Source organism: Brienomyrus brachyistius, unplaced genomic scaffold, assembly GCF_023856365.1.
Source record: "Brienomyrus brachyistius isolate T26 unplaced genomic scaffold, BBRACH_0.4 scaffold55, whole genome shotgun sequence".
NCBI classification, from domain to species: Eukaryota; Metazoa; Chordata; class Actinopteri; order Osteoglossiformes; family Mormyridae; genus Brienomyrus; species Brienomyrus brachyistius.
The window spans coordinates 967595-1039683 of NW_026042330.1; the positions used below are offsets into that span (position 1 = coordinate 967595).

The window sequence follows — 72089 nt, forward strand, 5'->3', positions numbered from 1 at the left end:
TTTGTGAGAAATGTTTGAGAGAAATGGTAATATTGTGTATCTGGAATGAATTGTAGATCTTTAAGTCCATCTCATGAAAAATGGGAGCAAAAACAAAAGTGTTGCGTTTATATTTTTGTTCAGTGTATATATATATATATATATATATATATATATATATATTGTATTGACGAATACAATTTTGGATTCACGTTTTCCCTTGCCCGGATGCGGGTCACCGGGCCCCCCCCCCTGGAGCCAGGCCTGGGGGTGGGGCTCGATGGCGAGCGCCTGGTGGCCAGTCCTACACCCATGGGGCCTGGTCGGGCGCAGCCCGAACAAGGCACATGGGTCCTCCCTCCAATGGGCTCACCACCCATGGGAGGGGCCATAGGGGTCGGGTGCGATGTGATCTGGGCAGCGGCCAAAGGCAGGGACCTTGGCGGTCCAATCCTCGGCTGCAGAAGCTTGCTCTAGGGACATGGAATGTCACCTCTCTGACGGGGAAGGATCCTGAGCTGGTGCGCGAGGTTGTGAAGTTCTGGCTAGATATAGTTGGACTCACCTCGATGCACGGCTTGGTCTCCTTGAGAGGGGTTGGACCCTTTTCCACTCTGGAGTTGCCCATGGGGAGAGGCGCCAAGCGGGCGTGGGTATACTTATTGCCCCCAGGCTGGGTGCCTGTACATTGGGGCTTACTGCAGTGGACGAGAGGGTAGCCTCCCTTCGCCTTCGGGTGGGGGGACGGGTCCTGACTGTTGTTTGCCCTTTTTGGAGTCCTTGGAAGGGGTGTTGGAGAGCGCTCCTCTTGGGGACTCTCTTGTTCTGCTGGGGGACTTCAATGCTCACGTGGGCAATGACAGTGAGACCTGGAGGGGCGTGATTGGGAGGAACGGCCCCCCCGATCTGAACCCGAGCGGTGTTTTGTTATTGGACTTCTGTGCTCGTCACGGATTGTCCATAATGAACACCATGTTCAAGCATAAGGGCACTTGGCATCAGGACACCCTAGGCCGCAGTTCGATGATCGACTTTGTAGTTGTGTCGTCGGACTTGCGGCCGCATGTCTTGGACACTCGGGTGAAGAGAGGGGCGGAGCTGTCAACCGATCACTACCTGGTGGTGGGTTGGCTCCGCTGGTGGGGGAGGAAGCCGGCCAGGCCTGGCAGGCCCAAGCGTATAGTGAGGGTCTGCTGGGAATGTCTGGCGGAATCCCCTGTCAGGGAGAGTTTCAACTCCTACCTCCGGCAGAACATCTCCCATATCCCGGGGGAGATGGGGGACATTGAGTCCGAATGGGCCATGTTCTGTGCCTCCATTGTGGTGGCAGGTGACCAGAGCTGTGGCCGTAAGGTGGTCGGTGCATGTCACGGCGGCAATCCCCGAACCCGCTGGTGGACACCGGTGGTAAGGGATGCCGTCAAGCTGAAGAAGGAGTCCTATCAAGCCTTTTTGGCCTGTGGGACTCCAGACGCAGCTGACAGCTACCGGCAGGCAAAGCGGGATGTGGCTTTGGCGGTTGCTGAGGAAAAAACTTGGGTGTGGGAGGAGTTTGGTGAGGCCATGGAGAACGACTTCCGGACGGCTTCGAAGAGATTCTGGTCCACCATCCGGCGGCTCAGCCCGGGAAAGTGGTGCAACATCAACACTATTTATGGTGGGGATGGTGTGCTGCTGACCTCAACTCGGGACGTTTTGGGTCGGTGGAAGGAATACCTCGAAGACCTCCTCAATCCCACCGACACGCCTTCCGATATGGAAGCAGAGTGTGGGGACTTGGGGGTGGACTCGCCTATCTCTGGGGTGGAGGTCGCTGAGGTGGTCAAAAAGCTCCTCGGTGGCCCGGCCCCGGGGGTGGATGAGATTCGCCTGGAGTTCCTCAAAGCTCTGGATGCTGCGGGGCTGTCCTGGTTGACACGCATCTGCGGCATCGCGTGGACATCGGGGGCAGTGCCTCTGGACTGGCAGACAGGGGTGGTGGTCCCCCTTTTTAAGAAGGGGGACCGGAGGGTGTGCTCCAACTACAGGGTGATCACAGTCCTCAGCCTCCCTGGCAAGGTCTATTCAGGGGTCCTGGAGAGGAGGGTCTGCCGGATTGTCAAACCTCGGATTCAGGAGGAGCAGTGTGGTTTTCGCCCTGGCCGTGGAACAGTGGACCAGCTCTATACTCTCAGCAGAGTTTTGGAGGGTTCATGGGAGTTTGCCCGACCAGTCTACATGTGTTTTGTGGACTTGGAGAAGGCATTCAACCGTGTCCCTCGGAGAGTCCTGTGGGGAGTGCTCCGGGAGTATGATACCGGGCTTCCTTTTAAGGGCGGTTTGGTCCCTGTATGACCGGTGCCAGAGTTTGGTCCGCATGGGCGGCAATAAGTCAGACTCGTTTCTAGTGAGGGTTGGACTCCATCAGGGCTGCCCTTTGTGACCGATTCTGTTCATAGCTTTTATGGATAGAATTTCTAGGCGCAGCCAGGGTGTTGAGGGTGTCCGGTTCGGTGACCTCAGGATTAGGTCTCTGCTTTTTGCAGATGATGTGGTTCTGTTGGCCTCATCAGACCGTGACCTTCAGCCCTCACTGGAATATAGAAGTAAATTAATGACAAAAGTCGTTGATGAAAAAAAAACACGTTGAATTACACTTATCAAATAAAAAAGCACTGCATTATTGATGCTTTCAATTTTTGGGGACTGTAATTTAATATGTGTATACATTTAAACATTGAACATTTCAACTGAAAACATTTCAATTGTAATTTCATTGCTTAAATATTCAGTACAAAAATATTCTTCCAAAATTCAGTTCCAAAACATACGTATTTTAAAGTGCATGTTTATAATTCAACCACATGAATTCAGTTAATTTAATTTCGCCTCAAAATAAATTTGAAAAGAAGAAATTCAGTTGAAAATATTCCATGTGTTTTATTCGCATCTTTATTATTCAAGTAGTAATATTCAGTCGTCTTATTTGCGCTTTTCAATATTCAGTCCCGTTATTTTCGCTGTTTCAAATACGCTGCCAGAATTTCAGTGGTTTAAAATACGGTCAGAAATTCAACCCTCTACATCCGGGACCAGCAGGATGACTAATAGACTGCCGATAGAGTTCGTCTAACTGCTGTCCAAAATGGAGCAAGCGGGAAATACAAGTACTGATTGACTTGGCAGCATTTATTTTAGCATATCAACTGATATTGCTAACAATGGCAAACAATTAACTGGGCTAGAATTAGGTTTCATGATTAATCGGATTATTTGTCAGATTTAAGGTAGTTCAGGCTAATTGTAAGTGAACGAAGGTAAAGGCCATTTTAAACTGAGGTACCTTAAATCTGACAAGTTGCCTGGCTAAGTGAAAAATCTTGCTTTTGATAGCTGTCCAAGGTATTACTACTTCTGTGGCAAATGGAACACATCCAACTCGGAGTTTCTAGCAGATGTGACGTAATCTCAGCAATCAAAACTTGGATCCGAAGGCAAATGGAACGTACCATACAGTAAGTATCAGGGTGTGGGGTACATTCTCTGACGCATGAGTCAGGCCTCTCAAACGGCTACATGATAAGGTGAATGCTAATGAGTATCATGGCCTCCTTCAGCAACATGAGGTTCCTGCCCTACGAGTATCATCCAGTAATTTTTATACAAGACAGTGCCCCTTGCGACACTGCAAAACAGGTGAAGCCATTCTTCAAAACTGAGAACGTCAAGGTGATGAAATGGGCTGCCCAGAGTCCTAATCTGAACCCTATCAATCTCTGGAAGCTAATTATTAAATTAATTATTAAAATTATGGCAAATAAACCCACTACAGTTACCAAATTGTGGAAGAAACTGGAAGACAAATGGAACAAAATCAAGTAAAAGCAATGTGAGAAATTGGTTATGTCCTGTGGGTGCTGATGTGCCAGTCATTGAAAGCAAGTGGCTCTATGCTTTCTATTAATTTCTGAAAGTTGTAACCATCAAAAATTAATCTGACAGAATTCATCTGTAGGTTTCTTCTACAAAAAAAGTAACCATTCTCTAATTTTTCTTGAATCACAGCTACAGATACCAAGTCCTGAACCTCAGCTCTCCTGGACCAATCCTGAACCTAGACTATGGTTGTCCCATGATTCAGCTTATAGAACCACCTTCAGCAGCGATAAGTTGAAGTAATAGTTTTCTGTATTACTTTATCAGTCTCTCACATCGTTGTGAAGGAACTTCTGCCCACTCTTCTTTACAATGTTGCTTTAATTCATTGAGGTATAATTGAGTGTGCAGTGGTGCCTTCCCTCCTCATTTGCTGATGTTGTCGTCTGCTGTTAGAGGTCTGGCAGGCTGGCAGGAGTGGCTTGACAATGCACTGCACAGGTCTGGGGCACATCAGAAGGACAGAGTGGTACCTCTCTCAGTGCAGCGCTCTCAGCTCATCTGCTGTTGGATCTGTTGTGGGTCTCTGGACAAAAGATTGCACAGTATCCCCCTTCCTATGCCTATGGTCATGAACCCCACTGTCACAAACCACTTTCTCCCCAAAGCCACCTCCTCTCCCAGTTCACCACTCTATAGATGCTGGTATACCAAGCTGAAGTGGGCTGTAAGGCTTATGTCCAGGAGAACCCACCCCAGTAGTACCAATGGGATCACTTCTAATGTATCACTTCTAACATCCAAATAACAGCTCACAGACTAAGGGATCATGGAGATGCTTTTCAGTGTAGCCTTTAAAATCACCACACAGCAAAGTACTGTAGGGAGAAAAGGAGTAGGTCAGTGTGTTTAAGAACTAATTATATTCACCTGTGTTGGAGAGGGTGGAGATTTCTATAAAAGGGGTGGTGAGTACTCCGGGGGGCTGTTTTTCTTATGTGGCACAATTGTGATGTGCAGTGGCGGCATGGGGGGTGGGTGCTGTTTGCAGCTTTTAATGCTGCCGGCAGTGAAGACAGTTGAGGAGGAGAGTTGTCTCATCGTTATACTGTTAAGTGGAAGTTTTAAGTATTGCATAAATGTTTGCATGTCTTTTGTCTGTTTATGTTTGTGTGTTTTTCTTTTCATTTTATGTGCTATGCTGATGCTCCTCCAGAATTAACTCCCAAGCTGAGGGTGGCCTATTCACTTTCTCACCTGGAGTGTTTAAAGGATTTCCTGTGCTGCGCTATGGGGTGCTTTAATGTGCAGTGTTGAGGGTGGATGTTGCTTTTTGTCACTAGTGTGGTGCCTGTAGGGTGGTAGCTGTGCTCAGTTGGATAGGTTTGTTCTTGGAGGGAACAGGTAGCTTATTGGAGTCCAATTTTAATGAGCTTTGCAGGTAATAAAAGTATCTCTCTGTGATTACTGTTTGTGAGGAATATTCTGCTACCTCTGGTATCGGACCATAACAGGAAAACAAAGGTGCTGGCAGCATAGATTATTCCAATCTAAGAAAAAAAAAACCCTTACAGTACGATCACACGTCAACCCGCACAAAAAGCAAAGGCTGGGAGGTTACACAATAAGCACACAAACGGTGGCTATAAAGACACGTCACGATTACACATACAACACAGGTAAGGGTATACGCGACAACCGGGAGCACAAGTATTTACCCTAAAGCACAGAAATGTGTTTACAGCTGTTTACAGTTGCTCGTGAGCATGCCAGGATAAACAAACGGCGGAGTTGTCACTGGCGCTAAAATACATTTAATATTTTATTAAAAATAAATATAAACACACATACATATTGTTTATACTGCATTTAACAAATGTGGTACAATTAGTTGTGATAGAAAATTCTTGATTATGCTAATCAGTAATCAATAATGGAATATAGATGATTATGCAAAATGCATTACCTAATCAGTAATTAATAATTGAGTTTATGTGTTGTTGATTTACCTATAATGATTGAAACAATATAACCTCACTTGAATCAGTCTGATGTATCAAGCACAATGTACTAATGCAAGCTTGCTTACTGTAAGTAAAGGGATTTCTATTTTCTATGAAGGAACTAACGTTTGCCATAATGTAGCTTGCTCAGCAAGGGCCCGGGTCAGTATGACCTGGAAGTGAGATAAAAGTAATTGGGTAATTGGATAAATTTAACTCGACTCAGTATGAAACTGCAAAGGAATTTCTGTGCTGATAAGCAAGCCTCAGTAAGCAGAAGTGCCTGGTGTCTACAGACACCTGATCCTTTTCTTTGAACTGTCTGATGACTGCATTTTTGGCTATAAGAGATGTATGCACTTGTTGTTCGGAGAGCAGAACACGAGACGCATGATTGCTGAGTGTCTGTTCCCTTTGAGCTCATCGAATAATAAAGTTCTGTCAAACACTTAAACATCGGACTTCGAGAAATTTCTTCCACATAGTCTACGATCGCATTATGCTACAGTTTGTAGGTTGTCTAGTACAGGGTTTCCCGATGTGAGGGTAGGGCGATAATTTCCGCAGTAAGTTAAAGATTTTAAAAAGTCCATCGTAACGGCTGTAGCCGTGGATCTTTCCCGATTGGCAAAATCTACTAAGGAGGTAACATAGTCTATTACGCATGGCGTATATTTGCATTTATAGATTGATGTAGCTTTTCATGATCGTAATTTAATAATCGAGACGTACATTTGGGATGTTTGCTTACAGAGCAGAAGAGCTGGACGGGAGTAGCGATACCGTTATAGCTCACTTATGCGTCGTGATTTCCGCTTTCTGTTTCTCCTGAACCCAAGATAAGATGATGGGCTGCTTTGACTGTTACTAAGACTGTGGTTAATAGTTACTGTGTTTTATGATTACTTAACTATAGTTAATTCTAGCCTTGGTTATTGCAAAACAAATATATTCACTGGTCCAGAAAAGCGACTTTGATGAAACATTTAACTGCACCAAGGAGGTCGAAGCATCGAAGGATTTTTATAGCCCCGACTTTTATTGCGACTTAGATATACGAGTCACTGCGTTAATCTTGCTGTGTAAAATGTGTGGTAGGGCAACAATATGTTGTCGGCAAACGTGCACCATTGAAAGAAATCCACATCGTTTATGTAACTTAAGTTTTAATATATGCGTGCCGCGCACACGACAGGTACTCCCGGTAAATATTTACATATACAAAGCTCAACCTATATCATTTACGAGATTCGGTTATTAACGTTTTATAAAAAACGATCTATTTTCTGTTGTCATAACAGGCCAGACATTTTGCATTATACAAAAAAGTAACACTTTCTGTCGCAGTCAGATGATGTTGGCGCCATCGGAGCCAATTGGGGAATTTTACGTCGTCAATCTGCGTCTCTGACCCGCTACATCGGAAGCTTTTTCAGAGGCGGCGGAAGATCACGAAGATGGCGGCGGTGTCCACGCTTTCGATGCAGGACGGTAGCCCAGCAAGAGAACTTGGTATTCAGACTGGTAGTGCCCTAGCAGTCGGAGATAGAATAAAAGTAGAGGAGGGAACAGGTAAATTCTATAGCTAAGATCTTAGTTAATCACATTTTTTTTTGCCCAGATGAATCGTACAGACAAGCAATCGCAGTCAGCTAGCCTGTTAGCCGTTACTTTATATATATATATATATATATATATATATATATATATATATATATATATATATACATACACACACACACACACACACATACATATACACACGCACACAACTTTATAACTGTTTCTTTGGATTTTATCTAATTATTCATACATGATGTTATACGACAGACACTTGGAATTCTTTTAAATATACTTTATTCATACATTTATGGAGGTGGATATAATATTTAAGTGATTTATGGGTAGCTACCCTTCTCAGGGTAAATCGTGAAAGCGTTCTGCGAACGGTTTACAGTGGCGTGTCTTTCTGGTTTCATCCACTTTGGTAAATGTTTCTTCTTTGTTATATCATTACTGTTTTATAGTTTTTTTCCTTTATTAGAATCACTTTTCAGAATAGCTTTAGAAACTGATTTTGTTTCTGATCGGTGATAATAAAAAGGACTAATATTTTAGTGGAACGGATATTTGAGTATTTTTCTTATCCATAGGACATACTATTTTTGCGATGTAGTCTGAATGTCAGTCTGCTCCTTTCCACAGAAGCAGAGAAGCAGAGTCGGGTGAATGCCCTGCTGGAAAGGCTCCATGCTAAATACAATACTGCACGCCCATGGCAGGAAACCAGCAAGGTGGTTCGGCAGGCCATGGTGAGTGGGGGTGCTAGTATGCTTAGGAGAATATGCAGGAGCGTGCGGTGCAACATTGCTTTGTCATCATTTGCACATCTAAATGTTCTGAGGTTTCTTTGGGGGGAGAATGGGAAAGTCTGCACAGTGAAGTTTCCTACATTGCTGCAGAATGTTTTGTTATACTGGTGCAGTGGCCTTACAGCAGTGGGGAAGGGTGTGAGGGAGGGGCCCTGTCATTATGACAGTCTATGGGTAGTATTCAGCGGTTCGGCAGGGGTGTAGGGTGTGTTGTAGGTACACAGGCTGGCCCAGCAATGAAGAATGATAATGTGCTAAATGTTTTTGCCCACCAGGAGAAGCGTGGGGTGATGAATGCTGCTGGACATCAGCTGCTTCTCACATGCCTAGAGACGCTGCAGCGTGCACTGAAAGGTGAGTGATGAGAAGTGAATCTGGGTGCCGTTTGGGGCCTCAGCTGCCTGCCTTGTATGTGCTTTACAACTTTCAGAGGTGTGCTTACTAAGTGTGTATAAGCAATGATATGCAGTGACACAGTCCCATTTGTGGTCTCTCATCTCAGTGATCTCCCTACCCTCCATGACAGACCGTCTTGAGTCCATTGCTAGACAGAATGGGTAAGTTCAGGGGACGTAGCCATCATGCAGTCTGTCGGTCAGATTTGACTGGGAGGTGTTAGTAATGGCACAGCCTAAAGTGAGCCCCCTGCCGCCCCTGAATAGGCTAGGCTCTCACCTCAGCCCCTCTGGGACGGAGTGCTACATCACATCAGACATGTTTTACGTCGAGGTGCAGCTAGATACGGGAGGACAGCTGGTAGATGTCAAGGTGGCGCATCATGGAGAGAATCCTGCGGTGAGTTCTGCTGGTTTGGGGCTGAGGGGGAGGATAGGATGAACAGGAATATGAGAAGGGGGTTGCTGTGCATGGTGAAATTATATGTGGCTAATCAAATACTTTTTTAGCTAGTGATGTTTCACCTCTGCACTCTTCTGGCTCTTGTTCTCTTACAGAGTTGCCCAGAGCTTGTCCTACACCTTCGGTATGGCCTACACTGAACTCTCATGCCCTTTCCTATAGCTCATTCTGGTTATTTCAGTGAGCCACATACTGATCTGTCCCTTCTTCTCCTGTTTGTCTGTAGAGATAAGAACTTTGAGGAATTCTCCAAACACCTCAAGGGTCTGGTCAACTTGTATAAACTCCCTGGAGACAAGTAAGTCCCTCAACCTCTTTCACGTCAAGCTGGTGCTGGTAACGGTGCTTAGTTAGAACTGGCCTGTAGCTCACATCGACCCCACCAAATATCATCTCACATTGACACTGCACTTGGTCCTGAAAGGGTAGAAAGATGTTGTGAGTGTGTGTGTGTGTTACTGTGGGAGGGGTACTGTTTCGGAAGACAAAAATGGAGGAATCTGTAAAATGCGCTGAATGCAAGACTTTTTTTGAATTTGCTGCAAAAATAATGATTATATATATGTATCTTTATGTCCCCTGTAAGGAAGTCCTCCAACCTACAGGGAAACTTGGGGGGTTGGTAGCAGGATTGGCCCTCCAGCCACCGGAAAGTCACACTGGTTCATTCAGACTAGTGTGGTGCTGAAGTATCACCCACGGCACCCAGGTTCATCATGTGACGGGTGCGGCAATATGCTGTAATCAGCGTGCGCCCCTTACCTCTCTTTATAAATTATTGTTCCTGGGTTTAACCCAACACAGTTCATTTAAAATTTGAGTGCTCCAAATTCACATTTAAAAGCAATATATGCAACCCTCGATTGTTGTAACAGCGCAAATGTATTATTCTTGTGCATTTGTGTTGCTATGACAAATTATTGTGCATTTTAACTATCATATTGCAGCTGATGTATGAATTAGCATAGAAAGGTTAAAATGTATAGTAATTTCTTGTCAAATCAGCGCCAAATGCACATAACATAAGTACAGGATGCTGAAGGAACTACTGTGCAATACTGACTACTTTAATAGGAAGAATGAATACGAAAAGAACAAAACATTTTCGTAACCTTATTCACAAATCAAGAAATACGTTAATCTTTCAAGTAGAATAAATAAAAATAAAAAATGGTGGTCCTGTCCATCTGCACTCTCTTCACCTGTGTTAAAACAAGCACACGACAGACAGGATAGGTAAATTTCACTTGCATGACTGACACTTTAAGCAAGATAGCGTGTGAGTGTCATTGTCATTGCTGTATCAAAGTAGATAGCTGTACATTATGTATCAATGGCTGGTACACCAAAGTTAAATTCTAATGGTAACTTATTTGTTGGCTAAGTTATCCTTACAAGAAACAAGTTTAAAAATGAAGCATTTCCAGTCACAACACACAAAACATAACTGAGCATTTAATGATATGCTGTTATTTCTGACGGATCCTTGAAAGCCATTTGACATACACCACACGTAATTAAAGTTTATAATCACATTACAAGTAAACGCAACAATAACAACTTAGCCAATTCCTCATAAGCGGTCGTGGAGATCAGTTCTCCAGTCACCAGGTTAGCAAAACATGGAGTCCATGATATTTGTTTTTAGGGCAGCCAGCACTGCTTTCATTTACCTATCTTTTGACTTTGTGTGTGTGTGTCTCTATATATAATATATATGTAATTTTTTTTTTTTTTAAACTTGCTCCATTATTCTGATACCTGCCTTCTCCAAGTCATTCGGCATTGCTTCATAAACTTTTGCTTTCCACTGTAACAACTCTAACTCTGGGCCAGTAGTCTTTCAGCTCCAGCCCAGATATATTGGTCCCGTACTGCTGTTTTTGTTGTGAACGCAACGACTGGGTGGGAATTTAGCCTTGGCACTGGCACCAGCCCTGATGAAAGGGCTAGCAGTAGCCCTCGGTTAGAGCCGAGTTCACTGCGATAATGAAAATATTGTAGCTTGCTGCTTCTGTAGTGTGGGCCCTACTTGTGGGTGGTTCTGCTTATCTGCTGAATCTGCATTCTTGGTCCCAGTTCTAAGGGGGTCCTTTGTAGTCTGGCTTTGGTTCCAGCTGAACTCTTACTTAATGAAGGTTTGGTTTTTGGCACTTGAGAAGGGCGTTAATCTGACATAGTTTATACACTGTGGATCTTTTAACCGGAATGTTATTTGGTGGGAGATCAATTGCTTTATCATATGTTCTGTTGAACTTGTATGTAAAACGAGGTACAGCGGTACTTTGATTTGCGATCATAATTCGTTAAGTGTGCATTTACACTGGACCGATTCGCACACCTCTCTCACCTCTGATGAATGCAGGGCATTTATTAGCCATATTTACTAGTCATGTGGGCCTTTTCAGTAGTATGGCAAGTATAGGCGTTTGCATTGACATTAATGAAGCTTCCATTAAATTTCATTGTAGCATATTCGTAACCTTAATTTATTACTTACACCTGTGCTTGTTATACTATTTCATGTCAGTTTTGCTGCCATTAAAAAGGCCCATTAGTAATATGAAACCATGTGATGCTACCTTTCAGTCAAGATATCTCCGCAACATCTTAAAAACCAAAGACCAGATTTTCTGGAGATGTTCATGACATTATGCTCTAGCTTTAGTAAGAAATTGATCAATTTTGAAATATGCACTTTTTCGTTATTTAATATTTTAATCAGTTATTAAAATAGTAATTATTCAAATGGGGAGGGCATATTATTTCTTTAATATATAGAGGTGGACAATAGCTTTAAAACAGTATAAGGACCACTTCTGTGCAGCTTACATTTAGGTAAATATAGCCAGTCAGTCATAGCCACCCCCCCCCAAAATAAATAAATATATAAATAAATAAAACTCTGTTTGCTTAAATCTCCATCAATATTGATCCAAGACTTGTCCAATTTCAGTTTCATGAGTTACTCATGTGACCAAATCAGCATGCTAAGTTTTCTTAAAAGCCGTGACGATGAGGTCCGAAAGTGTGATGATTTCACATGGAATGACCCGACACAGTATGATTGTTAATGTTGTAGATGACTTCCATTGCTGGAAATTGCTGTGTTTTAATAAAATATCTATGTTGGTATGCAGAAGTCCATCGTCAGCAACAATTTATCTTGTGTTCCAGTGGAATGTTGTGTTTGCTAATGCAAATTTATCATTTTAAAAAGTTAATTGATCATTAGAAAACCTTTTTCCAATTATGTTAGCACAGAAGAAAAATGTACTGATTAAAGAAGCAATAAAACGGGCCTTTTTTAGACCAGAGTATCTGGAGCATCAGCAATTGTGGGTTCGATTACAACCTCAAAATGGTCAGAAACAAAGAACTTTCTTCTGAAAGTCTATTCTTGTTCTGAGAAATGAAGGCTGTTTCATGTGAGAAATTGCCAGGAAACTGAAGATCTTGTACAAAGCTGTGTACAACTCCCTTCACAGAGCAACACAAATTGGCTCTAACTGCAATCGGAAGAGGAGAGGAAGGCCCTAGTGCACAACTCTGCAAAAGGTTAAATATATTAGTCAGTTTAGTTTGAGAAACGGATGTCTCATAGGTCTTCAACTGGCAGCTTCCTTAAATATAACCCACAAAAGACCAGTCTCAACATGAACAGTGAAGAGGCAACTCTGGGATGCTGGCCTTCTAGGCAGAATTGCAAAGAAAAAGCCATATCTCAGAATGAGCAATGAAATGAAATGAAATGAAAAGAGGAGTGCTTGACGATATCTGTCAAGCATGGTGGAGGCGATGTGATATGTCTGGGGCTACTTTGGTGATGGTAAAGTGGGAGATTTGTACAAGGTAAAAGAGCCTTCCTTCTTCAAGATCCATCATTCCATTTTGCAACGTCAAGCCATACCCTGTAGACGGTGCTTAATTTGAGCCAGTTTTGTCCTGCAATAGGACCCAAACACAACTCCAAACTATGCATGAACTATTTAGGGAAGAAGCAGTCAGTTGGTATTCTGTGTATAATAATCCATCCATCCATTTTCCAAACCGCTTATCCTACTGGGTCGTGGGGGGTCCGGAGCCTATCCCGGAAGCAATGGGCACGAGGCAGGGAACAACCCAGGATGGGGGGGCCAGCCCATCGCAGGGCACATTCACACACCATTCACGCACACATGCACTCCAATTAGCCTCAGCATGTTTTTGGAGTGTGGGGGAAACCGGAGTACCCGGAGGAAACCCCACGATGACATGGGGAGAACATGCAAACTCCACACACGTGACCCAGGCGGAGACTCGAACCCGGGTCCCAGAGGTGTGAGGCAGCAGTGATAACCACTAAACCACCATGCCGCCCCGTGTATTATTATTATTATTATTATTTTATTATTAATAATAATTTGCCAGCATAGTCACTGGATCTCAACTGAATTGAGCAGTTATGGGAGCAGCTTGACTGGTATGTTACAGGTGCCTATCAAGCCAATCCAACTTGTGGGAGATGCTTCAGGAAGCACAGAGTGAAATCTTGTCAGTTTACATCAACAAACTGACATTTAGATTGCAGAAGGTCTACAAAGCTGTAATTGCAAATGGAGGACACTTTGACGAAAGCAAATTTCGAAGAAGACAACGGTTTTAATTAAAAAAATTATTTCGAACTCTGTCAATAACTCTTTCCTATACGTTTGGCTGTATTTCCTATTCAAACTCATTTCGTGTATGTTTTAATGGAAAAAAGGGACAAGTGACCCCAAGTGATTGGTGGTGTATAAAAAGTATAAATATTTATATATGTATCTATTATATTAGATTACTAAAGTAAAAGGAGCTCTTGTATTGGAATCTGTATCGGTATTGGCATTTGTGTGTTGGAATTGGATTGGAACAAGAAAAATGTGGATTGGCCCACCTGAAGAATGTGTTCTTTTCTTATTCATCTCATTATAAAACAGTTTCAGAATTGTCTTTACAAAAAAAATGGAATCCTGTGAGTAGACTGATGAATACCATGTAATAGTTCAGCTAAAACCACCAGTCACTGGTATACCAGGGCCAAGCTTGAGAAACACATTTTGGTGATCACAGATTATGACGGAAACAGGATTGCTTTTCATATGATGCAAGCCTCACTTCTCCCTAATAGGCTAGTGTGCCAAATAGTGCACATAGATTGTCAGCTTTTTCTTCTGTATGTAGCTTTTTCACAAAAATAGTGTGACTCTGTCACTGATAGAAGGCCAAGACTGGGGAAAAACCATGACGATATAAGAGTGGTCTTTAAATGTGTATAGGTGTCCGCTGTATAGGTGACGTTTCTTTTAAAATGCTTTTGCAGTCTAACGGACATGTTTATGTGATGTCTGATACCTCATAGCTACACATCACAGCAGATATTCTTTGGCAAATATAATTGCTACTGGTGGGGAATTGAATGGATTAAGGGCTGGGGGCTGACACTCTCGCAGGTATGAAACTGGGTGTATACAGCACAGGTTATCAGTGACATATCTTCTTATTTTCTCACCATCATTCACTCTCGGTTTGCAGCAAGCTTAAGACAAAGATGTATCTGACCCTGCAGTCCCTGGAGCTGGACCTCACAAAGATGATGCACATGTTCAGGTCTGATCCCCGTGTCTGCATTCTCGTGCTATTTTGTTTCCAGGTTGTCCCATGACCAATACTATGTGTGTTGATCTATGTGTTATAGGTTGGCCACAAATGCCAACACTCTGGACACCATCCTTTATGGAAGCGTCGGTCTCCTGACAGCTCGCAGTGGAGGTACCCTCTGCACCAGAGAGGCTAATGTAATACGGAGCCTTTGTGAAGCCTCTGTATCAGCCTTTGCTGCATATGTTCCATGGCAGTTATTTTTAAATTGTGTCTGTGTAATGTAAAAATTGTGGTTTTCAGTTTGTGTTTTGTGTGCATGCTACCCCTTGCAGGTCACCTGTTGTCATTACAATGCTATGTGTCACCATACGATGTCTTCGAGGAAGGGACGAGAGCTCTGCTGAATTTCACTGATTCCAATGGTTAGTCTTGTAGAGAGAGGTCTGAATTATGGCCGATAAAATACTGCTTGTCTGTACGAGAGGGGAGGGATCAATTGGACGTGACTTCGGTGCCTTAATTTACCCTCTCACTATGCTCCCCCTCCCTGGCCACTGCAGTGCCTCGCTCCCTGGGCATCAGCGTGTCAGTGACAGTGGAAGGCACTTCCTCAGTGTACAAGCTGCCCATTGCCCCCCTGATCACTGGATCCCACCCTGTGGACAACAAAGGGTAGGAGGAGCTAAAGATTTGGGGGGGTGGGGTTAACCAGGATGAGGGATGAATGCAGGGAGGTGGTGGCAGTGAGATGTGTGTCTGTGTTTGTCATAACTATTTTACAAAGAGCTGTTAAACTTCATTATTGTCAATTTAAAAACTTCACTTAATGTATTACATAAAGTGAGGTGTTATTGTGGAAAAACTACAACTTTGTATCGATTGAAAAAAGATTAACCAATGAATCGCACAATTTGCCATGATTAATAGCACCAGACATCATAACCTGCAATCATAAATACAGTGGAATCACTTAAAGTGATCAAGTCTGTCTGGGTGAAATTGATCGCTATAAGTGGATGATCATTATATCCATTTTTCCCCCTTTTTATTTGTCTCAATCAATGGTTTAAACTTGTACATATTCATTTCCAACAAATACTCCTTGCAAGCAAATACAAGCTGAATTTCAGTGCCTTCAACTTAAATTCCGTCTGCATGTTAGATCTAAATCAGAAGCCTGATAAGTGAAGGTGTACTTAATAACATGAAAGATCTTAATATTTTAATGTACAACCCTTAAAGAAAATAAAACATAAAACATCATCTTTTAAAATTATTTTTTAAAATGAAATAAACCAGGTCACATCCCATGAGATGCTAACTGAATGTTTTGATTTTAGCTTTGAATTCTGGGATTCTGTGCAATGTCATGACTTTAACTCATGTAGTTTAACATTAAGTGTTATACTGAACGCTATGTGTTACCGTGATGCATTTCCTAGTCCTAGAAAAAGCACGTGGTTACTCACTTTATGTCCTTGGATAAATGTGTCCCATCTCAGAACTCCTTCATTTTCTGCCGTTACCAACTCAAACTCTGTGGACCTACCAGCCTGCTTCTTCCTGAAGATCAATCGGCCCACTCCCTGCTCGCTGTCGTTCATACAACGCATGGACACCATCACAGGTGTGGGTTCACAGAGAGGGGGTGGTGATGTTAAAGGGGTTAACAATTGGTTAATTTAGGAATAATTTTAGGAATAAACATTTCATTTCATAAATTAACATGAGTAAAATTCTAATGAATATGTACTGATTATGGAATTTCAGGCTTCAGAATCTACATAAATGACAGAATAGACATCTGAATGTCAGATTTAGCCTAACGGTTGTATGTGATATACATAAAAGAAATGAGTTTTGGGAAAACTGAGATTCATGGTTAGTGGTCGATGCTAAGATCACTTGTTTCATTGTGTTTATTTATTGGTCAGCGTTTGGGTATATATGTCATTCTGTGTTGAAAGGATTCTATGACAGCATGTAGTAAGTGCAACATGGTTGGGTTAATTGTGTAGGTAAGAGAGTTAGGGAGATTGTGTGCAGATTTTTGAGTAATGGTGAACATGCTTGTCTCGTCAAGGGGGAGAGAAGAAAATGGTGGGAGAGGCTGGGCTTGTCAAATTGTTAGTGCCTTGATAAAACGACAAGAAACTTGTATTGTTAAAGACTTCAAAGTCCGGCAGAAACCCCTAGACTGGTAATTTTACAGTATTATGTAACACTGGTGTTCTAACCAGTTTTACTGTTGCAGAGTGTAACATTTGGTTAACAGTCAGTTCTCATTCCCTGAAATTGACTTCTTGTCTTGGGAGAAGTCTTGCGATTGACAGAGACACATTGTTTCTTTTCCATTAACCCCAGCACTCTCCCTTTCCCAGGCATCTCTGTGTTTGAAACCCCTCCGGCCCTGGCTCCGCTGTATGAGCTCATTGTGCAGAGCCAGCTCCAGGATGAGGGTGTGGGCCCTTTGCCAAGCCATGCACACACCATGCGCTTCTACGCGGTGAGCGCCTCCTCAGCACCTCGCCTGCCGTACCACTTTCTGTTATTTATATGTAAGAGATGTCCTGAATCTCACTTGGTTTCATATTTTCTCCTATATCAGTCTCTACCCGGCCAGCAGCACTGTTATTTCCTGAACTGTGACGCACCAGTCCAGGATGGGTGCTGCCTGCAGGGGGCACTGGTGTCTAAGATTCCCTTCCGACACCCTGCACAGGTGCCAGCACTGCTGGATGTCATCCGACACCAGGCTGCGTACAACACACTCATTGCTAGCTGTGTCAAGAAGACACTTATCAAAGACGGTAGGTGTAGTTCCATCTGCTCATGGGTCACGCATGGTCAGACACTGAGTGCAGGCTGTATGGGCCAATTCATTCTTCGCTTTTCCATGTGCTATTACAGAGTGAGTGATGTAAATTTTATCAACAGGGGTGTGTGTACAGGCCAGATTTAGTTTTTTTTTTTCCTTCAAATGGAAAAAATATGCATGCCAAAAAATCTTTAATTAGGCTGAGAAACATACATAACGTACTCTTCCACCTCATTCGTACATCTTGTTTTTAGCATTTTTGAGTCATTTGCCGTTCAATCTGAATATCATCCAAGCGAGGATACACAAGTGGCGAAGGCTTAAAATGCCCCACAATTTTTCTCCCACTGGTAAGTTCGTTCTGATCGCAGCCCCTCTGTAGTGAGTATGCAAATCAGCGCAAGCCAGCAACTTTCAAATCATCCACTACTGTTTTTATATTACTCACGTTGTCTTGCACAATTGCATGTCGTATTTTGTTTAGTGGGATTTTACACTAAACGCTTCTTCCGTCTCTCAAAACTTTGCTTTTACGAAGATTGGAAATAAAAAAAAAACACATCTCAAATGGAAAGAGCTGTTGTGAAATTGGTTGTGCAAACAAGAAATAGGAGCTGTGACTTCTATTACAGAACGCAGAAAACTAAAGTAACTCTCGGACATGGATTGGTCACATATGTCTGATACCCAATCTGTATAATAGGTATGGATTGGGGTTGATACCGATCTGAATATCAGATCGGTGCCCCTCTAATAAAGTCTAATTTTGTTTTCATTTTAAAATGTATTGGTCATCAATGGTGAATACAGGTTGTTTAAATAAGGCTAATGGTACTGCCGTCACGAGTTCTCGCCATGTTTGTCTGGGTGTCCTCCCACTGTACAGATTACCTGTAGTGACTCTGGACTGGATTTTCCCTGTCTCATGCCCTGTCCTTCCTGGAGCCGTATATCATAAGTGGTGAAATAGTTGCACTTGGGTAGAATAGTTGCAAAAGCCTGACCCTCCCCCACTCTCCTGATTTATTGGGATTGGCTTTGTGGATTCATATTGCACTGTCGTGTCACTTAGTGACTGCTGACACACTTCTTTTCTGTCCTGTTAGATACACCGGGGCTGCTGCAGTTTGAGGTCTGTCCGCTGACGGACTCCAGCTTTAGTGTATCCTTTCAGCACCCTGTTAACGAGTCTCTGGTTTGCGGTGAGGACACACACAACTTGTCACAGTCCTAATTACTACCTACTTCGGACCTTTGTTTTAGCTTAAATGTCATCTCTGTCTCATTTCCCCGCTTTTTCACTAATCTTTCCAGTGGTCATGGATGTGACTGACTCGAGGCAGGTATCCTGTAAGCTGTACAAAGGTGTCTCTGACGCCCTCATCTGCACAGATGACTTCATCACCAAGGTTGTCCAAAGGTGTGTCTCCTGCCCCTTAACCCGGATCACTGTCGTTCATCCAGGCCAGGGAACATCACCCTGTTTTTTTTTTTTAATATGCAGCAGTGTTGTCGCGTGCTGTAAACACAGCTATGGTGTGTGTAACCCAGGTAACCGGAAATAATACAGGATCCAAATGCCTCTCACTCCTGCTAAAGGCTTGTTTATACTTTACACTTTCTCATAGCTGTCAGGGTCCGCTTCGGTTGAGTGATACAATTTTCTTCATCAGCCACAACCACGTGTTTATCTGCAACTCCAAATGCATGCCTCCAGATTTTTGTTTCCGCGCGGACCTGTGCGCATCAAAAATGCATGATGGCTTTCGAAGTTATGCAGAGATCCGCCACTACCCACATTTATATAATCCACCCCTTGGAAGAGCACAAGGATGCCCAAATGTGTGCAGATTCATTGCGTTAAATGAGCAATATGTTAGGAAAAGAAGAAAGTGGAAATCCTACAGAGTGCACATACGTATTGTAACCCTTCTCTTTATTGTTGTCTTGGATAAAAGAGTTAGGTAAATGAATAAAATGTAGATGGAATTGGAAGTCTTTCTGGGTGCATGCATTCTGTCCATGACAGTGTCTGTAGTTGTGCAAGTTCATTTTATAGTATAAAGGAGGCTTAAGTGTACTGCTAGAAAAATATCCAACTGTTCTAAGATTAAGAACTATCTTACCTCCCAGGTGCATGTCCATCCCTGTCACCATGCGAGCCATCCGGCGCAAAGCAGAGACCATCCAGGCTGACACCCCCGCCCTGTCCTTGATCCAGGAGACTTTAGAGGACATGGTAAAGAAGAATCTGCCGCCCTGCAGCCCCAGTTATGGCATGGGTTCAGGAGGTAGCGGGAGCAACCCCATGGGCCTATCAGGGGCCGGAGGAGGGAACACGACTACTGGAGGTGGCAGCACGGGAAGCAGTGCTGGGGGAGGGCCCTCCTTTACAGGCCCAATCAGCTCACTGTTTGGCATGAGCAGGGGCACGGGCTCCCTGTCAGAGGGCATGGGCCAGCAGCATCAGGTACAGCAGCAGCAGACCGCTCATGGAGATGACTTCAGTAAAGTCACTCAGAACCCCATCCTGACAAGCCTGCTTCAGATCACAGGCAGCGTGGGCTCCAGTCCCACCCCTCAGCCCCCCTCCTCTGGTCCCCAGCCCCACCAGACCCCACCCCCAACCTCCTCTCCTGCCAGCAACACAAAGAACCACCCCATGCTCATGCATCTGCTGAAGGATAACCCCTCCCAGGACTTCTCAGCCCTTTACAGTTCTGGACCTCTGGAGAGGCAGAACTCATCCTCGGAGTCACCTCGCACCGACAGCCTGGGGGGCACTGGGGGAGGCGCCAAGCCAAAGAAGAAGCGAATGAGGGGGACTGAGAAGAGTGGAGTGTCTGGGGCAGCTATGGGCATCAAGCAGCAGCAGCAGGGTGGGCCCATGCAGCACCACCACCCCACTGAGGATGACTTCCACCGCGAGCTTTTCTCTATGGATGTGGATGCCACCCAGAACATGTTTGACGTGAATCTGCCAGGGGATGGCCTGGATACTCCCCACAGCATAACACCAGCCCCCAGTCAATGTGGCACCCCCCCTGCAGGGCCCAGCATGCCATATCATGCCGCAGCCCACACCCAGGCCCAATCACAACAACAGCCGCCACCTCAGCCACCCCCCGCAGGCCCCAACCTGACCCGTATGACGCGCCTCTCCAGCTCTGACAGCATCGGTGCTGACATCAATGAGATCCTTTCGGACCTCCCCGACCAGACCGCGAAAGGATCGGCGGGTGGCGGGGCCAGCGCTCACGGTCAGCACCATCTGAGCGGGGAGGACGCAGGTCCGCTGGGCACTCCACTGAGGGACTCCTCTAGTTCGGGCCAGGGCAGTGCTGTCTTTGAGTCTGACTTGTTCAACGCAGGTAGCAATGAGAACCCATTCCCAGACGCTGCTGACCTCATTGCCGAGGCAACCACAGCAGCCACGCCCACCAGTGACTCCTCCTCCACTAACTTCTTCCCAGACACGGTGGACTTCAACCCTGACCTGCTGAGTACCCAGAGTTTCCACCAGTCCTACTTTGGGGACAGCTCCCCCAGTGCAGACGGGGACCTTGACCTGGGCAAGGGCTTTGGGGGCAGCCAGCAGAATACCCCTATAGGGACGCCCCAGAACCCAACTCCACATGGGCGCAGTAGCCCTGACCCCCCCCTCAAGGATGCCTTTGACATGAATGTCGTCTTTGGGGGTGCGGGTGGAGGAGGAAAGCCCCTGCTTGTGCCTGCCCCTGATCTGGGGGACCCACACTCGGGAGGGGGGCAGAGTCCTCACATGATGGGCTTGGGTGGGGGTGGAACTGGTGAATTTAAGGGTGCTGATTTGAAGAGCAAGCAACAGCAGATGATGCGAGGTAAAGATGATGGTGGCTGTGCTGGGAGTTCTGGCCTGGGGGGTGTGGTGGGGGGCCTGTCCGAAGGCAAGCAGGTCAAGCGGAGCCGCACCCCTTCCAGTGAGAGTAAGTCAAAAGATAAGCCCCCCAAGCGTAAGAAGATGGACCCTGACAGCAAGTCTCCATCTCTCAGTGCAGGCAGCCGGCCCTACACCCCACCCAGCGGGGCTGTGGGCTCTGGCGTGCCCATGAGCAGTGGAGGCTCCAAATCCCCCGGGAGCTCTGGGAGGTCACAGACTCCTCCAGGAGGCGCCACACCACCTATCCCCAAAATTACCATTCAGATTCCAAAATGCACCTTGTCAGGGGGCAAGACCTCCTCCCACGGAGGATACACAACCAGCAGCTCTGCTGGGGGCAGTGGGGGCAGCATGGGTGGAAGCAGCAGCAGCAAAAGCCACCACTCTCACTCGTCATCCTCTTCATCGTCCTCGTCGGGCAAGGTGAAGAGCAACAAATCAGAGGGTTCTCTCGGTCAGAGCAGTAGCTCCAAACCAAGCAGCAGCGGGGGGGGCGGGGGGGCTGTAGGCTCCCAGTCAAAGGGCTCCTCGCAGGGGATCAACGTTGGAAAGCCAGGCTCATCCCCGATAACTAAACATGGGCTATCTGGCATGGGGAGCGGGGGGAGCGGGGGAGGAAGTGGCAGCAAAATGAAACCTCAGGGAGGAAAGCCCCCAGGATCACTCATGAACCCAAACATCAAGCCCAACATCTCACCGTCGCATTCTCGCTCTGGCACCTCCGACAAGCTCTCCTCTCCCATGAAGCTGCAGCAGAGCCAGGTCCCCGTGACGCCACCATCCTCCAAGGCAAAGTCACCCATGGGCTCAGGCAGTGGGGGCTCTGGAGGCTCAAAGTCCTCCTCAGGAAGTGGAATGAGCTCCCAGAAGCAGATGAGTGGCTCCTCTTCCAGCTCCTCATCATCATCATCATCATCATCATCATCCTCTTCTTCGAGCTCTTCGTCTTCTGGCACCATGTCATTTTCTGCAGCTTCGCAGTCACAGTACAGTGGGGCTGGGGGAGGTGGTGGTGGCAGCAGCAGCAGCAACAACAACCCCAATGCCAAAGGCAAGTCTCCGAGCCGCAACAAAAAGCCTTCCCTCACGGCCGTGATTGACAAGTTAAAGAGTGTGGGAGGGGGAGGGGTGGGGGCTGAGGAAGGTGGCGAGGGAGGCTGTGGAGGTGGCAGTGGTTCTGGAGGAGGTGCGGGGGTTTCCTCAAATGTTGGTCCCCCATCCTCCAAGCATGGGATGTCCTCCCAAAGCGCAGAATACATGACTAAGCGGGAGAAGATGGAGAAGGAGGGCAAATCCAAAGTGCTGGTGTCAGGGAGCTCAGGGGACAAGAAACCGCTGGATTCAAAAAGTGGGGGTGCTGGAAGCACCGGGGTGGCCAAGATCATAATCAGCAAGCCGGATGGGGGGTCTCCAAGCATCAAGGCCAAGGTAACCCTTCAGAAGCCTGGGGAGGGCACTGCTGATGCTATGCGCACCCAATTGCCAGGCCTCAAGGCTTCTCCCCTTTTCAGCGGCTCCACACCCAAGCATGACCGCTGCTCCCCCAGCCACAGCCGCTCTCCGGGGTACACTCCTCTGAACCCCGACAGCGAGAGTGAGTCTGGCAGCAGCTCTGTGGCCGAGAAGTCACACCAGAACAGCCCCAGCTCAGATGATGACCAGGCCTTGCGGCCCCTGCAGACTCCCCACGAGTACATCAGTTCCACTCCAGTCAGCTCAGGCGAGAAGCACAAGAAACACAAGAAGGAGAAGAAGAAGCAGAAGGAAAGGGAGAGAGAACGGGACCGAGAGCGTGACAAAGAGAAAAAGAAGTCTTCCTCATCCTGCAGCTCATCATCACACCCACTCAAGCCTGATAGCTGGTCTCGCTCACCCATCTCGGCACCAGACCCAACACTTTCCATGCTAGGATCAGATCGTCCGGCCCGACCCAGCCCTCCCTATCTACACACCGAGGATGATGACCTCATGGACTCCGCCCTCACGGGTAACCTGGAACCCTTCAAATAAGATGCCTTTTCACCGTGGGACTACATCAGCTGGATTGGCACCAAGCTGGCACTTTCTATCGTGGCGATGTGGAGATCAGCTGTGTAGGAAGCTGGCACAAAAGGAGCAGCTTTTTGCTTTATTTTTATGAATATTAGCTGATGTAGTTAGCAGTGTTGCCTTACATCTCTTGGACCAGGGTTCGAGTCTCCACCTTGACTCCAAGTATGTGGAGTTTGCATGTTATCTCCTTGTCATCAAGGGGTTTCCTCCAGGCACTCCGGTTTTCCCTCACAGTCCAAAAACATGCCAAGATTAACTGTAATTTCCAAATTGCGCATAGGTGTGCACGTGTGAGTGAATAGTGTGTGAGTCCGCCCTGTAGTGAATTGACAGCCCAAGATAATTCCCTGCGTTGCGGCCATAGGCTCCGTACCCCCCCCCCCCCCCCCCAACCCAGCATACCACAAGTGGGTGTGGAAAATGGATGGACAGAAGTTCCTCAAAGACCATCGGCATGCTGGTTTTCATCGCAGCCAAGTTCCTTTTAAATGTAAATGTACACTTTTCTTGAATATGGCCAACAGAGGTAAGGTTTGAGAAAGGAAAAAAAAAAAAACAAATTGACTGAATTTGTCATCATAATGTATCATGCACCAGGGCCTCTCGGCATACAATGTCTGATTTAATGCCATTTAATACCTGCGAGTTGCATGACTATCTAAACCCTGCTATTTTATTATGATCTTTGGGAAATCAAATTCCCCCTGGATATTCTTTTTAAAACATTTCCTGTACTCTTTACTGTGGAGCCAAAAAAAACTGCATCTTTATTACCGTCACAGAGATAAGACCCGTGTTACCCATTTGGAGAAAAATTGTACATAGTCTGAAAATCAAAACTGTGAATATTTCAAATTCACTTAAGTTGTGCCTCTGTTGTCTAATTTTGAGGTCGAACACATACTTTGCAACACTAAGTTACAGTATACTAAATTTTATTTCTTTACTTTTGAAAATAAGGAGCAGGATCTAATATTTTACTTTTTTGTAGCATGAAGGCCGTGACCCAGTAGGATAAGCGGTTTGGGAAATGGATGGATGGGTAGCATGAAGGTTTTCATTCAGTGGATAAACTGTACATTTAGTCTTTTTTTTATCTGTCTGAAGTTTGCAGATTTTATGATGGTTATTTTTAAGAATTTGTTTGGGAAGGTGTTCTGAGAACAGCTGAAGTATTTTTACACTTCTGTAATGTCTGTCAATTTATGGAGTGTGTTGTATTACTGAGTTGAAATTTTAATTGTACATTCCCCCCCACACCCACTTCTGTGTCACATGTTGAAGATATCTTTGCTTTTCAAGAAAGTAGAAAGTGGTATTACCTACTTGATTATTGCAAAAATCATAATCAAAATGATCATGATTATTTAACACGATTACTCATGGACTCATGGAAATATGCATTTACTGAATTAAAAAAAAAACTTGTCTTTTTAACAATGGATTTCTTTGAATTATATTATTCAACTGAGAAACAAAAACGGGCTGAAAGGGGGAGCAGCAAAACAAAACAGGCATCAATGTGAAATACAGCACAATCGTCTTAACGTCAAGATTATGTTTTTATAATCATTGGATGCCGATATAACTGAAATTAAAATTTGAATAATTGCCTAGGGCTACATTAGCTCTGTAATATGACCTGCAAAAAAAATGAAGTATGGATGTACATGCATTGTACATAGTTAATTATGATTGTATGTTTCTGTTTTTCTTTGGAATTAGAAATTTATATAAAATTTCATTCAGTATGGGTAGATTGTCAGTATCTGCTTGGGACCATCTGAAAAACCGCCAGTCTGTATCCCATGATTAGAATCTGAGAATTATTAGTTATGTTGCTACATATTTGGAATGAGCCACAGTCACAAAGATTGCTAATTGTCACTCCATGAGAAATTTTGAGCATGAAGTGAGGCATGTGGGTGAAGCAGCTTCAGTGATGGTTTCCTTAGAGACAGTGGACCTTAATCAGAACTACGGTGGTAGCGCTTTAGGTTGTGGGGTGAATTTTCCTGATAATCCATTTATCTTTGATAAATTAAAGACCATGCTGCAGTATTGTGTTCATCCGATTGCATCTGAAGCATTCATACCCTGGAGGCAGAGAAATATTTCCATGGGCCAGTGCTTTCTTCCAGTATTACAGAGTATTACAATGAGAAGACAAATGAAATAAACTGGATGATGTGGCCATCCCAGTCATTAGGCTTCATCCCACATGGACATTTTTGGGACATGTAATACCAAAAAACTGCACTTAAACACAAGAATTATGTTGCAACCCTAAAACTGAATTCTAGATACCTGTAGAATCCATACTATGCTAGATTTAGATTAAAGCTGGTCATTGACCTCTGTAAACTTGCACATAGGATAGGAGAAACTATCCACTTATTTGCCTCTTAGGCTGTATAGTGTATGAGCAATACAAAAAGTATTTTGGAGAGTACATTTTTACTGGTTACAACACTAAGCTCAATTCTATATAGGTGCTCTATGTGTGTACCTACATCAGACTATAACATAAACGTAACGGTGGCTGCAGTTGGGACAGCTCCGGTCACTTGAAAAGTTACTAGCTTCCCATTCGTTTCAGGATTTTTGGTTGCCTTTCATGCTGTGGCACAGCATTAGATGGCTAACGGTATTACGCTATTTTTTTTTTCTTGTGCCGCGACACATAACAGTTGCACGACTTTATGCTTTATATGTTTATAGAAATATGTTCACAAGAAATGTCAACCTGTGAGTAAAAAAAAGGGAAGTATTTGTTTACATTAAACAGGAAGTGGTGTCATCTGGTGACGACAGAGTGATGCTACTTCCTACCTTATAAATATGAATTAGAAATGGCCACGCTTGATTTTCCCGCGACATTGACATCACAATATTCCATTTTACAGCATTTTCATAGGTTTCTTTTTGGGGGCGTGATTATTTAAGACGGAAGTTCTGTTGGTCAATATAAAGTTTGTTTTTATTCTAAGTTCGGTCATACTTCGACCGAGATAGTTGTAGATTTAGAAGTAATTTAAAAAATTAAAACGTATTGCGATCATTGTGTATTTGTAAATATAGAAGTAATTTATTTATGCACCCTGCCTTCCTGATTGTGGATAATGCCGTCAGCCACATAAACAATAATAATGCATCCAATAAGCTGTCTCAAATGGGTATAGCTACATATCCAATGTTAGTCCATACATTACAATTATGTGTTGGCATATGATGATTTCTATAAATCATATTTAAACCAAGAAAATACTGTATTAATGCAGACATTAACAGAAAGTGTGTTGCATTACATCAAACGAGTTTAGGCCTGATTACGTTAGAGGCCATGAGCGGAAAAGGAAGGTAGAGATCGAAGACTGTCCTTGTATTGCGTGGAATAAATCATATAATCAAGTCACTATTAAAATAGCGGTTAGGGAGTCGATGTATCGTCTGCGAGTTCGTCGCTATAAAGCTGAATAAATACTGCCAGTGGACTGGAAAATAAACTCAACACGATCCCAGATGAGAGAGGGAGGGGAGATTGGGCTCGAGAGCAAATGAGATAAGAGGTCGGTTGGTATGGGTTAGTAAAGAGGAGGCTCTGTATTTGTTTTGCCATATAACAAAAGCTAGCAAGCTAGCATTCCTTACAGGAAAACAACAGTAGCATGAAAATCTCTAAAGGTGTTCGATTTTTTTTAACAACGGATTGTGTTTTTCTGGACTGAGTTGAATAATTCACAATCCGGGATGGGAAAGGAGGTAAACGGAGTGTCGCGGAGCCGGTTTGAGGTTAGTTTCTCGTTCGTTATAAGGTGACAATGATATATATGTTGGTTTTATAAGAATTAAAATGAAGAGGATTTTCGCATACTGATTGCTGACCTTTGGTGTAACACTGTACTTCACGTCCGCAAATGTTTCTGTGGTGAGTATTTTGGCTGCTAAATATGCATTTCCGTCGGAGTTCATAAGGTATTCGAGTGCTGTCGTCTTTTGTTCTCTTTTTTCGAAAAAATAGACTGATTTATAGTGCGTGATATGGTGGCACCACAGATATTTTCACTGAAACGTTCATAAAATACTTTGTTTCAGTGCTAATGTTATGGTAAACTATGAGCTTCCTCTTCCTCCTGCTTCTAACACAAAGACAGCAGTGCAGACGATGTCCTAAACGAAGTCTTGACATTTTGGGATGTGCGATATAAATGCCGGGCCCATCCTGGCCTGACATGCATTCACGAAGCCCTGGAGCTGCTGTGTACTTTCTGATCACCCAGCTCCTTTGTTTGCTAATGGCTGCTGTGGCTGCCGGGGCCCGAAACGCTTGGGAAAAACAAACCGGTCCAACTAAAAAGGACCACATCACAATCGCGAACAATGGGGAAATACAGAATACGCACTTATTACACACATACTGTTACACATTTACAGTTATGCAGTGCTGCGGACGTTTTGATTATGTTTGTTCACTAGGCCCCTATGAAACTTTTCATTGTTTGGGAAAGGGAGGGGGGGGTCATTCATGATTCAGTTGAACAAAATAAATATCAATTTGGTCAACAACTGTTTCATTGTATTCTGTGTGTGTATGTGTCTGTGTTTGTGTTCATATATAATATGGCATGTATATATTTACTCTGTCTTTTTTCCCTTTAATCCTCTAGTAATGGAGCATGGGCCGGATTTGTGTGGTTTTAATTATTTTTAATGTTGCAACAGCTGAGCACCCGAATCCGGGCCCTAGTTTCTGGTTCGATATCTGAAACATCAAATACATTATCCAGTATCGGTAATACGTCATTTTATTTATATATGATTGAATGTGGTATCGTAGCTTTTTCTATTGAACAGTTTTAAATTTGATCCATTAAGTTGACCAACCTACGCATGTGTAACAGTATAGTGCTACTTGTCGGCCAACTATGGTGTAGTATGTTTATTGAAAACAGCCTTGCTGTGCAGGTTTAAAGGTGCTTTTATGCAACGGCTCGAGATGAGCTCAACATAACAACGGTGTCTCTTGTTTATTCTACAGTATACAGTATCAAGACCTCCACCCGTCCGTGTGGCAATGTTAATATACAAACCGATGAGCTAAACAACACGTATCGTAGTTTAGTACTTTATAGATTTGTCAGTTTAGTTTTGGAAATGTTTATACAGGGATGTTCATCTTTATTTAAGAGTACTTTACAGTTTATATATGGACACCTGTAAAATCCTGGTTTCTGGCAGCATCCCCTCTACCAAAAAGATACCGCTTTAAATTTCTACGGAGCTAACTTGCCGGATTTTACTTGTGTCGGATTTCAGTCCCGTCGGTACTGGGTAGCATGTCGGTACCTTGGACTTAATCGGCTAGGTAACTCTTGCATATGCATACAAGTTATATAAGCAGTGCGCCAGTCCACAGCGATTTCGCCTGGTGACACCTTCAAGGGTTGGCCAAAAGTTGCAATGCATAAATGAAAAGTTATTTGGCCTATTGTTGTTTGTAGGCAATATTATAGGAATATTAGTGACTCTCTTAGTTATATTTTTTATATATAGTTTATCCACCCATCTATGCATTTTTCAACTGTGTCAGAACATGCTGTATAAATGTGGGTACTTTTCCGCTGGTACGGACATGCACCCCCTCACTTGGCCCAGTTGGTAGCCACTTTTTTAAAGATCTACTGCAACTAAATTGTTGTTAGGCTTACATATAAAGAAATGTAGTAATTTGTGGCACAGTGTTGCTATTTAACGACAATGTTTAAACAAATTAGTAACAGCAGGCCAGAAAGGCATTTATAGTTTCATTCTCAAATGCAGAATATTATAAGAATGTCTACAAGTGTTAGCTTGTCAAGTGTTATATTTACTAAAGCCGCTTTCGTGGCATCACTTACACATTTCGTAGTTTAGCTGAAGCAATTCATTTGATTAAGATCATGAAAAAAGACTAATACTGGTTAAAAGTGAACCTCTATTAATCCAAGACTCTTCAATCTCACAATATTCCCAGGAGGGATCAGGCAAACTGTGCTAACAGTGTGTCTTGTTTTGACCGCAGATGTTTTCAAACAGCGACGAGGCCGCGATTAACAAGAAGCTCCCCAAAGAGCTGCTGTTGAGGTGGGTGAGCGGCCCGACGGCCCCAGTCTTCCCGGTCACCTTTACCCGGCTCTCACACCGACACACCTAACACAATCTTCTATATCGGGACGCTCGTACCATCTGCTGCTTTTTTAATCCCCATCGCTGTTCTGGCCACGTCTGAAAATATAACGCAGCTGTCCGTTTTTCATGGATTTGGTTAGCCCAATGCGGAATGAGAGCGCCATTTACTTTAGCCCTTTACACTGTTTCTGGGAGAATAAGGGGTAGGCTTGTAACTTCATCACGGAAGCGCAGAGCACGAGAGGTCATTCCCGTTGGCTACTGCAGAGGTTTCACTACGACTTAACCTCTCAATCTTGTTTGTTTGTTTATTTGGCTGTTTTGGCAAAGTGTACTGGAGTTTGTGATACTAAGCAGTTTAAATTGTGAAGTAGCAGCCCCTTTTAGAAATTAAACGTGCTTGTTAGTGTTTAGTTTCTCACTACTTGTTTAACGACTAACTAAACTAAGTACAGTGAACAAATCCAGGGACTCGGGCAACTTCGGCCAGAGCAATTTTGACAGGGGAGGTAAACGTATGATTCGTTGCCACACCCCTGGGAGAGACCGGACTTATTTGTTTTTCGATGAAGTGGGTGAAAATATATTTTGAGAATTGGGGGAAAATTAAAGGGACGTAAGGTCTCGGTAAGGCTGCAATAGGGTGTGGAGTCAGTCATCATGGTGCAGGTGACCTATGGGCAAGAGAGAATAGAGCTGGTGTGGCCTTTTACAGTAAAGAGCTATATGAACCTTAATGCCCAATGAGAGCGCTCACCCAGCCCCAGCCATCCCCCTTCTCAAAATAGTATGCAAGTAGGAAGTAGGTGGATGATGGTACCCTTTCACATTCTCTCGTCTCCCGTTTCTCTCTGACTCTAGAATCTTCTCTTTCTTGGATGTGGTGACATTGTGCCGATGTGCGCAGGTCTCACGGGTAAGCATGTTCTCTGGCTCTTTCTCTGTGTGCACATTTATGTTGGTAGCATGTAGTAGGGACTTTAATCATGTGCTGAAGTCTGGTCTGTGTTTATCTTTCTGCATGCTTGATGTTTTTCTTCCTCCTCCTTCCCCCCTCCCCAGTCCTGGAACGTGCTAGCCCTGGATGGTAGTAACTGGCAGAGAATTGATCTTTTCGACTTCCAGAGAGACATTGAGGTAAGTAAAATACTCCTATTTTCTTTCCAACTCTTTGTTTCAGTAGTCTCTGTAATCCACTCTTTCAATGAAAAATGGTGAAAAACTGGTATTTATTATATGCATTTTGGTTATGTTTTGTGTAGAATTAATTTGGCCATTCACCTTTTTTGTAATCTTTATAAATTGCAAGAGCAGTGCGAACCCCCTCCTGCCCCCTGTTGTGTTTGTGTGTGTGTATGCACGCACGCACTTGCTTTATTGCCGGGTTTGCTTTCCAGATTCAGATCTTTTACTGTCATTGTACAGAGTACAATGAAATTTTAGCAGCAGTCCAGTGGGTGCATTCACACAGACAGTAATATCAGAAAAGAATTTTGGATATAAGACATCACACAGGACATAACAAATAATACTACAAACCCGGTGTTGACCCGTATACCATAAAAAGATGAGTACAATAAATGGGTGCAATAAATGCAATTACCAGTGCGATTAATACTGATGAAGTACAGTTTGATGTAAACATTGCAGCGTTATTTAAAGTGAGCATAGTGACAAAAATTGACATATGAAAACTATTAGACATATGAAATTGCACAAGACATGACATAACAACACGATAACTTACAATTACACAGTGAATTAGAATATTGCGGTAAGGTTGCTGTAGACCCCCAGGTTGGTGTCATAGTTTGACAGTGTTCAGTTCATGTATGGCTCTGTGGCAAAAGCTGTTCTTTAGTCTGTTTGTCCATGAAATTATGGAACTTTAATCGTCTATCTGAGGGCAGCAACTTGAACAGATGATGCCCTTGTTGGGAGGGTTCCTTTGACTTTTGCTCTGCTGAGGCAACGGGAGCTGAAGAGGTCCTCCGGAGAGCGCAGTATGCATCCAGTGATTTTCTGGGCTGTGTTGATGACCCTCTGAAGGGCTCTTCTGTCCACCGTTGAGCTGCCAGTGCACCAAATAGTAATGCAGTACACCAGCACTTTCTTGATGGAGCAGCGGTAGAAAGACACTAGCAGCTTCCAGTAGTTTGTTTTCTTGAAGATCCTCAGGAAGTAGAGTCAATTTTGTGCCTTTATGACTGCTGCTGTGGTGTTGGCGGTCCAGGAGAGATCCTCCATAATGAGTGTGTCCAGGAACCTGAAAGCAGGGACCTTTTCATATAGTCCGCACTGATATACAGAGGCTTGTTTTCTGTGCTGTGTTTCTGCAACTCTTTTTTTTGAGTCCTTTTTGTTTTGGAAGTGTTCAGGGTGAGGTTGTTTGGACATCATCCTTGTATGCTGTCTCATCTCCACTGGAGATGAGTCCTACCACACTTGTATCATCTGCAAACTTTTTGGTATCATGTGTGGGGGTGCAGTCATGTGTATAGAGAGTGTAGAGAGGCCTCCTGCTTTCCCAGAGTATGGATACTCTGTTTACCTTGCAGGGCCGTGTCGTGGAGAACATCTCCAAGCGCTGTGGGGGCTTCCTGAGGAAGCTCAGTCTGAGGGGGTGCCTGGGCGTTGGGGACAGCGCCTTGAGGTAAGCTTGTGTCTATGTGGGCTGCTACACAGGGCAGAAGGTGTGGGAAGATGAACCCACAGGTGTGTGTGCGTGCGTGCACGCTTGTTAAGGGTGTAACAATGCACCGTTACCCGATATTTCCCGATTCAAAAATAGGATGATGCGCATTGTAGGGGTGTAACAATGCACCATGGCATGGAATCATTTGTTAATGCTAACGCAAGAGGGCACAATAGGCACAATCTCAGTTTTGGTATGAGATTCATTTTTCATTAGAAGTTGCAGAATAAGGAAGAAACTGCAAGAAAAAGTGACTGGAAAAAAGCCTAAAAGGGTGAGAATAAGAGATGTGAGATTTTGGTGTGTTCTTGGCCTTGTACATTGCTTATACACTAAGGATTCTCAATCGTTTTTCCTTTTAGTTTCAAGAAGGTAGGGATCTGCTTGCTTAAAGCACTTTCAAGAGTTTTTATGATTTTGTTTTTTCATTTTGCAAGGAGTCTATAGAATAAGGAGAAATTATATGGTTTCCAAACAGCTTTTTTGTAAATGTACATGCCTAGAAAGGAATAAATGAGATCCGTGAGATCTTAGTTTTTTCAGACTTATTTTGTTGAATATATTGTGTGTGTATCAAACCATGAGCCTCGAATTGTCTGTCAACCAAATCGTAGTGTGCGTGTGTGGGCTTCACAGGGCAGTGGTCTGGGAAGATAAACCCACAGACATGTGTGTGCCAGTTCTTTTCAGCTGCATTCAAATTCTTTGTGTGTCCCCTTTATTTCTTGTTTTGTGTGATTCATCAGCTTTAAAAAGTAATAGATGTTTAAATCTGTTGTATAGCTTTTCTGAATGAATGTTTGTTTTCCCCATATTAAATTTGGAATGCTTTACTGCAAAAGTAGTTGGGAAAATGGATGAATAAATATTTATAGTTAAGTATTTGAAACATTGAGTGCTTTGCTGAAATGTTTTTGAAAAGTACATTGTTTCCTGTGTATTAAGAAGTTTGGTATGGTGTCATACTACTGGCGGGAAAAAAAGGAGACATCAGATCAATGTTGAATATTATTGTTACTGTTGTGGTTGTTGTTTTTTTAGTGATGGCATGTTCTGTATGGATGTAAACAAACAATTATATGAATTAATATAGGATAGTTATTTTTGTGTTACAATTATAAAATTTTACTCCGGTTTCCTCCCACAGCCCAAAAACATGCTGAGGCTAATTGGAGTTGCTAAATTGCCCCTAGGTGTGCATGTGTGAGTGAATGATGTGTGAGTGTGCCCTGCGGTGGGCTGGCCCCCCATCCTGGGTTGTTCCCTGCCTCGTGCCCATTGCTTCTGGGATAGGCTCCGGACCCCCCCGCGACCCAGTAGGATAAGCGGTTTGGAAAATGGATGGATGGATGGAATTATACAATTTTCAATCTCAAACATGTTAATCTGTAACTGTTTTGCTTTCACACTGGAGCCATGTCAGAAGGTTACTGCTAATGTTACTAGGTCATCAGGGGACAGGTTAATGATTAGAACTTACTGTTTCGCTCCCATTCCCACACAACACAATACCGTTATGTATAAGAGTGTGTGTGTGTGTGTGCGTGTGTGTGTCTGGGGTGTAAGAGAGGAAGGAGAGATGTATTCACCCCCACCTACCTAAATGCTTATTTTATTAGAGCTTTATAAGAGCATCTGCTAAATGACAATGCCATTCACAACCTGAAATCTGTAATGCGCAATTTGATAATTGATTGGTTGGAAAGATTTTTTTTTGCCAGAAAAGATTTTGACGTGGCGGAGAAATGTTACCAGTGGAAACACTGTTATAGCTAAAATTACCTATACTTGTTTATAACAAAGTATCCTTAGTTTATATGTTTTGCTTCTGTGGAAAATGAAACCACTGTTAACTGTTCAGTTTTTAAACTCTCTTCTCAGGATAAATGTAAACAAAGGGACTATGAAAGGAATGAACAAAGAGTGTGGTGTGATTATAAGTTAGACAGAGACTAAATATGTGGTAATAGAAAGGTTTTGAGAAGTGTTGGGAAGCTTGATTGATGGGGGGATGTAGACAGGTGAGAGAACTCATCAAAGCACTCTAATTGCAGGACTTTTGCCCAAAACTGCCGGAACATCGAGCTGCTGAGTCTAAATGGGTGCACCAAGATCACTGACACGTAAGTGCTTGAAGTTGCTGCTGTTGGGTGGTTTGTAGGGTTAGGGTTAGGGTCACACTCTCTCTTCTCCCCCCACTGTGCAGGACGTGCACCAGCCTCAGTAAATTCTGCCCCAAGTTGAAGCACTTGGACCTGGCGTCATGTACCTCCATCACCAACCAGTCCTTGAAAGCACTCAGGTGAGGTTTCACATCTGCTACCATGCAGTTCCCTGAGGACCACATCCAGGGCTGAAATTTTCGTTCAAGCTCGGCCGTTTCACTTAGACACGTGATATAAAAAAAACTGCTTTTCACACTAAATTGCATGCTGAGTTCACCTGTCTGGGTTTTGACTGATTCTTAATGCCTTACCTCTCCACACAGTGAGGGCTGCCCCCTGTTGGAACAGCTGAATATCTCCTGGTGTGACCAGGTTACAAAGGATGGCATCCAAGCCCTGGTGCGCTGCTGCCCTGGCCTTAAGGGCCTGTTCCTCAAGGGCTGCACACAGGTATGGTGGCTGGGCTGTACCTCTGCTCACCTTAGGGATTTGGTCCCATATGTGGGACACCCAAGATATGTGATGAATTAAGGGAGTTTCATGAAGGAACTGAACTTCAATAATGTTCACTTCTGTTTCTGTCCATATCTCATAAGCATGGCATATATAACAGAACGTAACTAAACATGCCTGGTCCCAGCTCTGACTGGCAACATTCCTCACAGAATGAATTGTAATTTACATTTTGTGGCTCCTGAGCTATATTTGAAGGTGTTTGGGTGTGATTGCCACTTGGTCCCCAGTGACCTCCCCTTCAGTCTCCACTCCCTTTTGGTCATGTCTGCAGCTTTGGTACAGTGTTTTTGTAGGATATACCTGGTTGTCAGTGAAGTCTGCTTGATGATTTGATCTTACTGAAGGTTAATGCTGTAGAGTTGATGGAAAATGTGCCACATGATGATTTTTGAGGGCACATCTGGTTGGGGTATAAACATGTCCCCATGTTTGTTTGTATCACCACTAATTGCAGCTGGAGGATGAAGCCTTGAAGTACATTGGGGCTCACTGTCCTGAGCTGGTAACCCTAAACCTACAGACATGCTCGGTAAGTTGCAAGGTTTAAGAGGAAAACGGAACTGATTTTTTTGTTCAACCCGCCTCACCCCCCCAGGTCTGGAGTCTGATTGCTCCGTCCCTCCCTCCCTTAGCTGGCATGGTGTGTCTGTGTATGTTAATGGGGGGTGGTTCTATATAACCTACATTGCTAATTGTGTGTGAAGCCATTGTGAATGATATGCATGTTTTCTTCTCCTCATTTCATCCTTCAGTCCCATTCCTTTCAATACTCTGTTATTAGCCTTTTCATGCTACCCTGTTGTCTTATCATCTTCTTCACGTCATTGTTGTCCACCTGCTGCTGACAGTATCATATTCCCTGTCTGTCTGCCTCCCCCCACCCCTGCACCGGGAGTAGCAGATCACAGACGAAGGCCTTATTACAATCTGCCGCGGCTGCCACCGACTGCAGTCGCTATGTGTTTCCGGTTGTGGCAACATCACAGACGCCATCCTTAATGCCCTGGGCCAGAACTGCCCCCGCCTAAGGTACCTGCCTCCCCCCGATTATCACTGGCTGACCCCTCCAGGGCTCATAAGTATCATTTGGTCTCTCTTGCTGATGCCAGGGTACTCAGTGTCTGCCCTGGAGGTCCAAGGCAATAGCTTCAGTTAGTCACTGGCCATTCTATTCGGTCCCATTTAGTAGATGCCTTTTAAGAGCTTTCGGTGATATTATGGGTTCTGGAGAAGTGGCTTGTTGCCCCTCCAGGAGAGTATTTTAAAAAACCCAGACTGAGCTGCCCATCTGCCTGAGTGAGGCTGGGTTCATGGACCTCTGTCTGACTCAATTCCCCCCCCCTCCTAGAATACTGGAGGTGGCTCGCTGCTCCCAGCTCACCGATGTGGGTTTCACCACACTGGCCCGGGTGAGTGCACAGTGCTTGCTGCTCTAGGGCCTCTAGCCGATCCTATGTGAACGCTCTGCCGTCAGAGCTGAAGAACTGCAATCCTTACACTTCTGAAAAGCCATCTCCTCCTCTTTCAGAACTGCCACGAGCTAGAAAAGATGGATCTGGAGGAGTGTGTACAGGTGAGACCCTTGGAACACACCTCTGCATAGTTTTATCACAGCATTTCATTCTGTAGTAAATCAGGCTTTTGGAGGGGTGTGTTTTTTTTTTTTTTTTTAAAAAAAAGAACCTGTAGTCAAGGATGATTGTAGGATTTAACTCTTTGGGGAGACAGACCATTACTGCCTGAAGGATTCCTAACCGCACTCCTCCTGCTCGTCTTTCTTCCAGATCACAGACAGCACGCTGATACAGCTGTCAATCCACTGCCCCCGTCTGCAGGTCCTGGTAAGTTGGGGCCACCTTGGCTTAGCCTGCCCAGCCAATTAGTGGGGACAGTGTTAATGACCATGCTTAATGAGGCTCAGGATCTCCGGCCAGACCTGTAATGAAGCCTCAATTGTGTGACAGAGCTGCCTGAGAGCAGAGTGGGGCTCTGTTTTTCCTACATGCTTGTGTTTTTATTTATTTACTTATTTTACTTATACCTTGGTGGGGTGAATCATTACAATATGTCATAGTGCAAGGACTCCATCTAGTGGACATCCAGAATATACTACCATGGAAAAATTCCAAAATGCATTTTACTCATTATACTGTATATTTTATTATATTTTTAATAGCTAGCACAGGTTGTGTTACTATAAAAGTCCCCCACCGGTGTTTTTCATATTTATATGAATTGAAAATCTGACAGGGAGGCTCTCTGGACTTCTGACTCCCTCTCCCCTCTGCTTAGAGTCTGTCCCATTGTGAGCTGATCACTGATGACGGCATCCGGCACCTGGGCAGCGGACCCTGTGCCCACGACCGGCTGGAGGTGGTGGAGCTGGACAACTGCCCACTGATCACGGACGCATCACTGGAGCACTTGAAGGCCTGCCACAGCCTGGACCGCATCGAGCTCTACGACTGCCAGCAGATCACCCGTGCTGGCATCAAGAGGCTCCGGGTGGGTGCCGCACTCGCATGCGTCTCTGTTAAGCAGCAGTACTATCATTAGTTGTTGGGATGTCTCTTGCCGTAGCTTCCTTTCCCTATAATGTGGGCCCAATATGCAAGTGTTGATTCTAAGAGGCAATGTTAGTCATCCATCCATCCATCATCCCCCGCTTAATCCGCGGTCGGGTCGCGGGGGTAGCAGTCTCAGCAGGGAGGGCCAGACTTCCCTCTCCCAGCTACTTCATCCAGCTCCTCTGAGGGGTTCCGAGGCATTCCCAGGCCAGCTGAGAGACATAGTCCCTCCAGCGTGTCCTGGGCCTACCCCGGGGCCTCCTCCCAGTGGGACATGCTGGGAACCTCACCAGGGAGGCGTCCAGGAGGCATCCTAATTAGATGCCCGAGCCACCTCATCTGGCTCCTCTCGATGTGGAGGAGCAGCGGCTCTACTCTGAGTCCCTCCCGAATGACTGAGCTCCTCACCCTATCTCTAAGAGAGAGCCCAGCCTCCTGCGGAGGAAACCCATTTCGGCTGCTTGCACTCGCGATCTCTTTCTTTCAGTCACTACCCGCAGCTCGTGACCATAGGTGAGGGTAGGAACATAGATCGATTGGTAAATCGAGAGCTTTACCTTTTGGATCAGCTCTTCACCATGACAGACCGAAGCAGCGCCTGCATCACTGCTGACGCCGCACCGATCCGCCTGTCGATCTCCCGCTCCATCCTTCCCTCACTTGTGAACAAGACCCTGAGATACTTGTCCTCTCCCAAGTGGAGGAGTTTCCTATCCCCAACCCAGAGAGAGCATTCTACCCTTTTCCGGCTGAGGACCATGGTCTCGGATTTGGAGGTGCTGATTCTCATCCCAGCCGCTTCACACTTGGCTGCGAACTGTCCCAGTGAGAGCCGAAGGTCACGGTCCGATGAAGCCAACAGAACCACATCGTCTGCAAAAAGCAGAGACATAATCCTGAGGCCACCAAACCGGACACCCTCAACGCCCTGGCTGTGGCTAGAAATTCAGTCCATAAAAACTATGAACAGAATCGGTGACAAAGGGCAGCCCTGGCGGAGTCCAATCCTCACCAGAAACAAGTCTGCCTTATTGCCGCCCATGCGGACCAGGCTCTGGCAACGGTCATACAGGGACCAAACTGCTCTTAAAAGGAAGTCCTGTTAATCAGTTTTGCCTAAATATATTATTGTATAATCACTGGATCTTACATTTTTTGATGTATTTTCACTTAAATATATAAGCTTGATAGCTTTATGCTGTTCTTTGGCAGCTTACAAATGTTACCTGGTAGCTTGGTAGTGTTTTCTGTATTTTTTGGGTACATTTATATGAAGGTCATAGAGGACAGTGTAACGTTGAGAACCCGCCTGCTTTTACCCCAGATGAGCTTCAAAGACAGTTGCCAGTTTGCAGTGTTTGCCTGACTTTCGTCCCCCTGCTTTTGTCACCTCTTCTCCCCAGACTCACCTGCCCAACATCAAGGTGCACGCCTACTTTGCCCCGGTCACTCCTCCGCCCTCAGTTGGGGGCAGCCGTCAGAGGTTTTGCCGCTGCTGTATCCTGCTATGATGTTGAAGCCCCTGTCTTGAAGCCCCTCCCTCCACTCCGACCTGCTGCACGTTAGTGTTCCTGCCCTGCCCCGCATGCGACGCTGCATCGGAGAAACGGAGTGAGAGACAGAGCCCTGGCCTGCCTGCCTCATGCGGCCCACTCATTGGATACCTATATCCCAGCATTCCCTGCTGTCCTTTCTTTGAAAGTTCAGTTGTCTAAACCAGTGCTATGTACACACAGAGACACACTTGAGTGCTCTGAGGCGTGTCCATCCATCTGCTGCTCACTTCACGCCCTCACACACAAACACACACTGTTCTGGTCTGTCTCTCCACTGCTCACTCTTCTAGCCCCTCCTCACAACTCCACGCTTCATAATGCTTAAAAGAATCGTATATTTTTTTATAAAGGTCAACAAATAAGATTTCCAAAAAGAGGATTATTGAGAAAATGCCAAACATTGCATGTTGTTGTAGTTAATTATTTTTTTATTAGCTGTTTGTATTCAGTACATAGGAGCTCTAGCGGTGTCTAATAACTGCAATAGAACATGTTGAATCCAAGACTAGTGGGTGTGTGAATATGATCCTAGCTGGTATTTTGATTTGACCTGGCTGGCATGAAGCAGAGAGGTGACCAAAACCTTGCCTGTTTGTGAAGGAAAATAATCTGAGTACAATCCTTTTTCTGTTAGTTTTTTCTTAGGAAAGAAGTAGAGGAGTTTCTACAGTGGACTGTAATTGCAACACCTGGGCACTAATATGCCAGATGTGGCAAGCACCCCGTCAACTGTGTGTGCGCTTGTGCGCGCGTGCTGTCCTGCGTGTCACCAGCATGGGAGTAGGATCAGAGGGTGGGAGTGTTCGATCTCTGTTTTTGGAGCTGTTACTGTTGCCTGCCCCCTGCAAGCTATTTTTGATGGTGGGGAGGGGTGATTGTGACACATGATCTCCCTTTGAATAGCTTATTATCCCCTGTTTCTGGAATAAATAGGGAGAGGAAGTCAGCAGTGATGTTAATGCTCTTTAGTATCATGTGATTTGGTGCTTATTCTAATCATGCATGTCAGGCTGGTCCTGTAGTGACTGAGCTTGTGAAGGTACCCACACCTATTGCATACTGACTCCTGTTTCACCTGAACCCTGCTGACTGGAACAGTTTCTTCCCCCATGGTTTAGACCTGGGTTTGATTCCTGTTTGATGTTGGCTGCCCCCAGGATCTACAGGGGCTGTGGTAAGACAAGTTATAGTGGCTGTCAGCAGAAACAGTGGGTTTGTGAACACCATCACCAGAGTGCTTGGGAGTGAAAATTTGCTGTGAAATACATAACATACAATTGGTTTGGAAACACTGCGTTGGGGAGGGATGGTATAGTCAAAGCATCTGTGACCTTTAGAGGAATAAGGACTCGGGGCCAATCAGCATGTCTGACCTGTTCAACTGAGCCCTGACTTGTTTCGGAAGCTGCAAGAGTGAATCACCAATCCTCCTTAGCCCTCCTTGGTCATACAACTTTGTGACCATCAGTGACTGAACAGCAAGTGTTAAGTGCTATTTGAAATGGTCAGGCGCAAGCGAACAGCTTTTACTGCATTACTAATGAAAGGGAGATATTTTGATTTATGTGGGGTTTTTTATGGTGGTGGTGGCTGCATCCTTGTTTTCAACTCACCAACAGGGCATGATGTTTTGTACACACACACACACACACACACAGCCTGTCCTAGCAGGCTCACTGTGGTTCCAAAATACTGTTTTCTATGCCTCACCGATAGGCATGAACATGTGCATAAGGAACATTAGGGCCTCAGACGGGTGTGCGTGTGTGATCAGTGTTAGGGCTTCACGGACAGGTGTGTGCACAAGCGTGAGGAATGTTAGGGCAATGGTCAAGTACTCCTTGTATACAATTCCGTTGAAACTATAGCTTTAACCAAGGCGCTGATGTGAGGCTGTCTCCTCCTCTTCCTCCTCCAGTGTAAAGCAGTCAAGTCACTGAATGTCTGGCCGGCGCATGTTTCTGACGCCTGTTTGCAGCTGGTGGTGCTTTCAAACCCATATGGACAGTTCAGCACTGCAGCATAGCTCTGCCCACAGAGGAGGGGGCTGCCATCCATTGTGGTTGGAGAAGAGTGGGGTTTTTTTTTTTTTTGTTTTGTTTTTGTGTGGGTTTTTTTTTTTTTTTTTTAATACACGTTTAAAGACTTAAGACCACATTACATGAGGGGTTGGTGTGTTGCGATTTTCCAGAGCTTTCTGTACTTCTCCTTTTCCGTTTCCTTGCAAATCCACTTTCACTCCTGATCCTTTGCAAGGCAACGTGCCGGGGAGAGTGTTCCCAGAATGACGATCGTTTTGCGACAATTGTTTTAATTACTGTAAATCTTTTTTTATATATGAAATATATATAATTAACCAATGTGAATGGATATATGTACAAATAAATATATAACTATATTAGTAAGATCTTTGATCTCTGGTATTATTTTCCTTGTCTCTCATAGAAGACCCATGTGTGGTTCTTGAACACAAGCACCCAGCACACAATAACAGCTGCAGCAATACTTAATGCTCTTTTGCTGCTGAGACAGTGTGATTGAATAAATATTGGATTTTGTTGAATTTGTTGATTTTTGTAAAAATCAACACCAAATCTGGAGCTCTTTCCCTCCCTGAGGATTTTGGACCATGTGGTGAGTCCAAAACCCATGGTAGGTCGGATTAGCTTGTCCCCAAAAAAATGTGTGGCAAGCTAAAGGTTAGAAACTGACTCAAATTCCTAGATCAGGGGTGGGGAACCTGTTTTATGGAGGGCTGGTGTGGGTTTTGGGATGACCTCTCAGACAATAATAAAACCAGTGGTTCTCAACTCCAGTTCTCGGGATCCATTGTTATTGGCTGATTGAGAGGCCATCCCAAAAACCTTCACCCACACCAGTCCTCCATGGAACAGGTTCCCCATCCCCGTGCTAGAGCTTTAACTGGTTTTAGTGTAGTACCCAGACACTCCAACAGAGGATAGCTGTTGACAGAATTTGAACCCATGACCTTCCAGACCTCATGAATGTTAAGTATCCAGTGGTAGGATTTGCACACCCATTCACCAGGAGTCCTACCGACCACTAGGTCATGGGGTTGTCAGATGCTCTGCTGCCTTGTATGGAGAATGCTCCTTGGACCTTCTCTGTCTGAACTGTCTGTGCTGTTAAATAATATCGGTACAGGATTTAAAAAAAAATAAATTCAGTCCCCCAGCTCCATGTGTTAATTTGTGTTATGGAACTGTGGTGAGTGGTGGAAGATTCCCTCACCCCAAAGCCAGTGGATCATGGCTTTTCCTAGCCCGACCGGTGCTGAGTGTCATCCATATCCATCACTGTTGCCCTGCTGTGTGGGGCTGTGAAGCATGTTTGCATTGTGTTGCCTTGGATGTCATGGATACACATTCTCCCAGTTTTATTTTCAGGATGGGAGGATCACTAGGAAGGGGGAAGGGGGACGGTGTTAAAGGAAAAATGGATTTGGGAACAGGAGGGGTGGAGTGGTGAAATTGCATGACTATAATTTTCCACAAGCTTTTAATAGAATGCTGGATTACCCCGCCACCCTGACGTCTGTGTCCTGACTATAACAGGAAGTCAGCTGCAACAGAGGGGCAGTCCTGACAGATCTGACATTCACTGGGTATGTCCTCCCTAATCATCACTGCCCAGCCCTGCCCTTCCTCTCCCTGCCGGACGGTTATGTCTCTGTCTCACATGCCCCTTCTAGCCCTGGGATCATCATCCTGTTGAGGCAGGTGATCCTCCTCCAGTCCCTTTCATTGTTTGTCTAGTGTTGCAGGATTTTTACATTCTCCAGACCGCCAATGTAGGCTCTGCCTCTTCACCTTCCCTTATCTTGTTTCTTACTTCCTTTGAGCTGCCCCATTTATTTTCACCCCAAACTGCACTCTGTGGGGGTTGTCTCACCCAGGGAAGCCTTAGGACCACAGAGTTGCCCTATAACAGTTTTTGTGGCTTTTGGGTTGACTTGAGGAGAACTATTCAGCCTGATTCTGCCGTTACTTAAGAGCCAATGATCGGATCATTATTACAGCTCAGCAACATTATGCAGCAATAAAGTGAAGTCAGCTGAGCAACTGAATCTCCTGAATGGCCAGGTTATTCCATCAATGATTTTTTCCTAATGGCATGGACATATTCCAGGATGTAAATGGAAAGATTCATCAGACTCAAATTGTTAAAGAGTGGTTTAGGGAGCATGAGGAATGATTTTCACACATGAATTGGCCACCACAGAATCTTGACCTTAACCCCATTGAAAATCTTTGAGTTGTGCTGAAGTCGACTTTATGGAGTGGTTCAAGATACAAGATCTTAATGAGAAATTAATGCAAATCTGGCTGAAAAAAACGCTGAGATGTTGCATAAGCCTGTGGAAACAATGCACTGATGAATGTGCACTTTAATCAAAGCTAAAGCTGGTCCAATGAAATATTAAAGTGTGCGACATTTCTTTTGGTCAGGCAGTGTATTTTTTCTTTGATTTCATGGTTTCATATGTGTGTGAGTCAGCATGAGATGGGATGAAAGCAAAACTGGAGTAAAGGTAATTTATTCAGCTGAAAAAAAGTTTTATGGAATAGTTTCATTTTCTATGGTTTTCTAATAGGGTTTTCCCTACAATGCCAAGGGGGAGTCAGCTGACCAGTGGGATGCGCCTTCACTGCTCTATGCTGCATGTGAAAGACATTTATTACAGCAGTGTGATGGCTCACCGTGGCTCAGATCCTCACATATCGTGGATACCAGAGCAGTCATCCATGAGGTCAGGAACAGGCACTGCTCCCATCGCCAGTACAGATTTCTACATGATTGCTGATTAAACAGAAGAGGGGCGACTACTTCTTTATCCTCCCCCAGGCTTGACTTGGCCTTTCCAAGAGAGATTCATCAGTAGCCGAGTACATCTGAAAAGATGGTGACAGCTTCATTACTGTAGTTAGTGGAACAGAAAGCTCTGACTTCACACTGCAGGATGCATTAGTGTTAACAGCCAGCAGGAGATTCATCAGTGGCTGAACCCTTCATTAAAAAAAAAAACACTGTGCTTCCAATACATATGAGGTCTTGTATTTCCCATGCATATGGGCGTATCACAGGTCTTGTATTTCCCATGCACACAAGGACATCACAGCTCTTGGATTTCCCATGCATGGGGGGGATTACAGGTTTTGGATTTCTCATGCATACAGGGGACATTGCATGTCTTGGATTTCCCATGCATACGGGGGAGGCATTGCAGGGTTTGATATTCCCATGCATACAAGGATTCACATCACAGGGCATCACAGTGATTAGATTTCCACTCAAACATGGCAGGGCTCAAGAGTGAATTTGTTAATTTGTATAATGATGCCAAACAGCTGGGCAAACCGCAGACTGGATGCGCTGTCTTAAAGGGGCAGTTCACCCAAAAAATAAAATAAATAATTTTATATTTATATAAGTGTGCTTTAAAAAATGTATTATTATTGTTTGTTCTTATTAACACTTACAAATAGCAACAATACTATCTTAGTTAACAGTAGTAGTAGCTTGATATTGTTAGTTCACCTAGCACCACTGCACTAGAGCTCAGCCGTGAAGGACGACATTGATGTTTACATCTAGTGATGTTGTCAGGAGCATCTTCTGCGCAGCGATACGCTTGGAGTGTGTAGTTTGGAAAAAAAAGAAAATAGTTCATACATGAAACTGCTCACTACAAGTCTGTGGATTATCTTGAGTAACTAGGTCATGATTTCGGGTAAGAAACATTGCTGTTGTATTCAAATGTATTTTTTTTTTTTTTGGTGCTTTGGAAAAGAGAGAATGCCATTCAGTTTCATTGTATTTTAGAGAAGATTCACATTTCTACGTCTGATATCTCTAAAACTAGGCAACTCTGAACCACAACAATCTAGATAGATAAATAACCCTAAATAACCGTGGGTTGAAAAATGGATGGATGGTTGGATGGATGGATGGATATCTAAAAAGTGAGTTTTTACTATGGGGTGAACTGCCCCTTTAATGCACTCTACTTTGCCATAACAGCCCTGTGAGTCATCCACAGTGCCAGCAGTGCAAATTTAAAATTAGACCTGCTGCCCATACCTGAGTCTCACTGCTTAACCTTAAATGAGCAAATTCGTTTTGAAATCATTGGCTTTGTGGTTAATTAAATTCAGTGGCTGTGCCATTGATTGAGATGTGTGGGACACATGTCCATGGTGGGCCGTTCCTCATCTGAGGGGAAAAAGGCCAAACCTTGATAGTGCCACAGAAGGCAGTTTTTGGTGGGTTCTGCAGAGATGCCAGAGTTACCAGGAATTCCAGTTGTATTTTTTCCTGATGTGATCTCTTACTTTGGGGATAACATTGTGTTACATTTTCTAATCATTGTTACGCATGGGCCTTGCCTAGCCATTGCCTTAAATTCATGGAGGGCCTCACCGAGGTTGTCTGTTCCTCCACAAATATTTCTGCTTTCTTTCACCCTCTTTGGAATCAGGCAGAAGGGACAATTGCATTGGATGTCTGTGGTTGTTTTGAGGGTATGGGACATGGAGTGCCGCTCAGAATGTGCTGTGAGCAGAAACAGCTTGGCTGCCCTCCCCACCTCGAATGTGCTGAGCAGAGGAGTGCCCATCTAGCTTGTTTGCTGCCTGCCATGATGGCAGGGGTAGAAATACACTGTGAGTACACACACATGCACCACTGCTAATGGGACACCTGCTGGCCAATGCACAGCCTTGTAGCATGTAGCTATTAGGAAATGGATTTGTAAATGACGTGGGACCTTCCTGTAACACCCCTGATGTGTTTATCCAGAAATGTGCCAGTAACACACACAGCTAGATAAACACTTAAGAAATCACTTTGCATAAAACCATCAGCAAAAGTACTAATTAACGTAATATGTAGAAGGATAGGGTAAAGGTGGGGACAGGAATTGGAGGGGTTGAAAAGAGTGATACCAAAGCATGTATGGTCACTAGCAACTACCCAGCAGGTCAGAAATGATCTCTTTAGTTAGTTAAATCCAGTGGTTGTGGTGCATGTTGGCACCAATGACATAGGATCGGTCAGGAGGTCTATTCTGCAGGATAAATTCATAGAAGTCGCGGATAAGCTTAGAAGAAGAACATCCATAGTGGTATTCTCTGGAATACTTCCTGTGCCACGTGCAAGCCAGGCTAAGTTAGCTGAGATAAGGAGATTAAACGCGTAGCTAAAAGGGTGGTGTAGGAAAGAGGGGTTTAGGTTTATGGGGCACTGGAAGACCTTCTGGAACAGGTGGGACCAGTTCAAGCTAGATGGGTTGCATCTGAACCAGAGGGGAGCTAGTGGATTGTGGAGGCGTATGTGTAGAGTAGTTGAGGAATGTTTAAACAATGGATTGGGGGGGCAGGGAGATTAGTTAAGAATTTAGGTGGGGAGAATAGGAAAGCCCCAATTAATATTAAAATTGGGCACTGTATATAAATGCTAGGAGTATTAGAAACAAAATTCATGATTTAAAGGCTTCAATTTCATGAGATACTTACGACATTATAGGAGTAACTGAAACATGGATGAGTGACAATGATGGGGAAGAATATAATGTAGATGGTTATATGTTGTTCTTTAGAGACCGGATAGGCAAGGGAGGTGGTGTTGCAGTATGTACTGTAAAAGAAAACTTGCAGGAAAGGGAGCTCACTGATAAAAATAAAAGTACAGAAGCTGTATGGATAAAACTAGATGCTAAAAACTCAAATGGTCTGATTGTTGGGGTTTGTTATAGAGCACCCAATGTAGCTGCAGAGGAAAGCAGAATGTTATATGACGATATCAGGATTATGAGTAACAAAAATGATGTGGTGGTTATGGGTGATTTTAATTTACCTGAGATTCAGTGGGACACAGTCTCTGGCTCTTCCGTAAATGAACTTGAGATGGTGGAATTAGTACAGGATTGTTTTTTTACTCAGTTTGTTAATGCCCCTACCAGGGGAGAAGCCCTTCTTCATCTTGTTTTCTCTAATAATAAAGATAGGACTGGAAAATTAGAGATTTTAGAACCATTGAACGGTAGTGATCATAGCATGGTTAAATTTGAGGTTAATTTTAGTGTACGAAGAGCAAAGTCCAAAACAAAAATATACAATGTTAGGAAGGCTAACTTTAATGGTATGAGACTGAAACTAGAAACTGTAAACTGGATGGAGTTAAATACGAAGTTGAAGAGGCATGGGAATTAAAAGCACATTGTAACATGTGCAAGAGGACTTCATACCTGTTTCCAGCAAAACTAAATCTATGAAGTTGCAACCAAGGTGGTTTACTAAGGAAATTAATAATAAAGTCAGGAGGAAAAGGGCTCTTTTCCAGAAATGGAAATTAACTAATGATTTAAAATCTAAGCTGGAGGCTAAGGATGACAATAAAGGTTTCTTCCAATATTTTAACTCCAAAAGAGCTCTAAAAGCTGAAATCACTAATTTTCAGGATAGTAAGGGCCTTATAATTGAAAATGAAATTGATATAGTAAATGAATTTAATGATTATTTTACAGGGGCGGCATGGTGCTGCAATGGTTAGCACTGTTGCCTCACACCTCTGGGACCCCGGTTCGAGTCTCCGCCTGGGTCACATGTGTACATTAGATATGTGCTTTAATATATAAGGTGTGTTTTTTCTTTTTTGCCCTCCCATATTCAAACAGCTAACTCCGCCTATGAGTCACACAGAAACTTTTTTGTTTTGTACCTTATCACCATTTTGTTAAACTACTCTCCAGTCCAGTACTCACTCTCATTCCTTTCTATCATCCTTAGGTTACTTATTACTATTCACAGTTCCACCCAAAGCCTGCATTTATATTTGTTATATATATATGGGGGTGGCATGGTGGTGCAGTGGTTAGCACTGTCTAGGGACCCGGGTTCGAGTCTCCGCCTGGGTCACATGTGTGTGGAGTTTGCATGTTCTCCCCATGTCATCGTGGGGTTTCCTCCGGGTACTCCGGTTTCCCCCCACAGTCCAAAAACATGCTGAGGCTAATTGGAGTTACTAAATTGCCCGTAGGTGTGCGTGTGTGAGTGATTGGTGTGTGAGTGTGCCCTGCGATGGGTTGGCCCCCCTTCCTGGGTTGTTCCCTGCCTCATGCCCATTGCTTCTGGGATAGGCTCCGGACCCCCCGCGACCCAGTAGGATAAGCGGTTTGGAAAATGGATGGATGGTTGGATATATATATGTGTGTGTGTGTGTGTGTGTATGTGTGTAATGCTTCAAGAAATAATTATCTTTAATAAAAACACATACACTTGTGCCACAATTATCGGCTCTCCTGGAGATTATGCTGTACACAATATAACTAAAGCATGATTCCCCTGTAAATTGTACAATTTGAACTGTTACAAACCTGCCTGGAAGAGGACCCAAGTGTATTTTTCCCCCACGTACAGTGAGGAGGATCATAAGAGAGGCAAAAAACATACCCAAGGATGACTGTTGGTGAATTACAAGACCAAGTAAAGTCTTCGGGTTACCACGTAAAGGGTTGCCAATAATCGTGGAGGGCGCTGTATATAAGTAATTCTATACAAATAAGCTCCAATACAGAAAAAGTTAAATATCCAACTGCAATACTCTATTGGGTTCAGGAGAAAAACAGTTGTTCAGTAATGATTTGAATATGCTTACTTGTCTTTTATGTGTTAACTTATTCTTACCATTTTCATATTAGGGAGGATGTATGGTTTAATAAAACCAGAAAATGCCAGATCAAGCCACTATTACTCCAAGTAAGCGGTCATAATTGAATGCAACTATCAGTTAAGGGAGGCAGTGATTAATCAGTGCAAACATTTTAAAGACAGATCTTTCTAATTGACTTCAACTGGGGGTGGCATGGTGGTGCAGTGGTTAGCACTGTTATCTCACACCTCTGGGCCTCGGGTTCGAGTCTTCACCTAGGTTACATGCATGTTCTCCCCATGTCGTCGTGGGGTTTCCTCTGGGTTGAAAATCAGTGTTTTTAAAAGTTTCGTACATGCCGTTCCCGGGGGTGAATAATATGCATCCCTCTGCCTCGGACCCTATTACAATAGCTTCTAAACGTAGCCCCGGGTTGAGTCATGGTGCGCTTATTTAAAGCAGCTGCGACTCGGAGCGGGGGAGGCGAATGCTTAAAAGAAATTTTGCAGCTTGAGCGATGGCTTCGCTTCCTTGACATTTGCCATTTCATTGCTCGTTGGTTTATAAGTATGACCAAATTAGTGTGACGCCTGGACAGAAATTCAGTAAACTGTGTAGTTTTATATTTTCAACGATATGTCAAGTTAAGAATGGTCCGGGCGCTGTCCACATGCCGAGTGCTGAAAAAAATTAAACCGATTTACCCAGTTTATATAAATAATTAATTTTTCATTTAACGTAATATATAGTAAGGACTATGCATTGCTTGTCCTTTCGCGATTAGTTTTCCGACATATTTCCATTTAATTTCAGCTTGACTAAGCGACAAAAGAAAAACAAAAGGCAACGTGCACTCGCATGTGCAATACGGTTAAGTGAACAAGATCACCTAAACACACGAAATCAGACGGCTTTTAAGCACAACAATGTCACGGTTATGTCACGGCCAAAGGTAAGGGAAAAGCGGTTTTATGCTGCTCTAATTTCCCGGTCAAAACTGGCACCCGCACTTTGCGCTCCGCCTAGGCTTACACTAACATCCAGACAATTCAGCCAACACTGACGCTGTACTACGTCAATATCATAGCAGAGGGCTGCTGTTCCCGGAGTAAAGCCTTATGCTGCGTACAGGGTGCAATGAAACTCATGGGAGGCGCACATGTGCCTCAAGATTCACTATTCACAAGCGTTGCTGGAGACTCAAACGGCCAATCTGAGCGTCTTAGAACCAATCGCTCAATTACATGTTTATTGGTCTTTTAAGAAATGTTTATATTTTAGAGGCGACGTCTCTATATTTTTAATCGGAAGGTCGCATTCATAGGGAGAGGTGCCTGATGCCTGTTTACGTTACGCGGGCTTAGATCATAGGAGTCTGTGTAGTGATGGTGCATGGCAGCGTGTGTATGAAAAGGCAATTGTGTTTTGACGTAGAGGTATATGCTACTCATAGGACCAGTTTCTGGCATTACTCGGATTATACAAGAACACCAAAGTTACGGTACTTTTGGAATATTCAACTGTGATCGGCGACTGCAAATTGTCATACAGTCTTTCACTAGTTATGATTGTTTATTGAATGCGGATTTACACGAGGAAATGCACGTGAATTACTCGCGGGAATATACACCATAAACATTCAAGGACTAGCTAAATTAGATATTCTTTAGAAATACTACACAGACAGGGTAAACGGTGCACACATAAAGGGAAGATGACGGAAATCAACGAAAAAGAGGACGAACCGCATAACCGGGATCTCCAGCGATCGCCAGGCTCGGTGTCCGCAGAAGCGGAGTCCAAGGTAAGAAAGAGTCTCGACCTTATAACAATATCCGGCGCTGTACTGCCGGTGTCTTTCAACCATCTCAAGCGACAAAACTAGGTGGTTGCGTCTCTAGTTTTCCTTGAAGAAGCACCCCAATATGGGAAATTGTTATGTAGGAAAAACTATTGACATTGTCGTTCAAATAGAGATTATATGAAAAGTATTTGGCGCCACTCTCTTTTTCGATGTTTTATTTTATAGCGATAAATACATAAATAATGCCGTTTTACTTCATTGTTCAAGTAGCCTAAAGCAGAATCCCTTTTCAGTAAGTCTTTGAAATGATTGCGGGGAAATATGAATTCATCCTGCATTAAATATCATGATCTGTAGACTGTATAGAAAACTCGTGGCTGAAAGTTAGCCTAATCGTTGAAGTAGTTGCAAATAATCTCCTCTCAAAGTGTCAGCTAAATTGCTCAAAAATGTTAGCTGTCAAAATTCACGACCAGGGAGACAAGACGCCGCTATTAGTGACTGCAAGCAATAAGGGAAATAGATCACAAGACTAATTTATACTGCGCATCAGTAGCTTGTAATAAACAGATTTATGTCATTACTCGAAGAAACCTCCGGCCTAGTCTTTGACGTTCCGTGACCGTGTGATTCGAGAAGGCGCACCATACAGCATGGTTTCTCAGCCATTCCAATCCAACTAAAACTCCCCCAGGGGCGGCAGGTAACTCTTGCCAAGTTTCGCTAACCTTGGTCCCTGCTAGGGATGGCAATATAGCTAAATATTTAATCAAGTACGTTTTTTCTCATAATACCCACTATTATTTTACTTAAAATTCCCTTAGAATTGCTGTTAAACAGTTTCACAACATGAGAAAGGAGGCAAGTTGAATGGATTAAAATCTGAAATCTAATTTTAATAAATAAATCTTATAAAAATAAAGTATTTGTCTTAGGATGTAACATGAAAACATGAGCAATACAGTTTGCAACACATTTTTCCATCTCGCTGCTCACTTCAGAGAACAGGCTTGACATTGCTGCTATCAGGGGAGTTTATAGTTATCAGGGGCTAAGTCAAGTTTACCTGAAGTTTCACTTCTTTTTTTTTTTTGAAGGAAGATTTGACTAAAATACTTGGGCTATGCTTAGAATACTTGGGGCTATAGCCCCAACTGATCGCACGTAACGACGCCCATGCCTGATAGAGCTGTCACCCATACCATATTGAAAAATAAAATGCCATTTTTAACCAGCAATGGACACAGTTTGTCCCTTATTACTTCAGATTGAAAGTGAAGATCCTAATTGCTGGTATTTGTGATTTGAAAGTACTTGCCTTATGCAGGCCTCTGTTCTGTTGGATGGCAGTGCTTCAAGTGATGAAATAAGTTCACAGTATTTACAGATTTGGTTGGTACATGTTTTAAGCAGTTTACAGTATACAACAGTCTGTTGCATGTTATACTTGAAACTGCAAAAATTACTCCCACACTACGGTCTTTTTACCTTTTTTATCCACAATATCTCCTTTTAAAAAAAATGCTGAACTGTCGCTTTCTTCACCAATACTTGAAGCTTCCTCTGAGGTAGTACTTATTTTTTTCAGGATATTACCTAAATTGTAGAATGTGGGGTGCTCCGCTAACTCAGTGAACCATGCTGTGTATGCTGTGTATTTGCTGGGCGTAAGTAGTTCATTCTTATTAATATTTAATCAGAAAAATCTGACACCTTACCACTGTTACCCTGAATACATTTTCATGTGAGCCACTCATCAGGGTGAAAGCTGTTTATAAGAGTTCTAGCTAAGAAACAAGACTAAGCGAGTTTTCATTGGTTGTACTCGGTGTTTATTTGAAATGCAAAACAAAATGTCTAGTACACACTCTAATTAGGGTTCTGTGGTGCTTACCAACTCTGAGCTTTTAGTTAAATTCTCCCCAAACGAGCTTGATAAGCCGAATGACCTCCTCTTGTTTGTAAATTTCTTATGTTCTTATCTTCTTATGTCTATGTCTGCTCTGAATTACATCACTTTCTGATTTCCTCAGTCTTAGCACTAATGGGGCCCCTATCCAGCCTAATGATGGTGGTTTGTGCTTCATCATCTGCCCTCAGGCACAAAGCCTGCTTTTGCTTGCAGGAAAATGGTGAAGCAGTGGTTGATTTCACTAGGGGTGACCTGGTTTAGTGAGAGGCACCCTAAGATGAGAGCCTTACCATGAATATATGACAGTATGATGATGTCAGAGAATTGGTTATGCCAAAATTCTGGCTTCTAACAGTTCAGGTTGTATTAAACTGCTATTAGAGTAAGTCAAAATCTGCATTTACAATGGCAAAAACAGTATTTGGTATATACCTGTTCAGTATCTGGCATATTCAGTCATGATTCTACCATTATTTGTTAACAACTAAATCATCTTTTTCAGTACAAATAGCATCTATATATACATATATAAGATTTGTATGTCACACATTCCATAAGTACTTAATATGGTCTCATGCCTAATCATGTTAGCGGTTTGGGTGCTGTCTCTGCTCTGTGATTGTGGAGCTGTACATTATTCCCTTGTTTTCGTGCTGTCCTTGTGCATCAGTTTCTTCCATAGTTCAAGTATGATTCATGCAGTTGACTTGGTATTTCTGAGTCATGCTTTTGTGTGCCCAGTGATGTGCTGGCGTGTTTTTCTTGATAATGGCTACAGGCTCCCAATGACCCAACAGTAAATAAGTGGCGAATCAAGTGAAAACGAATCAATTATGCTTATGAATACATGATATGCAGAATGTGGCCTTATGGTCTTATGTTATACTCATGTAGCTTTTCGACTGTTATATACAATAATTCTGTGGTAATCTATGAATGTTATACTACTAATGAAGGCACAATACTTAGAGGTGCTATGCACAGTAGCCCTTATTAATTTTATGGGGGGAAATGGTGTTTATTTAATGACCCACTTTTGAATTTTAGAAAATCATAAATTAATATGAAAGTATAACAACCCTGGCAACCCTGATCCTGGAGTGCCGGTATCCAGTAGGTTTTCTATCCTCCCTGTCTGCCTGAGATTAGGTGTGGTTCATCAGAGACTAGGTGGGATGGAAGATCAGATGGATTTCGGCACTCCAGGATGAGGGTTATCTTCTGTGTTCTAGTCATTTGGCTCATAAAAACTAAAGATATCCTTCACATAGATTTGGATTTAAAAATTAAATTATTGCATCTGTAAGAGCGACCAGCTACCATTCTGTTAAATACAGACAGTGAATTCTATGGACTGAGGAAGATTTTTTAATTGAGGGTGAGATTTTACCAGTGAGCTGTCTGAAGCCATGAATGAGATATTTATTTAGCCAAAGCGGATATTTGGACAGCTTTCATTACAAGTCAGTACCAAAATAGAACCAAGTGGATTATACTCTTATGTGAGTGAAGTTACGCTGAACAATTTAGGGGGGTGGCGAGGGGGTATGGAATGGGGATGGTTGTCATTATTTTTTTCCTGTGGGGAGGAAGTCATCCACATATGTCACATGACCGCTCGAGCCCTGCCCACCAGAGTCAGAAAATAAAATTATGAAAAATTATGACAGTTCATGTTAACTATATACAATACCTTCTAAAGATCTAAAAGACCTTCATGATCCTTTGTGACCATCCTTTGTATCACCAGGGGGTGGAAGAGATATGGCATCAGTCAGATCTTGCCTAGAATAGACATTTACTCCAAATAATGTTCACGCAAGAAGGAAGCTGATCAGAGAGGCTGTCTGAAGATCACTGGCGACTTTGAAGGAGCTAAAGACCTTCATGCCAAGGACAGATCATGATCTATAGGACAGATCTACAATATCACAAGTACTCCACAAATAAGAACATAAGAACATAAGAACTATACAAACGAGAGGAGGCCATTCGGCCCATCAAGCTCGCTTGGGGAGAACTAAACTAATAGCTCAGAGTCGTTAAAATCTTATCTAGCTCTGATTTAAAGGAACCCAAGGATTCAGCTTGCACTACATTATCAGGAAGGCTATTCCATACTCTGACTACACGCTGCGTAAAGAAGTGCTTCCTTAAATCCAGCTTGAAATGTTCTCCCGCTAATTTCCACCTATGGCCACGAGTTCGTGTATTTAAACTAATGCTGAAGTAACTATTTGGTTGAACAGCATCCAAACCTGTTAGAATCTTATATACCTGGATCATGTCCCCCCTCAATCTCCTTTGCTTGAGACTGAACAGATTTAGCTCAAGTAACCGTTCCTCATATGACATTCCTCTAAGACCAGGAATCATTTTTGTGGCCCTACGCTGCACCTTTTCTAAGGCCACAATGTCCTTTTTAAGATATGGTGACCAAACCTGCACACAAAATTCTAGGTGAGGTCTCACCAAGGAATTGTATAATCTTTATATAAAGCTATATAAGCATTACCTCCCTTGACTTAAACTCCACACACCTGGAGATATACCCCAACATCCTATTGGCCTTTTTTATTGCTTCCCCACACTGGCGAGAATGGGACATGGAAGCATCAACATACACACCAAGGTCTTTCTCATGATCAGCTACCTTTATTTCAGTGACACCCATGAAATACCTGTACTTTATATTTCTGCTCCCTAGATGGAGTACCTTACATTTATCGACGTTAAATTTCATCTGCCAGGTATCGGCCCAGTCACTAATTAAATCAAGATCCCGCTGTAGCTGCTGAGCCACTAATTCAGTATCTGCTACACCACCCACCTTGGTGTCATCTGCAAATTTCACCAGTTTACTGTATATATTGGTATCCATATCATTTATGTAAATTAGGAACAATAGTGGTCCTAAAATCGAACCCTGCGGTACCCCACTATGAACGCAAGCCCACTGTGACATTGTGCCTCTTATAACTACTCGCTGTTTCCTATCTGTTAACCAGTTATCAATCCAGGTCGCTACGGTACCTAAAATACCTGTCGCTTTGAGTTTAAGTAGGAGCCTCTTGTGGGGGACAACATCAAAAGCCTTTTGGAAATCTAAGTAGATGACATCATAGGCCTTCTTATCATCAACTTCCTGAGTAGCTTCCTCAAAAAACTCCAACAGATTTGTTAAACAGGATCTACCTCTTCTAAATCCATGCTGGCTATCCCGCAAAATGTTATTGGAGTCCAGGTAATCTATCATTTTCTCTTTGATTATAGCCTCCATAACTTTACCAGTTATACAAGTTAGACTGATTGGCCTATAGTTAGACAAATTACTTCTATCCCCTTTTTTGAAAATAGGCGTTATGAAGGCGTGCTTCCAATCAGAAGGTACCACACCTTCAGATAAGGATTTTTGAAAATCTGTCCTTTATGTGAGAGTGGCAAGAAAAAACATCACTCTTCCAAAAAGCTGAACAAGGAAAAGGTTCCTTGTTCAGATTTTGCTGAAATTCATCTTACATGTTGTACAGCTAAGCAAAAAAAGATGCTGTGGTGCCAGGAGACCAAAATTAATGATGACAGACCTTTTATTTGCCATTTGCACAAGTACAAGTCGAGGTACACTGGGATCCTTCTCTTCGCCTGTCCCATCTTGCTCTCCATAGCTTGGTGGTCACAGCGCAAGGTCAGCCAATGTGTGCCACCCCTGGGGGTTAAGGGCCTTGCTCAAGAGCCCATGGACATGTGACTGTTCTGCTGAGGCCAGGGCTTGAACTAACAACCTTCTTGGCACTGAGACACAGAGGCTTAGCCTGCTGACACAACTAGTCAGCCTCATGACTGGAGGGGTACAGCCTCTGAGCCACATGCTCAGTTAACCTTTTAGGCCACCATGCATAAATCCATAACATCATAAAGCCAAAGAACACTTTCCTATGGTGAAGCACAGGGGCAGCAGCATTCTACTACTGAGGGTTTCTCCTCAACAGATACTGGGGCTCTTATCCGGATAGAAGACAAGATGGATGGTGCAAAATACTGATAGGTCCATGAAGAAAAGCTGCTGTTGCCTCACCTTTCAACATGACAGTGACCCAAAGCATACCACAAAAGAACAAAGAGGAGAATAGTGTCGGCATACCTAGGTGACCTAGTCAGAGCCCTGACTTCAGTCTGTGCAAAAATCTTTGTATTGATTTAAAGTGGGCAGTCCATCCATGGTCATGAAGCAGTTCTACTCAGGTGGAACAATTCTATAAAGAAGAATGGGCAAACATTTCTCCCATCTAGTGCAAAGTTATTGGAGATGTATCCAGACAGGGTCAGGGTTGTAAAGCAAGTAGCAATTTGCTCAGGGGGTGTTGTCTTATAAAAATCACTCACTTCTTGATTCTTCTTTGAGAAATATTATATTCAGTCTCTTCAATATTCAATTTGTGCAATATATGAACTGTAAATAAAGTTGAAAAAAAAATCATTGTATGGTTTTGGGTTATTCGTCAAAAAACATTTTTAAGACGGGGATTTTTGATACACACTCTATAAAGGAGCATAGAGACCCCGGCAGATTCATGGGGACAGGATTTTACAGGTGCCCTTGAATATGCAAAATTATACATTATATAATTGGGGGGCCCAAGGTGACATTTTGTCAAGGGCCTCCGAATATATAGGTACACTTCACTGTACACCAAATTGTCAAGGCAAATTTTTTGCCACTTTGAAACCCATTATGTTCTTTGATGGTGACAGAATCAAGCACAAGCATTGAGGAGTATCAGGAATAAATGAAATTTAAAGATTGCTTATTAAAATGTTCCCCAGATAAATATATAATCTATAATATAAATAACGAAGAACAGTCTGTTACTGATTTTTATTAAGCACCACCATGGATCACACTGTTCAAGCAGCCCCCTACCAGGCAGAAAATTTTACAGTGTGCCCCTTTTGATAACAGATGATCATGCAAAATTCGCAACAATTTACCGTGACCCAGCCCCTCCCCATGTCAGCAAATGTCACCCCTCTCCCTGTCCCCTACCCCACCCCCCCAGGTGAGACCACTCCTCTGCCCATGCTCAGGACTAATCTTTTCTGAGAACTTCTCAAATGACTTGTCCAGCTATTGACCTGTTCTCCTGTTCTGTTCTGAAAAACAACAAGGAAAAACAGCAAGGACACTACAAAATTGAAACATCAGTTTTTAAACTGCCTGTACACATGTTGTGATTATGCATTCCATGCAACACTTGGGGAGCAGAGATTCCCAGAGCATGCTGTGAATATTATGAGCAAACCTTTAGGCATGTTACACCCTGGGGTTCATCAGGTCTGGCCACTTTGTTCGGCTGGCGTACTGGGTTCATCTAGCTCAGAGTCATCTCTTTTATGATATCAGCACCAAGCAAAGGGATGCTCAGCTACCTGCTCCAGTTTAAATTAAAATAATAAAAGGCGTAACCAGAGCAGGCTGGTCATGTTACCTCAATCATGTATGCAGCTTGTGTGGTGCTATCACTCAACACTCTGTATATATATATTTTTTTAAAAATATGCATTTTTAAATCTTGGTTTAATCCTGGATTTCCGGTCAGAAGACTACACTGCAAGGCAGGCTGCTTCCAGGCTCAAGCTTTCTAAGACAGCAGTACACAAAAACAAGGTGAAGCAGGGAACACTGGCAGTGATCAAAAACCAGCCAGGTAGAGGGTAGTGTTAACTTAAAAAACACACCTCCAAAAACTTATGGTAATAACCGACTTTATTGTCGGTTGTACATTCGAACATAACTAACTCCGTAACTCTCCTTTTTTCAACCGACCTCCGAGTCCTCCCCACACGCATGCGCAAACCCAATAACCATCGCGATATACAAAATAACTGAACATACAACTGAGCAATTAAAGCTAACCTGAATAGTCTAAACATTAACGTTTTCTTTTGTAAAACATAAACATGACAACAATCTCACTATCCTTTTTTTTTACAAGTGCCATACTCCATCATTAAGTGTTTTTAAGAGCAGCAGAGCAGTTGCCCCTTTCTTGGTCAAGCAATTTGCAAGCTGTGTCTTGGTAGGTGACCACATCACACTCTGGACCTTTTCACCTTCGATTAGTTCTTTGATGCTGCTTATCTCAAGCCGCAATCTTTTCTCAGTAAAAGATTTTGTGGATCCGATAGCATCAACTAGGGAACGGTTGTCTGTGACACAGGTTATGGGTAACCTCAGTCCATCTACATCACCTGTGATGAGCTCTGAATACAGTGTAGAAAGGAATATTGCATTATCAATGCCATCAGCCAATGCAAGAGTTTCACCAGCAAGGCTACTGCGAACAACCCTCCTTATTCTCTTCGACTGCCAACACAGTGGTGAGAACTTGCCATCCTGTCCCATGAGCATGATGAAGTGCCCACCTTGTGTGCCTCCATCCGGTAAGTTTCCTAGTGATGCATCACTGAAAAGAACAAACTTCAATTTATCTTGTTTTCCCAAGAACTGGAACTTCAGCTTCACACAGTCAGTTTTCAATTTTCTCACAATTTTATTGGCGTCATGCAGGTCTTGTACCGTGGCATGTTTCATTGATGAAGCTAGGTAACACACATCGAACATGACATCAGGTCGACTTTGTCTTGCTATCCAGAGAAGTTGACCAACCTTAGATCTAAATTGATCTACCTCAGCTTCATCAAGTATAGAATCACGCTGTAAAGCCCGAGTGGAGTCAATGTGAATAGAGGACAAACTCTTAGCATATCTTTCTTGCTGTACAAAGACAGTGCCATTGTCTGTGGAAACTTCCATGCCAATGTAACAAAAATGATCCATCTCCTCTCTGCCAACCTGAAAAGTATTTTTATGTGAGAAATCACAGTACCAGAGAAATCAGTTGTGCCTCCCCAAATGAAATCATCCACATGACATCCAAGTACTCCATTAACATTGCCCTTCTGATCCAACCAGTAAAACACAGCTGGATCCACCTGAGACACCTTGCCTCCTGTTTCAAACACAGCGTCTCTCACTCTTTTGTACCAATACAGTGAGGCATCCGCAAGACCATAAACACATTTTTGAAGTTTCCAAAGCTTTCCAACACAGTTAGCTTCGGGTGGAGGACGAATGTAGATGTCACGGTCTAATGGAGCCCCTTGCAGAAATGCAGATTTTATGTCCAAAGAATTGAGTTTCCATTTGTTCTGGCATATTACAGATAGAAGAACTCTAAAAGATTCAGATGCACATGTTGGAGAATCCTTAGGACGTTGCTGAATGTCAAGCTCTTCAAAGCCTCTAGCTACCAGCCGTGCCTTTGCTACAAGTCCATTTGAGGTCTCTTTCATTGTGCAGACCCATCTTGTTGAAATGCATTTTTGGCCAACATCTATGACCTCTTCAAAAACATTATTATTCCGATTACAGGCACACAGGCTTAGCCCACTGAGCCACACGCTGCCCCCGTATATACCCACGTATTTGTCCACTCAACCCAGCCAACATGTCCACATGGGCCCCACATGGGTTAAAAATAGGCTACATGGGTTCCAAGTGGGCATGGGCTATAACTGGGGAAATTGTGTGGGTACCACATGGTTTATGTAACATGGGCCTTGACTAGGAAGCCAATGTGGGCTGACTGTATGGGCCCTTTATGGGATAGAAGTGGGCTAAGTGGAAGTGTGGTGGTACTTGGTAACATTATCTAGGACCCATAAGGTTTCTATGACATGGGCCCCACATGGAATGCCCATGTGGATTGACTATAGGGGCCCCATATGAGATGCATATGGGCCAATTGGGCATGGGCTTGATCTGGTTAGCACTTTACATATGCCATATGGTTTCAATAATACTGGTCCCATATGGGAACCCCATGTGGGCTGACTGTATGGGCCCTTTATGGGATAGAAGTGGGCTAAGTGGAAGTGTGGTTGTACTGGGTAACATTATCTAGGGCCCATAAGGTTTCCATGACATGGGCCCCACATGGAATGCCCATGTGGATTTACTATAGGGGCCCCATATGAGATGCATATGGGCCAATTGGGCATGGGCTTGATCTGGTTAGCACTTTACATATGCCATATGGTTTCAATAATACTGGCCCCATATGGGAAGCCCATGTGGGCTGTTCATGTGGGACCCATAAGGGATTCATATGAGTCAAGTAAGCATGGGCTGCAACTGCGTAACATGATCTTGGAAGGAAATGGTTCCAGTAACATGGGCCCCACATGGGAGACCTATGTGGGCAGACTGTGTAGGATCAATGAAGCATATATATGGGCCAAATAGGCATGGGCTGTACCTGGGTGTACTTGGTGGGCATCATATAGGATATTTGTGGGCTTAGTGAGAATGGGCTTGATCAGGGTAACACTCTGTGGGTCGAGTAGGGATATAATTAAGTAACATAGTTCTATGTACAATATTGTAAAGGGGTGCTTAAATGATCTAACGTTAAAGTTAACATTACATACTGTAAGGCTAAGTATCACTAACATTGAGAAAGAACCAGCTTGTTTTTGTCTGCTCAAAGCCTCATTTAATTGTTGATACAGTTTTAATTAATTTTCCTTAGATATATACAATAAGGTAAGTATTTTCTTTTCAATCACCAGGGGTAAAAGTTAAAAATGAGAGAAGCTAAGAGGAGGAAGCTTAAATGTAGGCAACTCCAGACATCTGTTATACCATTAATTTACTGGTCTTTCATGTAAGTTAACTGGGCTAGGGCCCTTTTGCTTAAGGCATCATGTATTTTGGTAGTAATACACCTCTCACTGGGTAGCCCAATCCCATTAGAAATTCATTTATTAATATTATAGTGGCTGCTTGTCAACAACATAAAACAACTCTGCGATAAAACTAAATCAAACAACTACTGCACCCTGCACCGGTACAATGTACTCAGGTAAAGACACAACTTTCCATTGCGATTTTGATGGTTTATTTCTCCCATTGAGCAAACAAACAGCATTTCCTTTCCCTCTTTCGCTCTGGTAAAAAACCATATGCTCACCACCCAGGTGTGCCTGCACTCCTCCCTCCTACCTACATATATACACATTACATGTACCCACTAGCGCCTCCCAGTCCATCCAACGAACATTACAATAAAAGAAAATATAGCTCCAACAAATATAAAAGTACAAAACTGAACAACCAAGATATTATCTGTTGATAGATGTGTTATGTCATGTCACATATGCCTTTTTTATGCCTTTTAATGCCTTCTCAGATGTTCCTTTCTCTTTAACAATTCTCATGTAAATGCAGAGTTCAGCAGAACACTGCAGGTGGTGAGAAAATAGCTGGGGAGACTGTGCAAAGGAATGCAAGCAAGAATAGTCACAAGTGAAGAGGAATCCAGTAACAGTCAACGTGTTGGACAAAAACACATGGCACCAAGCCCTCTACCTTTGATGTGTGAGGAAAATGAAGTAACAGAGCTTTGTAACCTTTTTAATATAGGACTCACTGGTATAAAGCAAAATCATAGGGATTTCAAAGACAATTCCAGTGCAACAATGCACAAGTCCCTTCTCAAACTTAAACATGCAATTGAAACCATTGCTGTTAGCAGTGCAGAGTGTGAGTGGGGGTTCTTGGGGTAAATGCTTTTGTGATACCATTTCATTCCCAACTGAGAATTGAAAATATTACCTCAATAATATTTGATAAAATGATTGGCCCTCCTCTCATTTCTTAGGACCCCACAAAGTTTGTAAAGAAGTGGGTGGCAACAAATGGTCTGCTGAACATTTAGCATGTGAACAAGGTTCAATACTGCACAGGTGTCTGCAGCCAATCTGGGATCTGATGAAGTAAATGATATATTAATAGGGAGAAATAACTTATGTACAAAAGTTAAGGATATTTCATTGAGTTCTTTGCAATAAAACTTTAGAGGATTATGGAAGACAATAAAGATTTCAATGTCAGTATAACTGAAAGACCTAAAAGACTTTTTTTTCTCAAAAATGTTTTTTTTCTGTCACAAAAAAAATAAATCAATAATTTTAATTAAAAATAATAAAGCTACCCTTGTTTTCATTATTGTTACTGTAGCCGAATTGTTAATGTCCCGCCCCCCAGGCCCAACCAGAGCCCCCACCTCCCTCCAAGACAGCAAATCTCAATTTAAACCCTGATAAAATCTATATATATTGTAGGAATATATATGGGCCCAAATACTCAGCCCACATGGGCTGACTGTGGGCACAGTTTGGGATATGTGTGTGTGTGTATATATATTCTGCTGGCATATTTATTGGGCCATGATTTAAAGGCAAGGATATTTTGTTTGATAAATCCTATTTTAATAACAAATCAAATGCTGCAGCCACCCTGTTTGTTTATTTAAAATCTTTTCTTTTATTTTAAATTTACCACGCGAGCGGTCGTTTTTTTCATGCAGCTCGCGCGTTTTTTTTTAATTAAGCGCTGCACCGCAGGAGGAATTCAACAGTAGCCGGCAGCGGTAGAAGTGGAGTTCTGCACAGGTGAGTAACATACCTGCCAGTTTGACTGTCACTATTGTATTAAATCATCAGTACTCTCGCAGTATTGTAAGCTGCCGAATTGCTTGAGCTCAGGAGATTTACTAGTGAACGTTTTAGCTAGCTGATCATAGTATTGCCAAGTTACGAATCAAGCTAATAACTTACACTGTTTTAGCATTTAGCCCCTTCTGAAATAAAATGTGTTAAACATTTCGCTCAAAACGTTTGTGAAAGTTTAAAATTCTCCCAAAAATGATAGCTATATCATTGCTTCCTAAGCAGTTGCCCCTAGCAGCTCTTCTTTGTTGCCCAGGTGTCCTGGGCCGTTGACAGGGCCGAACCGGGCCGCAAAAACTGCAAGGTAGTGGTCTGGGATACTGCAAAATTTGGTATAGATTTTATACTAAGTAAACAGAGCCAGTATCGCCGATACCAATACTTTTAACTTAGCTTTCATGTATGGGAGAGCAGTGTGTCATGATTTATGAAGTGAATGCATCATCAATATGCTAAATCGCAATGCGTTTTCATGATTACAAAATGATTTAGTAATTTTTGCTTTCTACTGTTAATTAATAATCGTGCAATATAAAACCCAGGACAGGTTTTAAGTAAAGTTTATAGGAGAACTTTACTGGAGAACAATGAATGTTTTAAAACTTAAATCCTCTGTTCAATTTTTGTTCAGAAATAGTATAAAATTACTCAATTTCATTACACTACAAGTTACACTAAGTTGGCACCATCTGGACTTTCATAGTTGTCGGATCACTGTATCGTTCACACTACACAACTTGTAGTAATTGGGAGTCTTGAAGTCGCTGTGGTTTACACACTAGATGACTGATCAGGAGGAATTGCTGACGTGTCCCTCTGGTCTCCAAATTATATTTTGTTTGCGAGAACATGTGAATGACACCCGGAAATGTATGTGTGTTGAACAGTGCTTTTACTAGAATTGAATATCTTAACATTGGTAAATTGCTATGGATGCTAGTTTTACAGATGGCTTATTTTTATTAATTTTCTAAGCTGGCTGTTAAATTTTTATCTGTAAAGGCTTTAAAATAGACTGTAATTCGATTTTGTAGTTGATGGGTGAACTTATATTTAAACCATAAAAAGTGCACCTTCTAACTTGTCCAATTTTTTTCTTTTTTCCTTTTCTTTAACACATCATGCACAGGTGGACAGTGTTCTTTGCCACGTAAGTACTTTGAATTTAATATTCTGCCATGTTTTTACTAATGTATCTGTTGCAAGTTCGTGCTCATTTGTCATTTTCATCTCTGAGATGATTGTACTTGCAAGCCTAAAACATGTAATAGCTACATGATGGCAAACAGAAATTCTCTCCCTCTGCTCAACTTCATTCATCGTGTGATTGTGTGTCTATAAGATGATGAAGGAAAGAATAGCTTTAACAGACTGTATGGTTTTAATGTTTAGGTTGATGGCCACACTAATGAATTCAATTAAATTGAGAATATTTGTTTAAGGGGGCGGCATGGTGGTGCAGTGGTTAGCACTGTTGCCTCACACCTCTAGAACCCAGGTTCGAGTCTCCGCCTGGACATGCTGAGACTAATTGGAGTTCCTAAATTGCCCATAGGTGTGAATGTGTGAGAGAATGGTGTGTGAGTGTGCCCTGCGATGGGCTGGTCCCCCCTCCTAGGTTGTTCCCTGCCTCATGCCCATTGCTTCTGGGATAGGCTCCGGACCCCCCACGACGCAGTAGGATAAGCGGTTTGGAAAATGGATGGATGGATGGATGGATGGATGCTTATTATAGATGTTCAGCTATACAAAAGCACCTTGATGTGTTTCACATGGAAACATTTGAAAACATTTAAAATAAAACTATAAATAGAATAGCTGTTCAAATTGCTGTTCTTCCCTTCAAATCCTGGTCTTGAATATTAAGGTTATAGGCTTTTTCAGTGTGATAGCTGCAATACAGCATATCAGTAGTGGTTGCGTATGAGAAGTCTGATCATTTTGCACATTGAGTTATTTGTTTAGCAGGTGTCAAGGGCTGTGGTATTTCTCCTCTTTAACTTCTGTCAAAACCTTTGCCGCTGAAGTTGGCCTCAGTTTCATTCTAAGTAGTGTTATGCTATTTCTGATGTTAGCTTATACTGTGTATTATTACCTGAATAATAAGCTAAATTTGTTTTACAGAGGCTCTTAAGAAGAATTCACTCACAGCAAAAGTGAACCAGCAAGAATCTCAGAGGGCACTATCAAAGTGGTTCATTGGGGCCAGAGACAGAGGAGGACAAGGGGCTTCCAGAATGCAGTCGAGACCGACATAAGTAGTAGGCCTAATCAGCAGCTGTTCTGTTCTTTTGTTGTTCACTGTTGTTTTAATATGTGCTGTATTGAGAATGTTGCAAATGCTCTTTAATGATGCTGTTATTAGGAATAGCATATATTCTTTTATTAAGAAAAGCACATAATTAAGCTGGCCTTATGGTTCTGAGCTGTTAATAAGCTATGAAAGCTTTAAGAAGGTATAAAAATATTATAAATAAAAGTTGAATTTGAAAAGATAAAGTCTCACCGTGTTCTCTAATGTTTTGTATTGTGGTAATTTAAGTATACTAAAAATGCTGTCATGTTAATATTGTAGTTCATCTGTGAATGAGAGAGGCATATACAGGTTTTTTTTCCAATACCAATATGTTTTTCAAGTCAATAGCAAGAGTAGATGCATCTAATGTGAAGCCTCAATCTGTTCTGTTCAGTTTGAATAGACCTGTTATGGAACATGTATACAAACCCACCTACAACCCATATTTCAGCCTGTATTGGCCCCATTTAGTACCTGCATAAATCTTAAGTCTTCTACTGAAATTGCCTGTGTTGATCAGTTGGAGCTCACCTAACACCTAGAGTGAAACCCTCTTGCAGTCCTTATTTCAAACCATGTTGTCCCCATGTTGCACCACCATAGAACTTGAAGCTGGGCTCGAGATGGGTCTTATGTACGTTGCCCAGTTTGGGCCCACCTGTGCCCCAGTAAAATATTGTTTGAAACCCACATGGGCAATTTGTCATGGGGCCAAAATGAAACCTGCGGACAATCCCACGTGGGGCCCATTGGGCAATTCCAAATGAGGCCCATTTTTCAACCCACTTTGTACCCACATGTACCCCACATATACATGCTGGCTGGGCCCTTACTTCAGGCCATGTTGTCCCCATATAGCACCCACATGGAACTTGAAGCTGGGCTCTAGATGGGTCTTATGTACGTTGCCCAGTTGGGGCCCACCTGTACCCCAGTGAAATACTGTTTGAAACCCACATGGGCAATTTGTCATGGGGCCAAAATGAAACCTGCAGACAATCCCACGTGGGGCCCATTGGGCAATTCCAAATGAGGCCCATTTTTCAACCCACTTTGTACCCACATGTACCCCACATATACATGCTGGCTGGGCCCTTACTTCAGACCATGTTGTCCCCATATAGCACCCACATGGAACTTGAAGCTGGGCTCTAGATGGGTCTTATGTACGTTGCCCAGTTGGGGCCCACCTGTACCCCAGTGAAATACTGTTTGAAACCCACATGGGCAATTTGTCATGGGGCCAAAATGAAACCTGCGGACAATCCCACGTGGGGCCCATTGGGCAATTACAAATGGGGCCCATTTTTCAACCCACTTTGTACCCACATGTACCCCACATATACATGCTATTCAATTTAATGAAATTATGGAATGGCTGGGGTGCCTAAAGGCAGTGTCTCAACCTTTGTTCTAGCATAGCATATTTTTCGTAAATTAGCACTAACCCGGCAGGCTGAAAAACGCTGCCCAAAGGAGGGGTTTATGAAACAAAGCAGTGTTTTTCTAGTCATCCAACAAGATATCAGTTACTTTTTGGAGAACACAAGTACATTTGATAATGTACATTTGCATATACAGTCAAACCTTGGATTGCGAATAACTTGGTTTACGAGTGTTTTGCAAGACGAGCAAAATTTTTAAATAAATTTTAACTTGATAAACGAGCGAGGTCTTGCAATACGAGTATTATGTAAACACTTTGTCTGCCTAGCGTTACGTAATCACAACTCAGCCAATGGTTCTTCTCTCTCTCTCTCTATCTCGCTCTCTCTCTCTCTCACTGCTGGATTGAAGATAATCATTTCCCATGCTCGGTCTCAGTCGGCGTGCCTCACTCGTAAAATCAAAATTTAGTAGAAAAGCAGCACCCAAATAAGGGTATAGCAGTGCAAGCGATGAATCTATTTAACGACAATGCAATGCGAATGCGAAATCAAAACGGAGGCAAAAACGGTTGTCATTCGATAGGTTCCTTGTTAAAGTCGTACAAAAAGAAAAGCATTCCAGTGAGCTAACAGATAGCAGTTATTCTGTTAGTTACAGTGAAAGACGTCCTCCACGGCTTGGTGGAGTTTTCACAGTTGGGTATGGGGCTGCGACTAACAATTATTTTGATAATCGATTAATCTGTCGATTATTTATTATTATTATTATTATTATTATTATGATTATTATTATTATTATTATTTGCTTTTAAGTCAAAGTACCGTTTGTCCCTCTGTGTGACAATTGAGTCGGACAGTGGTATGGCGTGGCGATGAATTTACAGCCTACATCGCTGGCTGTCGGAATGGTGCCCGATAAATGGTGTGGGTTATATAGATAACTGGCGGATGTTCTGGGGTAGGCCTGGGTTTTTGAAGAGGGACGGTATTCACCCCTCGCGGACTGGTGCCGACCCACTGTCTAAAAGCATAGCTCATTGTCTCCAGGCAAATCAATGACTAACTAGAGCCAAGCCCATGCGGTAGGCAAACCGGCGTAACCGACCGCATGCTAGTCGTCACCTAGGGTTCATTTTATTCAGACTGTGTTTGCTCCCCGTGTTTTAAATCATGGATGCCTATTACACCGTAGTGTGTGCCATGATAACTTTATAAAAATTCCAATGAATCCATTAGAACATAAGAACTATACAAACGAGAGGAGGCAACAAGAGTAGTATAAAATAAATAAATAAAAATAAAAGGCAATAAGTAGTAAAAATAAATAAAATACAATATATACAATACAATACAATACAAAATGAAATAATTACTGATTTTAGTCTTGGTGCTCTATGCCTTACTGAGACCTGACTTAAACTAAATGAATTAATGGCATTAAATGAATCTATTCCAGCTGAATGCAGTTATAAGCATAACCCTCGACCAAATTGCAAAGGTGGTGGTGTTGCTGCAATTTTCAGTCCAATTTTTTGTCAGTGTCTGAGACATGTAGCTTGAGCATCAGCACATTTGAAACTCTTGTTCTTAGCCTTTTTGGCTCATCTCTTTGTAGCTCTTCACCCCAATGTACTGGTCAGTCAGTACTGACAAAGCTGTTATTGTTGGTGATTTTAACATTCACATGGAGAAAGATAGTGATCCTTTAAAAAATAGCGTTTACAGTGTTTGACTCTGTAGGTGTATGTCAGAATGCAGTCGGGCCTACTCATGCCTGTAACCATACCCTTGATTTGATTAGTAGCCATGGCATCCTGGTGGAACATGTATCTATTATGCCTCAGAGTCCTCTGCTGTCAGATCATTACTTGTTTACATTTGAAATCCAGTATAGCCTCCGGTCGACCACAGAATCCGTACAGATGGAGGTACAGAATCCATTCTATTGCATCACTAACTGCAACAACATTTATGAAGCATCTTCCACAGCCTTACATCTGAAGCATCATGTGTAAATGAACTTGAACAGGCAACTGCAAACATGGAAAAATCCCTTCGTAGCACACTAGATCTTATAGCTCCACTTAAGAAGATAAAGCATAGAAATAGATAACCTGCCCCCTGGTACTCTGATCATACACGTGAACTCAAACAGGCATCACGGAAGCTAGAGTGCAAATGGCGCTCAACTAAACTAAATGTTTTCAAATCTGCCTGGAAAGCCTCTCTAAATACAGACAAGCAGAAGTGACTGCTAGGTCTCTGTATCTCTCCAGATTAATAGATGTGAACAAAACCGACCCTAAATTCCTACTTGAATCCGTGGCTAGGTTAACACAGAATTCTTTGTTAAACTCGCAAGTCCTGCAAGTTCTTAAGAGTGATGATTTTATTACATTTTTTTAATGGTAAAATAATAATAAGACTAGACAGACCATCCAGTGCATGTCCTTAGCTACTTATGCCTACCAGTAATGAGACCTTTGAATCTTTCATTCCTATAAAACACTCAGAAGTTTTGAGCTTAGTTTCCTCCCGTAAATCCTCTACTAGCCTCGTAGACCCAATATTTTCATATAAAATTCTTCAAAGAAATTGCACCGCAGATTAGCACTACCCTGTTAAATGTGTTAAACTCATCTCTTAGGCTTGGATATGTTCCAAAACCTTTTAAAATGGCTGTTATTTGACCTGTCCTAAAGAAACCAAATCTTTAACCTAGTGTTTTAGGAAATTATAGACCTATCTCAAATCTTCCTTTCATTTCAAAGATCATGGAAAAGGTTTTAGTTCATCAGTTGTCTTCTTTCCTACAGAAAAAATAATACTAATGAATTATATCAATCTGGCTTTAGACCAAACCATAGCACAGAAACAGCTTTAGTCAAAGTAATGAATGATTTACTTATGGCTTCTGACGGTGGCTGTATATCTCTGTTGGTATTACTAGATTTAACTGCAGCATTCAATACTGTGAACCATAATATCCTTTTGGAACAGTTAGAAGGTTTGGTTGGCATTAAGGGGACAGCACTCTCTTGGTTCCACTCATATTTAACTGATCCCTATCAGTATGCCCATGTGAACAATGAATCTTCCAAGGCCGCCATAGTCAAATATGGTGTCCCACAGGGATCAGTCCTGTGCCCGCTACTGTTTACCCTATACACGCTACCTCTTGGTAACATAATTAAAAATCTTGGTGTTAGGTTTCATTGTTATGCAGATGATACGCAGTTGTATATATGTGTTAACCCTGATGATACTGTACATCACTGCTCTCTTGGTTAGAAGACTGTCTATTAGATATTCAGTGCTGGATGGCAAAAACAATCCTTATGTCAAACACAGAAAAAACATAAGTACTGGTAATTGGTTCCAAGGCTGCAAGAAATAAGTTTCACCACCTCAACATTGGTGGCCTTCCTACACAACATAACACGGTGGTTAGAAATCATGTTCTAGTTGATTCAGATCTATGTTTTGATACAAAATAAGTATTACTAGAACTGCGTTTTATCATCTACGGAACATAGCCAAGCTTCGGAAGATGCTCTTACTTCATGATGCAGAAAAATTAATACATGCCTTTGTAGGGAGCCGCCCAATGGCGGAATCCAATGGCGCAGCCGAAGGCTGTGAATGCGTGTTGGTCCTTCCAAGCGCTCCTGGGAATTACTTACCCTTTTTAATATACAAAATATTCTTTTAGACACATATCTGACTCCATTTTATTAATGACCTTATTTCAGTATATTGTAGTCATGACGTTTATGTTGTTCAGATTACTTCGAGACTCTCCTTTAGATTACCAACTCTAGTTTACCCCTGCCGAAGGAGTCCGCCAGATTCGCTTCGGCCGACAGGGCGATCCGTGGGCTTGTTCCACAGGGTTTGTCTTAGAGGCACGGAAATCGCCACCATTTAAGACAATGTCAGCCTCTGATTATTCGGGTCCCTCGACCTATATAATTCCCCAAAGGCTCAGTGTCTCCCAATTACTGAGCATGTGGGTGCCTCGGAGATTAAGCCAATGTTTACCCAAACCACACGTACGTCCACCTCAGAGGCTCAGCCGGGGGCAGCCCATATCATAACATGTGTCAACCTCAGCAGCTGTGACGGCGCACCTTTTGTTGCGGTAGTTTGTACGAGGTTTACTTTGGGCTCGTCTCAGGGACTCCGCCGATGTCGCCCAATGTCTTACCATGGGCGCGTCTCAGGGACTATGCCCGGTGCCTCCCTGAATTCTTCTGAGGCCCTTCCTTCCGACTCCCTGAATTCTTCTGAGGCCCTTACTTAAGTATCCAAACCAGGTGATGGCATGTCTCTGAAGACTGACCAATTTCGGTCAATGGTTAATTTTAGGGGCATTGTTGGCCTTGGTTCTCAGGTCCCCAGCCAATCAGATCACTTTAGGGGGTGGTCGTAATCCCCTTGTTCAGCCATGTGAGAGGCTCTCTCAGTTTGGTGGGTTTCTATATTTCTCTTAGGGAAAGTTATACTGCCTTAAATCTGAGAGTGTAATACTCCTCGTCTCATGCCTATTCAAACGAGACCAAGCATGTGTGTATTTGTCCCTAACATCTATGTGTGGTGAGTTATCCTGTTTATAGTGGAAAAGGTGTCTGTGTCTGGAGACTGACAGCTGTTATTGCTGTGGATTGACTGTGGAACTCCGGCCACTCCGGGGGTGAAAGGTCTTGCTTTTTCTGTGTTGCTCCAGTTATTCCTATCCAGTCTCTCAGGAGCCGGCAGGCCTTTGCCTTCCTTAAAAGGGATGGTTTGATGCGTGGAGTGCAATCTTGCCTGGGCCAGTGAATCCTTTTCTTGGAGTTCTGAAATAGACTGATGCAGGCTGATCAGAGTTGGGGCCTGCAGGACCTATACGTTTTATGTCCTTACACCTTCGTAACTTCCAGACTGGACTACTGTAATACCCTCATTTCTGGTTGCCTTCAGTTGGTACAGAATGCAGCAGCCAGAGTTCTCACAAACACTAAAAAATTTGATCGCATTAAACCGGTCTTATGCTCCCTTCATTGGTAACCAGTTAAGTCTCAGATTGACTATAAAATACTGTTGTTAACCTATAAAGCACTGAATGACCTTGCACCAGAATACCTTAGTGTTCTTAGTGTAATACCTCAGAATACCTGCTGACTTCATACAACCCACTGCGCTTGCTTTGTTCTCAAGGCGCAGGATGTCTGTTAGTGCCTAGGGTAGAAAGAGCTTTCTCCTATAGAGCTCCTCAGCTGTGGAATGGTCTTCCACCGGATGTATGGGTTTTAGGCTCACTC

General features: G+C 43.2%; 2 protein-coding genes and 1 long non-coding RNA gene across 5 annotated transcripts; all 3 read left to right on the forward strand.

The window, feature by feature from the left end:
* The first annotated feature begins 6307 nt into the window (after positions 1-6307).
* On the forward strand, positions 6308-25100 carry med1 (mediator complex subunit 1). 3 transcript variants are annotated; one of them, XM_049001048.1, is made up of 19 exons: positions 6308-6482; positions 7185-7409; positions 8043-8149; positions 8485-8563; positions 8712-8766; positions 8872-9004; positions 9163-9191; positions 9294-9365; positions 14621-14695; positions 14784-14857; positions 15022-15111; positions 15250-15361; positions 16192-16316; positions 17071-17195; positions 17298-17499; positions 17762-17857; positions 18614-18709; positions 18822-18927; positions 19641-25100. In XM_049001048.1, the coding sequence occupies exons 2-19, from the start codon at positions 7295-7297 to the stop codon at positions 23434-23436; spliced, it is 5487 nt and encodes a 1828-aa protein (XP_048857005.1). In that variant the 5' UTR covers positions 6308-6482; positions 7185-7294; the 3' UTR covers positions 23437-25100. The 3 variants fall into 3 exon arrangements, with proteins under 3 accessions (XP_048857005.1, XP_048857007.1, XP_048857006.1); XM_049001050.1 differs by lacking the exon at positions 17762-17857 and having other exon boundaries at positions 6309-6482; XM_049001049.1 differs by lacking the exon at positions 6308-6482 and having other exon boundaries at positions 6684-7409.
* Positions 25101-26451: 1351 nt separating this feature from the next.
* Positions 26452-41552, forward strand: LOC125724118 (F-box/LRR-repeat protein 20). The gene is made up of 15 exons (XM_049001070.1): positions 26452-27270; positions 29540-29601; positions 30508-30562; positions 30709-30783; positions 32205-32299; positions 34396-34464; positions 34548-34643; positions 34830-34956; positions 35477-35551; positions 35921-36051; positions 36371-36431; positions 36551-36595; positions 36807-36863; positions 37315-37527; positions 38993-41552. Exons 1-15 carry the CDS (start codon positions 27229-27231, stop codon positions 39098-39100), a joined length of 1311 nt encoding a protein of 436 aa, XP_048857027.1. The 5' UTR covers positions 26452-27228; the 3' UTR covers positions 39101-41552.
* A 21793-nt stretch (positions 41553-63345) lies between these two features.
* Positions 63346-65553, forward strand: LOC125724152 (uncharacterized). The gene is made up of 3 exons (XR_007387181.1): positions 63346-63406; positions 64232-64252; positions 65227-65553. It is a non-coding gene; the product is annotated as an uncharacterized LOC125724152 (long non-coding RNA).
* Positions 65554-72089: the final 6536 nt, after the last annotated feature.

Coding starts and splice junctions, on each gene's coding strand:
- LOC125724118 (XM_049001070.1), top strand. CDS start 27,229: ATGGGAAAGGAGGTAAACGGAGTGTCGCGGAGCCGGTTTGAG. Junction 32,300..34,395: donor GTTGGGGACAGCGCCTTGAG/GTAAGCTTGTGT, acceptor CTCTAATTGCAG/GACTTTTGCCCAAAACTGCC. Junction 36,432..36,550: donor GTTTCACCACACTGGCCCGG/GTGAGTGCACAG, acceptor CTCCTCTTTCAG/AACTGCCACGAGCTAGAAAA.
- med1 (XM_049001048.1), top strand. CDS start 7,295: ATGGCGGCGGTGTCCACGCTTTCGATGCAGGACGGTAGCCCAGCAAGA. Junction 8,564..8,711: donor GCTGCAGCGTGCACTGAAAG/GTGAGTGATGAG, acceptor CTCTCATCTCAG/TGATCTCCCTACCCTCCATG. Junction 16,317..17,070: donor ACGCATGGACACCATCACAG/GTGTGGGTTCAC, acceptor TCCCTTTCCCAG/GCATCTCTGTGTTTGAAACC.